The sequence below is a fragment of the Helianthus annuus genome, chromosome 3 (assembly GCF_002127325.2).
Source record: "Helianthus annuus cultivar XRQ/B chromosome 3, HanXRQr2.0-SUNRISE, whole genome shotgun sequence".
Classification (NCBI taxonomy): domain Eukaryota; kingdom Viridiplantae; phylum Streptophyta; class Magnoliopsida; order Asterales; family Asteraceae; genus Helianthus; species Helianthus annuus.
In genome coordinates, this window is record NC_035435.2 from 105,513,935 (window position 1) to 105,586,023 (window position 72,089).

General features: G+C 37.1%; 1 protein-coding gene across 1 annotated transcript; it reads left to right on the plus strand.

Moving 5' to 3' along the window:
• The first annotated feature begins 32,494 nt into the window (after nucleotides 1–32,494).
• LOC118490462 (serrate RNA effector molecule homolog) lies at nucleotides 32,495–53,020 on the plus strand. Its single transcript, XM_035988117.1, has 7 exons — nucleotides 32,495–32,609; nucleotides 32,786–32,889; nucleotides 46,223–46,276; nucleotides 49,467–49,602; nucleotides 50,227–50,522; nucleotides 50,730–50,933; nucleotides 52,937–53,020. The coding sequence occupies exons 1-7, from the start codon at nucleotides 32,495–32,497 to the stop codon at nucleotides 53,018–53,020; spliced, it is 993 nt and encodes a 330-aa protein (XP_035844010.1).
• The last annotated feature ends 19,069 nt before the right edge of the window (nucleotides 53,021–72,089 follow it).

A 72,089-nucleotide genomic window follows, 5' to 3' on the forward strand; every position in this document is an offset into this window, starting at 1 on the left:
TTCTGACCACAAGAACAAGATCAACAATCTGGAGGTTCTTACAACCACAATGTTAGACCTCATGCGCAAAATCGTTACGTTGATAACCAAAACATGTCACCGGCCAGATTTCATGGTCAAAGACAACATTCGGGATACCAACAACGACATGTGTTTTATGATAATGAGCAACCAAGGTGTGATATGACCATAGTCACAGATCCGTCGAGTGACACGTATTGAACGAGTAATTGTGTAGATATAAACATTGTAATCGCCCTTAATACTGTAATGTGTAAACAACTGATGCTTTACCAAAATGGAATGTACTTGCCAGTATTTCTTGTTGATAAATGTTTTTAAAATGTGTTTCAGGTAACACAATGTGAAAGTCAATAGAAGCCAGCTAGAGAGCACTGAAAGCTTGGAAAAGTGGCTATAAAAGTTACCTAAATAAAAATGAGTTTTTGTTTTCAATAAATAGGGTTTACCCCTACAAATGTACTGTCAAATGAACTTGGGTTTTATCCAAATGATTTTTATAAAAAGTTTGGTGTTTTACTCTGATAAAAATATTTTCTAACTACGGTCATGCTGTATTCCGCTGCCAAAATAATAAACACCGATACCACTGATCTGGATCTCGCGGCACCCGCTCGTGGGGTAGGGGTCGGGGGTTGCGACACTTGCTGTTTTGGCCACTTAAGTCAAAGTGTCAGTCCCACTTGCGTCGTCAATAGGGTGCGGTACTGGGCCGCATCGCTAACTGTGGTAACTGCGGTTATTCCCGAGTCCCTTGCTTAGACGAAGATGTGTACAGGATGCAGTGCAAAGTCGCATCGCTATGTGCGGTAACTGCCGCTGTTACCTCATCCCTTATCGTGACGAAAACATCCGTTTTCGTACACAAGGTAAGTCTTCTCATCACTTGACCGATTGGTGTCGCCAACTGCGTTCGCACGTGCCCGCACGGACGCAGATAAGTCCTTGCTGGTGGGGGTGTTTTATAAGGGTGATGCTCACTCGCGACTGCTTCGGTGTGAGATTTGGGACCATACCCCTTCAAGTCCCCCCAGTCCAATGTTGTTTCCTCATGCAATTTGCATGTGGGAGGAATACTGGATTATTAGGTCGACTGGGTTCCTTTGAAATCAGTTTGGAAAAGATTCTAGGCCCGGCCCGTTGCTCCTGCTTCAAGTAAATCAACTCGGAGATCTAGTAGAGTCGTGTGACGTCTCTTTCGGACCGGTGAGCAACTTTGGGCTGATGCTGAAACATCAGCTGATAACTCTGGTAGTGTGGTCTACCTTTTTCTGATGTCATCAAACATGATCGCCACTTGTTGGTGTGCCGAACCAACCTTTGAGACGGTGACCGAAGATGAGTATGAACTCTCCATTACCCGCAACTCTAGCTGTAACCTTTGCGGTTGCGGATCCAATGTGTTTGGTGCCATGCCGGAACTTTATGTTTATCAACTAGACATGTAACGATGATCCCTTTTCTGTGGGGCGTTCGTGTTCTTCCAGTTTAGCTCTCAAGTAATCGCACGTCCTTTGCGGTTACCTCATTTCCTAGCATTGTGGCCATGTTCGGTCGAACAATGTGAGGAATTGCCTTGCATTGTCGGTCGTGTTTGGTCGAACAATGCGAGTAGTTGAGGTGAACTATGGGCAAATAAACATGGTCATAGGCATGGTTGTACCCACCGTTGTTTATTCTATGTGGTCAATTGGTAGGTAAACAAAGTCATAAGCAGACTTGTTACCACCATTGCTTGGCTTGTTGCTCAATGAAATCAATGCGGTTACTTAGGAATCTGGGTGAAACTCGCCCGCATTCGTTCTAGAGTTTTAAGTGTGTGAAAGTTATGGTGAAAAGTTGTGATGAAATGGTTAGTAATGAACATCACAAAGTGTTTAACAATGATCAACATTCATTACTTGCAAATGGGGGTAAAAATTTCTAAGATCTTTTATCAAGTGGGCAAGGGGGAGGGCCCACATGGGGACGGTCAAGAGTGGGGGGGGTCATGCTTGGTGAATTTTTTCAAAGTGTTTAAGTGTTAGATTTTTTTGTAGCAAAGTTTAGGATGCTTAGATGTTTAAGTGTTTTAATTGTTTCAAGGTGTTAAGTGACTATAACTAGCCTAAAATGATCCAAATAATGTTATATGGTCACAAAAAAAAGATTAGATGTCGTTCGGATATTCGTTTGGCGTTGGTTCCGTTAGTCGTTATTTGAATGCTAAGCTTGTGTAAGTTGTGGGAATTGATGTGATCATTGGTTTAGATGATACCCCAAGGTATTCTCATATGAATTCTAGGTTAAATGACACTTTTGTACATTGCATATAACTTACAATGCTGATTTCTGCAGAAAAGTGTTGAATTTGTTACTTTTAGTGATTTTCGGGCAGTTTTTAGTGTTATCGGACTTCGGGAAGGTATTAAACCAAACCCTTGCATTCCTAGTTAGGGTTTAATGTATATTTGATGTTGGACTTTCCTCTGTGTCCTAAAGATGTCATTAAGATGGTTTCTGCGGATCCTGCGTTTCTGTCAGCACACTAGTTCACTAGGTAGTATAATAGTTGTTTTGATGCATTGTTTAAACTGTTTCATATGTACTCAATAAAAATAATCATGTGCATCACAAATAAGTATTCCATGAGTATTCTAAGTGTATGTCATGAAATATGCAGTTCAGATGTTCAAAACACATAATCGTATAGCTAAAAATGAGAAATTTAAGTTTACGAAAGTTACCGGAAATTGGCAGTTGTCACATTCTCCCCCTGTTATTGAGAATTTCATCCCGAAATTCAAGCTGAGTCATCCTTTGCAGGAGTTTTCGTGAACAGGTGACAATATTTTGCCTTGACTTGGTCTTCAATTTCCTATGTATACTCGGGTCTGTGTCAAGAGTTCCAACGGACTTTTACTAACTTGATACGACTTTTTCGTGTTTTCTGGATCTTCCAATCCATGACCTCAACAGGTTCTTCAGTGTATTGGAGTTTGTCGTCAATATGAACTTCATCCACCGGGATGATAATCGTTTCTTGCGTTGGATTCTTCTTAAGATTCGAGACATGAAATGTGTCGTATACGCTACTAAGTTCTTCTGGTTACTTTAGCTTGTAGGCAATGGTGCCAATCTTTTCTAAGATTTCAAATGGTCCTACATATCGAGGGTTAAGCTTCCCACGCTTACCGAACCTCGCTACGCCCTTCCAAGGTGAGACTTTCAACAGGACTTTGTCTCCGACCTCGAAAGATAATGGCTTCCGTCTCTTGTCTACATAGCTCTTTTGTTGATCGCGAGCCGCCTTGATACGGTCTCTGATCTGAAAGATTTTATCCGTAGTCTCTTGGACTAATTCCGAACCAATTAGTTGTTTATCGCTCGCTTCCGCCCAACATAGCGGAGAGCGACACTTTCGACCATAAAGAGCTTCAAACGGTGCGGCTTGAATGCTTGTATGGTAGTTGTTGGTGTAGGAAAACTCAACCAAAGGTTAATGAGTATCCTAGTTGCCGCCCAACTCCATAACACATGCACGAAGAATATCTTCGAGTGTTTGGATTGTCTGTTCGCTCTGCCATCAGTTTGTGGATTAAAGGTCGTGCTTAGATTTAAGTGAGATCCAAAGGCCTCTTGAAATGACTTCCATATTCTTGAAACAAAGCGACCGTCTCGGTCTGATATGATTGAAATAGGCACTCCATGACGAGCCACTATTTCTTTAAGATAGAGCTCCCCTAGTTTCTCTGTAGTATCCTTCTCCCGAATCGGCAAGAAGTGTGCGGACTTTGTCAATCTATCGACGATTACCCATATCATATCATGGCCTCTTGAGGTCTTGGGTAACTTCGTAATGAAGTCCATCGATATTTGTTCCCATTTCCAGACGGGAACCTCGGGTTCTTGTAGTAAACCCGAGGGTTTCTAATATTCTGCCTTGACCTTCGCGCAGGTCAAGCATTTTCCGACATAGGTGGCGATATCCTTTTTGAGGTTAGGCCACCAATAGTACTCCTTTAAGTCTTGGTACATCTTATCTGATCCAGGGTGGATCAAGTACTTAGACCTATGAGCTTCCTCAAAAATAATATCTCGAAGGCCTCCAAAGAGTGGAACCCAAATTCTACCCACAAAGTATGAATTCCATCCTCTTTCGGCACTAACTGTTTTTCCATGCCTCGAAATGACTCTGCTTTAAGATGTTCTTCCTTTAGTGCTTCTTGTTGTGCATCTCTAGTGCTCAAACTCTCAAAGTTCTAACCCGTTCTTTGCAGCTCAAGGCGTCTGATACAATGTTCGCCTTGCCTGGGTGATACTTTATTTCACAATCATAGTCGTTCAGCAACTCAATCCAACGTCACTGACGCATATTTAGTTTTACTTGATTGAATATGTGCTGAAGACTCTTATGATCCGTGAAGATCATACACTGAGTACCATATAAGTAATGTCGCCATATTTTCAAAGCGAATACCACCGCACCTAACTCGAGGTCGTGAGTGGTATAGTTCTTTTCGTGAACTTTTAGTTGCCGCGATGCGTATGCGATAACTTTCTCCTGTTGCATAAGTACGCAACCCAATCCTTGATGCGAAGCATCACAATAAACTACAAAGTCATCGGTACCATCGGGTAGTGATAAGATTGGTGCCTCGCACAACTTATCCTTGAGTAGTTGAAATGACTCTTCTTGTTTTTCACCCCAATCGAATTTCGTGTCTTTTTGGGTGAGGGAGGTTAGCGGTTGTGTAGGATCGAATTCTGACCCGAACGAGTCTATCAGAGGAGTTTTGATCAGATACAGGTGCGGAAAACAAGTACCTGACGTAGAAACAGCTAGATCTTCACTTAAATCACACCTTTGATTGATATAACAGCGTTTACAACCAAATCTCACACCGGCAGTACCTCGGTATGGAAAACAAGAACACGTTACAAATGATTTCGCTCCTAGGGTATATATAGGGACTAGGTTTCGCTCATATAGACATGTCCACAAAAGCGAAACCTCCTTCTAGGTTTCCCACATACGAACATGTCCATAAAAGCGAAACCTCCTTCTAGGTTTCCCACATACGAACATGTCCATAAAAGCGAAACCTCCTTCTAGGTTTCCCACATACGGACATGTCAGGAAATCTCGTACAATGTGCCCTAATCTAACATTCTAAGACTAAGACTCGATACAAGACGAAGTCGACAGATGCATGCACTAACAGACTCCCCCTCAGATGTTGACGAGTCTTAAGTGTCGAGTCTTCACATCTTCTGTCTTGATCTGTCTCTGGGCTTTACTCTCTCAATCTTTTCATGCAAGTCTTCAGAATCCCCCTTGCGATATGCTGGCATTTCTTCAGTTCATCAGCATCATCAGCTAGGGGTGAGCAAATTAACCACCATAACCGATAACCGAACCATAACCGACATAACCGGACCACTAATAACCGATAACCAATATAACCAATGGTTATGGCTATGAAACTTTGTATAACCGCTCAATCGGTTATGGTTATGGTTATGAAGCTTTGGTTAACCAAATATAACCGAAACCGAACAGAAGTTGTGATGTTAACTTTATATAATAGATTTGGGTTTTACAAAACCATATAGAGGGTTTTTACTAAGATAAAAGTATGTTAGTAACAAAATGATCTTGATGTAGATGTCGTTTATTTTGAAAAAGAACTAAGATGTTATGGCCATAATTGTTTTTGTTTGAGAATTACCTTATTAAAAAGAACTCTAAATCGGTAGTTTAACCAAAAAGTTTAGTCTTCGTTATCTTATAAAATAGGCTCAAGCTAAGTTCAAATCGTGCACAACCCTATTTTATTTCAAACCTTGCTTGGTTACGTAACCGAAATTAACCAAAACCGAACCATAACCGACTTCATAACCAATTAACCATAACCAAAGTTTGGTTATGGTTATGGTTAATAGTAAAAACCGACCCAAACCGACCCATGCACACCCCTATCATCAGCTTTAGGATCGTTGTCTGGCTTTCCATCTAACAACTTCTCAATATCAATCAGCTTGACTCTTCATGTCTCAAAATCATTGCCTGGCTTCCTCCTATCATAGCCTCAGGTATTAGAACCTGGCTCTCATCTAGCTCGGATCTCAGGAACGAATAACCTGGCACATCTTATCCTGCAAAAACTCTACCTCAAAATAAATTTCTCTCATATACATATTTCAAACATATAGACTTGCACTAACTTAGACTCTCTTTCAAAAACAAACAAAAAGATTTTTCAAATCAATCTGATGAACCACTTGAAGGTTTGATAAAAAATAATCAGTTTTAAACACAAACTCCCCCTCAAATTATACTCATCATGTTCAGCACTCAGAATTTTGAAAATCGGCTTTCCAATACCAGTTGTCAAAAATCTTTTTGAGTTTTCTGAAACTTTATGCTAAAACACACTGAAAATCTTTTTGGATTTTGAAATAAAGAAAAATGTAATGCAGTAAAGAAATATTTACAAACAATATTTTTGTGAGTTCGTGTAAGAGGATCATATCAGTTTTTGAGACAAGTCACCAACACTGTTAAGCTTTATTTCATTTTAAGTTTTAAACAATTCACCTAGATTGTCAGTATACTGGTCCATTTAAATTTTCACACAAAGTTCAATTGATCCGAGATACGATGTTAATGCTTTAATGACTTGAACTTATCCGTGTGTCCCACTTCTTGAATATACTCCCGTATCCAGATCCCAATATTTAGTCTTACAGGTGAGTATACCACAAATGATATCTGTAAAGGGGTTAGATGCGAGGGCCGTGAGAGCCAGGTCGATACTTCCGTATACGCAGAGAGATGACGGCTTCGACTTTTCGGCGTGTCCCCTTTAGAGGATCTTTTTGATTTCAACAGTAGCGACTATCAATTTTATTGTTTCATCAGCTTGCTGAGGGCGATGCTATGTTTCAAGAAATTGCGGAAAGCATTATCCGGGGACTAGGTCAGTACTTCCATACAGCAGAAGTCCCGGGATAATACCCCAGATATCACTGAGCATAAAGACCTAGTATCTTAGAATAAGGGACCTTTCAAACAAGATTTCAGGGGTTACCTATATATCCAAGATGTTGTTACCCACAGAATAAGCAAGTTTGAATTTTTAGGTTTATATCTCGTCACAATCTACTAAATGTGTAAAAACCTACTGGCATATCCGCAGTGAGATTGTTTATCGCATTTTAACTTTCCAATTCTTTAGCATGTTGTGACAGTCCACTGATGTACTATCATTTCCTCTTTTCACAACGAAACTCATTTTTGAATTTTATCATGTTTTTGGCTTTTTCAAATTTTCTAATGTTTTTGGATTTTCTGAAATTTTCTACTCCCCCTAAAATGCAAACACATTAAAGAAATTTGAAAACTATCTAATCTCTTGACCCACTTGAAGAAAATTCAAAACAAACTGTACAGAAACATGACAACCGATATCAAATCGCCTCAATTCACCATTCACTAGGCATAAACAATCTGAACTCCCCCTTTCACAAACCATTTTCTCATTTAGATTTCAAAATACTTAAGTTTGTTTTAATCAAAATGTTTTTTCCGGAAAATGAGTTTGTTTTTATCACTTGTAAGTTTACCACTTGTTTAAGTACGGGGATATGGTTCATCATCTTGTCAGCTTTATCAAATGTAGTAAATCAAGTACAACTTAATGTCCTTGATTCACTGTTTGCAATAAAGTAACCTCTAAACCACTTGTAAGAATAACCACTTGTAGATATAACCAATCAATACCAATTGTAGGAATGAGTCATCTACATTTTACCCATCAAAGTGTCGATTCCTGCTTCGCACTTACCAACCAGGAAGCTCCGGCGTAGTCATTCAACCTGTAAAATTTTAACAATTTCAAGTATTTTCAAAACAACCTTATTAAACATGAAAGATGCTGATTCCTGATCCACGATTACAAACTTGGGATCTCTGGAAAGTCAGGATTTTACTCAAAGAAAATGTCCATCCAAGCCTGACCAGCCTTGGGTGATTTCAATTCGGATTTAGTTGGGGTGTAAGTTGCTTTCTTTTTAGCGTAAAAGTCTTTTACCCCTTTCACCTTCCCATCAACCATCTTTCCGAAAATCTTCTTTACTTTCCCATTAAATGCTTTCTCAACATCAAAATTATCTTTTTCAGAATAACCCTGATTTTAGATTTCAGACTTTCCAACTTTCCTTTTAAAATTCTCAGTCCTCAATGGTGGAAAGTTCTCATCATCCATTGAAGGAACTGAGTTTTCATCACTCTCATCAAATTGTGGCTCCTCTGATTTTGTGGAATCAGATTCATCGCCAGATTTTACCTCAGATTTCTTAACAACCCATTTTTGGTTGTCAAGTTTCACACTACGCCTGTAAAATCTTTTCGAACACTCACCAACTTCAAATGTTAAATTTTTGAAAACTTTAAATTTTTCTGTTGGTGGTTCATTTTTATAGTTTTCAGGTGGAATAAAACCAAGTCTTTTCTTTTTGTAGCTACGATTTTGGTTTGGTTTCTTTTGAAAACCAGAACCAGAATTGTAACCCTTTTTCTTGTTTAAACGTTGTTGTACTCTTGAGGTGTAAAGTTTAGGTTTTACTTTAAGATTTTCATTTTTTATTTCAGAAATATTAATTTCTGTTAATTTGAAAACCTTTTTGATCATTTCTGGTTTAACACCTCTTATTGGAAACTCTTTATCAAAATATAATTTGTCAGAATCATTCAAAGTATACACAACTTCAAATGTTTCATCATTCAAATTAGATTTTGACAACAAAAATTCTTTACTATAAACCCATTTTCCTGATGATTTTGAACTCTTTTCGGACGAACTCGAACTCCTGACTGACTGACACGAACTTTCGGACTTGGACTTTGACTCTGACTCCTCATCCTTATCCAACACCTGATCGACCACTCGTTTTATCAATTCGGACTCATGATCTGTGTCGGACGCTGTGAACGTGACATCAATATTTTCTGGTAAAACATCGGTTATCTCAGATTCTAGCTTAATATTGACCGCCTGTTTTAGTTCTTCCTCTTTAGGTTTTCTAGCTGAGTACCCTTCCCAAATTGGAGGCGGACACTTATTATAACAGATACCCTGTTTCTTACCAGTATCCTTCTTCTTCTTTGACTTTGTTTCTTCACCTTTAAACGCTTCAAATCCTTCAACTGTTGGATAAATTCTATCGATTATGTAGTCACAACTTGTGTAGCTTCGCGGCAATCTTCTGATTCTTTCATTCTCAGCTACTTCACTATCCAACTCTTTCTTCCACTTTGCACATTCTTCTATGTATAAGTTGATCTCTTTCTGCTTTGTCATCATGGTAGCATTCATCATCTTCAAAGCTTTCTCTCTTTCAGAGTTAGTCTTCTCCAGACTATTCACATATCTGTTCACTACATCACACGACTTTTTCAAATTCTTTACATCAAACAACAATTGTTCGTTCAACTTTTCTAACTCACTAAACCTCTCATCTTTTTCGATACATTGTTTACAAGACTCTAAACATGTAAGACAGGGTTTTGTGATTTCAACGATCTTCTCGACCGCAACTATCTTTTCAACTTCCACAATCTTCTCAATCACTTTGACTTCTTTCAATTCTTTTGCAGCTTTCTTCTCTTTCAGTTTCTTCAATTTTTCTGCAAAATAAAATTCAAAAGTGTCAGAAGATAAATGCATTTTTCCAAGATTTATCTGTTCCATCTCTTCATCACTATCACTTGTTTCTGATGAACTGTTTTCAGATGAAACAGATCTTTCATCTTCACTTTTCTCTTCATCAGATAACACTTCCATCCATTCCTTCAGCATTTCTGGCTTTCGAATAATATGTGCAATAAACGCTTGAACATTTGAATCAACTGGAATAAACTTGTCCCAGCTAAAACCTTCAGCCATTTTCTCATCATCTTGATCAACGATGCCATAATAAGCTTTCCTGTTTGCATCCTCGATCATTCTTCCATGTGCCGTTTGAGCTTCTTTTTGTTGATGCGGTTGATGAGTGATTTGCTGATAAATAGTTTTCCTATAATAATCATCTTTCCCAGATGTCTCCTTCGCTCCTCTCGGCTCCTGATTCTTGCACTCTCTTTTAAAGTGGCCTTTCTCCCTGCATCGAAAACAGACAACATTAGATTTATCAAATCATAGATTAGAAAGGTTTGCATCCAAGAAGTCATTTCTTCCTGTGATCAATCTAAACTTTTCTGCTCTCCTCAAAACGCTCGCCAATGCCCATTTAATATCCATTAGTTCCATCTCCTCTGCATCGATTTGGTCATAATCTTCCTTTGTGAGCATTGGATTGCCAATTCTTCTGGCAATCAACCCTTCATAAGACTCTAATACAGTGACCAATAATCCCATATGATTCTTTACAACCTCTTCAGAATAATTTTGTCCATTTTGAAGATGTAGAGCTACATTGCACTGAATCAGATGACCATTTCCAGCAGATGTACTTTGAACACTTGGAGGATTTACCGTTGAGAATCCACTAGTGTTGACTGATCCTTGACTGCTAGGCGGAGACTGATTTCCAGCACTAAATGTAGTTTGTATCTTTGGACTGGCTTCAGCAGTTTGAACATTTCCTTTATAGTACAATTTAATATCTTGTTGATGAGTTGAACTATTCATTCTAGCAATTTTCTGCTGCTCCAAATCCTGTGCCTCCAACTTCTCGATAAACTGTGCAATTGATAACCTGCTAAACTGTCTGGAATTCTTTAATATCATCAGATATGTACCCCTTTCCTTTTGCGGTAACGCATCAGCAAGCTTTTCAACCCATTCAGCTGGAGTTTTTGTAATCTTTAACTGTGACATGGTGCGAACAAGATGACAATATCTTTCAATAAGAGTCTTTGTTGTTTCACCAGGCATGCATGCAAATAGTTCAAACTCCTTTTTCAGCAATGCTGCTTTACTCTGTAACATTTCAGTACTTCCCTCAACTTTCTTTCTAAGAGCTTCCCAGATAGAATAAGCATTTTCATCATGTTGAAGCAACACAAAAATATCCTCTTTAACAGCTTGTTGTAACAGATTGATCATCATTTTTTCGGCTTTGTAACTTTCTCTCTCTTGCTCGGTGAACTCTGAAATGATTTTACCAACTCCAATTGAATTCTTTGGCCTCTCATATTCAGTTTCGATGCTCTCCCAAGCTTTTAGATGATTCGCCTGAACCCAATTCTCAAACCGTTTCTTCCATACTTGATAATCCTCAATTCCCATGAGTTTCGGAGGTTTTTGCATTGTTCCGGTTTCAATCTCCATAGTCATGGTCTTAGTAATGTCGGATGGACTAGTTGGGGTTGTAGCAAACGCATTGTAGAATTCAGAATCCATGTTTCGATATCGAAGAATTTTTCAAAGAAGCTTTCAAACTAACTGGTTCACCTCGTAATACACCTGTATCACCTGACGTAACACAAACAAACAAAACACAATTAGTTTAAAACATTTATCAAAGCAACTGAATCAAACTAATACTCTGTGCGAACTGAATCACTCGAACTGATGAATATTCTGTGCGGACTGAGGTTTAAATTGGCAAACCGTGAGAACTGCTATGACTCGGATCAATTTCAAATGATTAGACTCACTATGTGCGAACTGATGGACTTTTAGAAAACGTGATAAACCTGTGAAAATTTTGAACTCCAAATCGTACGAACTGGAACAAACTTTCAAGAGAATTAGACCTTTTCACACGACCCGAACACACTAAATGACCTGGAACGAGATTGAATTCAAATACACTAGACCTCTGAACTGGTTTCAAATTCAAACCTTGTGAAACAGAGTTCACTTTGTGTGAACTGATCAAATATTAAACCTGAATAAAAATTCAACTCATGTGAACTCAAACTAACTCAAACAATCTCGTGGATAATTAAGTGGCTGACACACTTTTGGCTATTTAACAAAGATCATGTGCATACTATGAAATCAATCAATTAATGCATAACCGACCAATTGTTGTTTCCCAATTAAGAATCAAATAGGCCGACAATTTTTAATATCCAAAGAAATATGATTGGACCGTTATTAAATGATAACATTTTATTGGGCCGAGAACTTCACGTGCAAACGTAAAAGCTCGACAAACTTTTGATTAAAACTTTTGATTGGGCCACACTAATTCTTTACATGCAATAACCAACTGATTGGGCCATTATATCCAACAAGTTTATTTCAATCCAACCGACACCTATTGCTTCTGATTGGACCAAAACCAATTATTCACTTTAACAGATCTGGTCACATGCAAATTCAATAACAACCGACAATCATGTGCCGTGCCGTAAATGTTTGCTGATTGGGCCGTCCAATTACCGACAACATTTAAATGTTCAACAAATTGATTGGGCCGCTAATATACACTCAATCGACAATGGCTGAATAAACAATTTGCTGACAACAACAATTTTAATGTTCAATAGTGATTGGGCAGCCAATGAACGACAACTTTTTAATGTCCGACAACTTTTTAAATCGACTTTAATAACTGACAGTTTCTTGTGAGCTTTTAATGACCGACAATTCACATGCAACGTTGTGAAATCAGTATTGTCACATTTAAAGCGGAATCAAACTTTGAACTTTGAGCGGAACCACTAATTGGTCATATGAGCGAAACTAGGTGTCTTGGGTTGACACAAAAGCGAAATAGGTCATTTAGAGGTCCTATGAGCGAAACCCTATGTCAAATAAACGAAACTCTATGTCAAATGAGCGAAACCCTTTGTCAAATGAGCGAAACTAGTCACTTGGGAGGTCCTTTGGAGCGAAACTAGTCACTTGGGAGGTCCTTTGAAGCGAAACTAGTCACTTGGGAGGTGACACATAAGCGAAAGCTGATGACATATGAGCGAAACTATGTGAACTAAGAGCGAAATCACTGAATTTTCATATGAGCGAAACCTGTTCGGAGGGTAATTTGGATAACTTTTAGTGTGAATTTTAAGCTCAAACTTTCAGGGGTTTGTCTATGATCAATAACACACAGTCTGTGAAAATTTGAACAAATTTCGATCGGTAAATCTTTCTGAAATGATGAAAGAAGGTGTAGAAGTAAGAATTTATGATGAAATCCAGCAAATCTCTGCAGAACTCCTCTTCCTGAAGCTCTGATACCACTTGTAGGATCGAATTCTGACCCGAACGAGTCTATCAGAGGAGTTTTGATCAGATACAGGTGCGGAAAACAAGTACCTGACGTAGAAACAGCTAGATCTTCACTTAAATCACACTTTTGATTGATATAACAGCGTTTACAACCAAATCTCACACCGGCAGCACCTTGGTATGGAAAACAAGAACACGTTACAAATGATTTCGCTCCTAGGGTATATATAGGGACTAGGTTTCGCTCATATGGACAGGTCCACAAAAGCGAAACCTCCTTCTAGGTTTCCCACATACGAACATGTCCATAAAAGCGAAACCTCCTTCTAGGTTTCCCACATACGAACATGTCCATAAAAGCGAAACCTCCTTCTAGGTTTCCCACATACGAACATGTCCATAAAAGCGAAACCTCCTTCTAGGTTTCCCACATACGGACATGTCGGGAAATCTCGTACAATGTGCCCTAATCTAACATTCTAAGACTAAGACTCGATACAAGACGAAGTCGACAGATGCATGCACTAACAGGTTGAGCAATTTTTGAAAAATTTTGGATAAATCTCCAATAATACCCCGCTAATCCCAAGAACTGTCGGACTTCAGTTGGAGTCTTGGGTGCTTCCAAGTTTTAATTGCTTCGATCTTCGTGGGGTCTACTTGAATGCCATTCTCGTTCACTATATACCCGAGAAATTGTACTTCACGAATCCAGAACTCGAATTTGGAGAATTTCGCGTAAAGTTTCTCCTTCTTGAGTAGTTCTAAGATGGTTCTCAAATGTTGTTCATGCTCGTCTGCTGATCGTGAGTATATCAAAATGTCGTTAATGAACACTATGATGAATTTGTCGAGATACGGCTTGCACACGTGATTCATCAAATCCATGAAGACCGCTGGTGCGTTCGTTAAACCAAAAGGCATAACGAGAAACTCGTAATGACCATAACGAGTTTGAAAATCCGTTTTTGGTAAGCTTTCCTCTTGTCTTCGTAACTGGTGATACCCCGATCGTAAGTCTATCTTGGAGTAGAAGCTTGAACCTTGCAGTTGGTCAAATAAGTCATCAATCCTCGGTAGTGGATACCGATTCTTGATGGTGAGTTTATTCAACCCTCTGTAGTCGATGCACATTCTGAATGTCCCGTCCTTCTTCTTTACAAACAAGACTGGAGCTCCCCAAGGCGAGAAGCTTGGTCTAATGAATCCCTTATCCAACAACTCTTGAAGTTGTGTGGATAACTCCTGTATTTCAGAAGGTGCTAATCGATATGGAGATCTGGCTACAGGTGCTGCTCCCGGCACCAAGTCGATGTGAAACTCGACTTGTCGATATGGTGTTAGTCCCGGCAAGTCGTCAGGAAAGACTTCAGGAAAGTCTTTTATCACATGAATGTCTGTCAGCTGCGGCCCAACGGCCTTCTTTTCGACAACATGCGCCAGGAATGCAATACCACCCTTCCGTAAGCAATTCTGTGCTTTCATGCAATTGATAATCCGCATTGGTGTTTCGCATTTCCCTCCATGTATAACAAGTGTCTCTCCATTCAGTAGTCGTAGGCGAATGATCTTCTCATGGCAAACGACTTCGGCTTGGTTATCGGATAACCAATCCATGCCAACCACTACGTCGAAACTACCCAGCTCAACGGGTAAGAGATCGATATTGAATCTTCGCTCGCCAAGTTCTAAGCAACATCCTTTAGCGACTTCCCCGGACTCGACAAGTTTACCGTTGCCAATTCAATAGAGTAAGGAACATCTAACTTACTTGTTTCTATGCCCAGAATATTTTTAAAGTCCATAGAAATAAAGCTAAAATCGGCAATGGTATCAAATAATATGGATGCGAAATGATTGTTGATGAGAAACGTACCAGTTACCAGGTTAGGGTCTTGGCGCGCTTCCTTCGCTCCGATCACAAAGACTTTGCCATGAGCTGGGTTTTCCTTAGGACAGTCTTTCTTGAAGTGATCTTTGCTTCCGCATCCAAAACATCCTTGACCACGCCCATTTTCGTTCCCGTTCTTGTTACCATTTCCACTTCCCGTTCCAGCACTAGTTCCCGTTCCCCAACACGCTTCAGCACGGTGGCCATTCTTGCCACACTTGTCATATTTGACAACCCGACAATCGCCCAAGTGATGATATTTGCATCGCTCACACTTAGACAAAGTACCAGCGTACTTCTTAGGACCGTGTCATTTGTGGCTGCAAACGCTCTTGCATCCTTTGGCTGGTTATTCTGTCTCCTATTGTTGTTGTAGTTGTTGGGATTATTGTTGTTGTGGTTGTTGTTGTTGTTGTTGTTACTGTTGTTGTTGTTTCCACGAGTTCCCTTCTTGAAATTCGAGTACTTCCTCTTCCCATTGTTGGAAGACTCGACATGAGTTTCCTTCTTCTCATCACCTTTCACAGAAAACTTATTCATCCTAAACCCGTCCTTAGTGAGACTCACGGCTAGAGTCACAGCCTGAGTAATAGTCGCGGGTATTCCGGTGATACAAGATAAGGAATCACGCGAGGCAGGTCGTGAAACCTTTGTGTATATCCAGTGATATCAGCTCCAATCATGGTAAGGTTCCAAAATTCGTTCTCCAACTTCTGGAGTTCAGCACGCAAACAGTATTTATTCCTCATAAGTTTCTTCAGTTCATCCCATGTCAGTGGATAAGCAGCGTTATCACCTAGAGTTTGCACTTGTAAGTTCCACGATGTAAGGGCCTCGTTGAGAAATAGGCCGGTGACGAAAGTGACATGCTGATCAGCGGAACATCTACTCATTTTGATGGTGGAATCTGTTTTCTCAGTCCATCGCACGAAAGCCACAGCACCGCCTGTGTCGTCGTTCAGAGGCTTGCAGTCCAGAAACTGCTTGAACGTGCACCCTGAAATTGGACAAACGGATTATGAATGAGCAAACAGTGAAACGCACGAATAGATCACAAAAGGAATTGGATGAGTTATAATCAAAACAACTAAACATTACCAGGCACATTGTTTCCGCCAGAAGTGCCGCCTTGTGCCTGGCCGCCTGATCCGCCAGTGCCACCACTGTTCTCGACACGCGATGCCTCGTACAGTGCTATGGCTTGTGATATCCTTTCCTCTATCAGCGTATTCAGTTCTGCCTCAATCAAAGGCATCGGTGGGGGTAGGGGTGGATTAACTGTCCGTGAACGTAGGGTTCTCCTTGGTGGCATGATTCTTCCAAAGGAGAATATGATAAAGATTAGACGTTGATTTGGTTACTAAATATTTTTACTAAGTATAAAAAAATATTTATAACACTAATAGAAAGATTAACAAGAAATCTATCATGCGAATAAATCAATCAACACAAGTAATACGACATGTACATTCAAACAATTCATATGCATATAAAAGATAACACCAAGTTTTTCATATATATCAGTCAACCGGTTACATAATCGTTTGAAAGGAAACAATATGGACTCGGGCTACATAACCTGGTCATACTAGTCTAGTACATAACAAAAGTAGGAAAAATCTTCCTTCAAACTGTGTGATCTGCTGTCTGTCGGTTGCCTTCAAAACTTGGTGTAGAGTCACTATGTACACAAAAACGGGTAACTATATCCCGTCCAAAAGATAACCTGAAAGTGAACGTCTATGGTGGATGGAGGATAGGTGGTGGAGTCAGAAGTACCAAAGTGTGAAGATGAGCAACCTCCTCCTCGAGTTCATGGACTCGACGGATAAGAAAGTCTATATGCGGCTCGAGCGTCAGTACACGAGCACATAAGTCAACTGGTTGTAACTCCGGTGGTGGTGGTGGAGCATGAGGTGGTGAATGAACTGGTGGGGGTGGGGGTCTAGCGTCAGTAGGCTACTGCAGCTCATGGAGTCTGCTAAAAATATGTCGATCTGAAGCTGCAAAGAGAGGATAAGGTCATCAGTAGAGACGCCTGGAAAGTGAGATGGATGGTACGGCTCTGTAGTAGGCATAACATGTGGTGGAGAGTACTGTGTCGCAAGGTGCTCAACTAGAACCTGTGGTGGATAGTAAGGGTCGGTCTCTCCAGGTGGGATATGTGCGTGTCCTGAAGGTCCTGCCTCGTCTGGGTAACGAGTGGGTAAACTGGTAGGAGCAAAACGCATGAGTCGTATGCGATCGGTAGATCCATCTGAAACAGGGGCCTGAATAGGCTCATCAGTAGGTGCGTGAACTAGGGCATGTGGTGGAGTAAGACGGTATAGGCACAGGGATGACTGGCTCAGCTGGCATGATATCATCCCCAAAGTCTGGGTAACTCTGTAGGCCCACGGCCTGGAGTGCAGATGAAGTAACAGATGCACCCGAGAGAACATCGGAGTCGGTGTCTGAGTCTGAAGAAATATCCATCACCGAGACTACAGGTGATGCGACATCTAAAATGACCAAGTCAAAAACTTCCCCATCTCCTAAGTCAGCATCCACGTGATCCACGGGAATCACTGGAATGACGTCGTCGTCATCGTCGAGGTCGACGATAAAAGGTATGGCAGCAAGAGGAATGACGTCAAAAGGTATAACCTCAACTACGTTTTCACCCTTCGGGTTACCCATAATAACTATGTCGTTGAGCAGAGGGGGAATAGCTAACACATCATCCTCGATAATGTCGCCTAGAAGTGTGAACGGCTGAAAGTCGTCCAAATCGTTGTCGGGTGCCGACTCGCTGTCTGATGTAATAACCTGAACCTCCGGCACATGCTCGTCGTCAGATACTAACTCCATTGGGTCCACATCGTCGTACACATTGCTACCCTTAGATGAAGACATTGTAACCTGGGAAATAAGTTGTTCGACATATGTATTAATGATTTGTTTTCACTTTATATATATACACAAAATGTATGATTTCACACAATGTTCATTTTAAGTTATCCTAATTGAGTCGTGTGGATTAACTTAAGGTTTCATGTCTACCATTTAGAGACTAAGACACTTAATGTCCTTGCTGGATTTGTATGAGATGAATTCTTGTTGCAAATGGACCATGAAAAATGTTTATGCAAATGAAAACCTCTTGTTTGTGTTTAAATGGTTTTCGTGAGAGATCACTAGTGATTGTAGACTTAGACTCGAGAAAGAATCCTGGTTCACTACAATCGATGCTCTGATACCAACCTGTCACACCCGCTCATAGCGGAAGCGCGAGGTGTGATCTGATCGGTTTTCATTGCATAATATCGAAATAAGTGAACATACTATATGAATAAAACATGCTCCAATGCCATTACATAGTTGTTTCAAAAGAACACACAAGAGTTAAGTGTATCGGTTACAAACCATTAATATGAAAAGTAAGGTGTTATTGTTTCATACAACATAACAAAAGTTTTAAACTACTATGGTTTTGACCAATATATTGCCGCAAAGAGGCGGTATATAATAGGCAAACCCTCCAAAAGATGGCATGGAGTTCTGATACTTGTATCCTTGTCTGACATGGTCCATTAATTCCCTGAAATACATGTTAAGTTGAGAACATCAACAAAAGTTGGTGAGTTCATGCAGTTTAGTTGTAAAAGATGTATTTGTAAAATGTATGAAGTAGTATGTAAGCGTCAATGAAATCGTTGATCATTAATGTTTTGCAAGGACATTAATATGTGTGATGAAAAAGGAAGCAATCCAAACCTAGACGATTTTGTGTCGACTACTATCGACTGGGACACAAACGCACTCTTTTGTATAGGTTCACGACTAAGAGTAGGGCTCGCCAAAACCCATTAGATCTAACCCCTTGTACCTAGGTCCATACTAGATTAATGGTGCTTAGATGTATAACCCTATTCGCACATGATCTAAGGTGTTTCGTTCCATGACTTAACATAAAATTGAACATGTATTTTCCCCGATAGTCGTAAAGTTGTAAATCATTTAAAATGAACAGGGGACATGAACTCACAGAATTGCGTCCATGAATTGTAGATAACTGAGATCTCACGTGCGGTCGTCCTGAATAGTGTCACGACCTACAAACGTTCCTATATTTGTTAGACACTTCGGTCTTTGTAATGACTCGTGTACAAGTCTTTTATCTTGAATATGTGTTAAGACTTGTATGTATTTGCTACTCGTTGAAATGTGTCTTAGATGTATTAATTGATAAATGTTTAGTATATATGTTTCGCCAGATATATATATCTTGTATCTCATGAGTTGTATCGTAATTGTATAACTGTGTTTTCACCAAGTGTTAGGTGATGTGAGTGTGTATATCGTTGTACGTATAGGAATACGTATATCCGCTTATTCATTATACGTGATCTTGTATTCTTAGAATATATATACTTATATATTCTAAGATATATTTCATATGAATATATAATCTATACTTGGTAAAAGGTATAAATTTTATCTTCAAAATCATCTATTTTTAAGACTCGTTCAAAAAATATAATTTTAGTCTTTCACCAAAATAATAAGTTTTAGATGTTAGGAGATATATATATATATATATATATATCTTTATATATTTCCAAAAAAAAACAATACCTTTTTAAATAAACCAAAGTGTGATATATTTTTATTCTTGTAAAAAAATATATATGGTTACTTGTTTGGTTTAGAAAACTTAGTTTACCAAGTGGTCGATATATTGTATATTATAGTCCGTAATACTATATAGTCCGTATAGTTGTCCATAAGTCTGATTTGTCCATAAGTTGTATCCGAATATTCGGATCATCCGTAATGTGCTTTTAAGGTGTATTTATGTGTAGTCTTGTAAGACTTTAGTTGTAATGTGTCTTGCGTTTATTTGTACCATTGTATTCAAGTTCCTAACTTTTATATATATAACTAATACAATCAAATAACACATAGCACATAAGTTGTTAAGATAACTAAATATATATTTTCTCAAAAATATATATTTATATCTAATTTTGTTTTTATAAAAACCATTCGTTCAAATCTTTTTAATCTAGTAAAGATTTTGTCAAAAATAATAGTTTTTATAACTTATGATTTCTAAAAAAAAATCGGCCATATTTCCTTTGAAATATGGACTTTGCCATGTTTAATAAAAACATATCTTATTCTTTTCCAAAATCACCAACAATTTACTCATAACATTTTTAACAAAAAGATATGAGATTTATAACATAAACTTAACAAGATGAACTCATAATCATGTAGGGTTTTGGTATGATCTTTTCATATGTTTACTAGTTCAAAAATCATACTTTACTTCTAGTTTTATCGAACTTTTATTCAAAAGCCATCTTGTATGTTTCTTTTTATAAATTTTGTAAAAGCATTAATTTTAGTTAAAGTCTTTATATACTTTAACAATATCAAAGATTATGATCATCCATTAAACATTATATTTAACAAAACCCTTTTAACACTTTCATGTACACTTGTTAGATCATGTTTTTAAACATCATCTAACAAGTTATTAATATGATATTCACCATAACTAGATCAAATATGCATCTAATAAGCTTTAAATCACAACATAAACAATCTTATATATCATGATTTTTATTTTGCTTCTTTGTATTTTCATCTTATTTTATATGATTGTTTTAGTTAATACTTGTTGTTAGGAAACTTTATTTGTAAGTATTGAAGAAAATCACAATCAACTGGATCTATGAAGAGATAACAGTCCTGAGGATCACAACAAGAAGAAGAAGATCAGATAGGACAACTGAAATGCATAGCATCTACTTCAAAGAATCACAAGTTGATCAAGAGCTGATTTGGATTATGAGAGAAGGTCATTTCTGATGGATCAATATCATCAGTTTCCGACGATTCTGATCATCAGATTTTCTGATGATTTGTTCACCAGAATTTCTGATGAAGTGGTTTATCAGAAATTCTGATGAATACCCCACTTGTTTAAAACTCAGCTCTATCCTGCCACAATGACCGAAGCAACTTGACATTATTGGATATCATGATTACAAAGGCAACTTGAACGTTGGATTCATTGAATATGTCAAATTGCTACTTTTTACAGGACTTATTGCATGAATAAACCATTGTTTATTCATGTACCCAGCCTTCTATAAATAGAAGGCTCAACCAGCAGAAGACAATTGAGTTTGAAGCTTAGCATTCATATACACTACACAAACTCCATTGCCCTCTCACCCACAGAATTCAAGATTCATTTGTATTAGATAATAATCTTACAATCACCTTGTAAACTATTTTGTTTCAAAGTGATATAAACTTGATAATTCTGTAGGTCTTGTTTCTGAAAGTCTGATTTCCATTTCCGCACATCTTTTTGACATCTACTGAAATCACTTGCCATATTACGTGAAAAGAAGTTGTTTAAGGCCATACTGGGTCCAACAATTGGTATCAGAGCAGATTGAATAAACTATTTTCAAACGATCAATCGCTCATCTTCTTTTCTCTAAATATGGCCAGCTTTCAATCTTGGAATAATGCTTTTAATATTGGTTCTATGTCTAAACCTCCGACTTTGGTCAGAGAGGAATACCCCCAATGGAAAATCAGGATGGTCAATTTCCTCAATGGTCATGACTGAGCTCTGTTTCAATCCATTGAAAGGGGTCCACATATACCAAGACTGAAATACCAGCTATTACAGCAACTGACCAATCACCAGGAATCCCTGCCTCCCGTGCTCCCAAAAGTGAAATAAACTGGAGCGCGGAAGGCAAGGATCTGGTGGCTAGGGATGAAAGGGCAAAGTCACTCTTAATAGTGGCCATCCCCAATGACATATTTTCACAAGTTGATGCATGTGCATCAGCTTAGGAAATATGGGATCAGTTGGAAAATCTTTGTGAAGGAGGAGAAAGGATGAGAAGAAATAAGAGAACAAACAATGTTTCCTACATATGATAGGTTTAAAAGTTTACCCAATGAAAGATTAAATGATACATATCAAAGATTTACAAAACTTTTAAACAAGCTAAAGAAATTTGGTATAACAAAGTCAAATGATGAAAGAAACATAAAATTTCTTGATGCTTTACCTAGAGAATGGAGAAGTCTAACCATGACTTTGTCCTCAACCTTAGAACTAGGAAACATGAATCTTCATGACTTATACAGCATCTTGATCCCTAGAGAGGAAGAAATATTTGAAGAAACCATTCAAAGAGGGGGATCTTTAGCTCTTATCTCAAACTCACAAAGATCAACACCTACCAATGATCCACAACCATCAAACAGCCAAAGTTTTGAAATTTCTGATACTTCATCAGATTTTTCAGCTTTTGCTGAAGCAATAGCACTGCTCACCAAAACATTTGAGCAGAGGTTGAGGGGAGGAGGCCAGAGATACCAGAGAAGTGACAGAGGGAGGAAGGATGGAAGATCTAAGGAAGAAGTTAGATCTAAGGATAAAGGGAAGGCTGAGGTTGTGTGTTACAAGTGCAAGCAAAGAGGTCACTATGCATCAGAATGCAAGACCAAGAAGCTGAAAGATGTTGCTTATTATGAGAAGAAGCTGGAAGAAGCTAAGAAGCAGCAGCAGCAAGTCAGCTTAATTACAGGGACAGATACATAGCTATCTGATGACTCTTCTGATGAAGAAGAAGAAGAAATGGCCAATTTCTGCCTCATGGCACTTTCTATGACATACCAGAAACTTCAGGACAACAGATAAATTTAGACAATCTTGATCTTGAACACAAGCTAAATGAGCTCATGTCAGATTTTCTAAATCTGCAAGATAAACATCAATCAGATAGTAAAAAATCTGATGAGTTGCAAAGGAACATGAATAAAATTATTCTTGAAAACCATTTACTCATAGAAGAAAGTTTAGATCAAAGAGCTAAAATTGAATTCTATGAAAATGAAAGAAAAGATCTTTACAAGAAAATCAACGATAAAGAAATTAATGTAAAAGGTTTTCAACAAGCCAAATAATTTATAAACTTCATTGAGTCCACACCAAAGAAAAAAGGAGAGGGTTTAGGATATGTAAAAACAAGAGAAAGTAAACCCACTGTCTTTGTAAAAGCAACTCAATAGATTTCGGATAAATTTTCATTAGAATCTGATTCTGAAACTTGTAAGTCAACCTGTTCTGAATACTCTTTTGATAAACCCAACTTTGAACCAAAAAGAAGTGAATGCAAACAAGAGTCTGTAAAAACTCAAGAAGCAGTTCACTCATCTTTTCAAAATTATCCAATCATTCCATCACAAGAAAGAATATCAGAAAATTCGGATAAATCTTGTATGTGTGTTGACATACTGAAGCTTGTTCAACACCATCTCAAAAAGAAAAATGCAAAATCAGTTTATGGCTCTACATATAACAGAATTTCTGATGAAAAGACAACAAGAGAAAATAATTTATTTAAAATCTCATCAGAAAGAGTACCCAAGCAAGCCTGGGTACAAAAAACCCTCTAATCATTCTATTTCAGGACCATCATGTGCAGTAAATCTGGTACTGCGATTCAGGAAGCTCCAAGCACATGACTGGGGATAGGAGCTTACTCAACAACTTTGTTTCAAAGCTGGGTAAAGTGGTAAATTTTGGAAATGGAGTGAAAGGGAGGATCATGGGATACGGATGCATAAGGTATGGATGTCTGACCATAGAGAAAGTAGCCTATGTTGAAGGCTTAAAGTATAATTTGCTAAGTTGTGGTCAATTCTGTGACAAAGGTTTTCAGGTAACCTTTTTACCAGAAAAATGCTTGCTGATAGGTATGGATGATAACAAAATATATTTAAGTGGAAAAAGAATAAGACAATCAATATACTATTTTGATTTCAAAGAAGAAAATGAACATCCAAAATTATGTTTATTTTCAAAAATCAACAAAGGAAGTAGTTGGTTGTTGCATAAAAGGTTGGCCCACTTAAATTTCAAAAACCTAAGCAAACTAGCAAGCAAGGGTTTGGTAAAAGGACTACTTTTTATATCCTCTAAGAAGGATAAAATTTGTGATGCTTGTGAGATGGGAAAATCCAAAAGAAGCTCACACAAATCAATTTCTGAGTCTTCTATTACACAAAATTTGGAACTTTTACACATGGATTTGTGTGGACCAATAAGTACAGAAAGTTTTTCTGGAAAGAAATATATACTAGTAATAGTTGATAATTTTTCCAGATATTCTTGGGTCGAATTCTTAAGGAAGAAAAGTGAAACACCTGATCTGATCATTAACTTTATCAAGAAATGTAGGATCGTGCGATTGACCCAAATGAGTCGTTCAGAGAGGTTCTGATCTATTTCAGGTGCGGAAAACAAGAAATAGACTTAGATACAGCAAGTAATTCACTTTAAAAACTGATTATATTGATTTGATAGCAAATACAATCAGTCCTCACACCGGCAGCACCTCGGTATGGAATTCGAGAATCGTTACTATGATTTCGCTCTAGGTGACTATTTATAATAGCCTTGATTCCGCTCGAAAGATACACGAGACAGTTGGAGCGGAATTAGAATCTTGTGATTCCGCTTGAAACTGTTTCGGGCGGAATCACTTACATATGTTGTTTTGAGCGAAATCAGCATCTACATAACATAAGACTTGACATTTTCTCAATCTATGAGCCCTGATCTATACAATCTAATCTAAGACTCGATACAAGACAAAGTCGACAGATGTATGCACTAACAGACTCCCCCTCAGATGTTGACGAGTCTTCAGTGTCGAGTCTGACTGTGTCATGTCTTTGCAACTTCAGTCTCTATCAGTCTCTAGGCTTCACTCTCTCTTTCTTCTCTTGTATAATTTCAGACTCCCCCTTGCGATCTGCTGGCGTTCCTTCAGTTCATCAGCATCATCAGCTTCAGGATCGTTGTCTGGCTTTCACAGGTCCATGATCGTTGCCTGACTTTCTCCAATCAGAGTTCTTAGGTATCGTAACCTGGCTCTTTTAAACATAAGCTTGACAGGATCGAATAACCTGGCTCTTCAGGAGATTGTTCCAATATAGTCACCTGGCTCTCTTCCAGCTCAGGATCTATAAACCCAGCTCATACTTAACCTGCATAATCTCTACCTCACAGTAAATTTCACACATTTACACATTTCAAATATAAAGGCATACACTAACTCAGATTCTCAATCAAAAACAAACCATAATGCTTTTTCTCATAATTTTGATGAACCACTTGAAGATTTGATTAGAACACATTTGTTTTCAAATCCAGACTCCCCCTTACCACATGGTCATCATGTTTAGCACTCGGAGTTTTGAAAATCAGCAATTCAACATCAGTTGTCGAAAATCTTTTTGGATTTTTCAAAAAAAAAATTTATGCTAAAACACACTGAAAATCTTTTTGGATTTTGAAATAAGAAAAATGTAATGCAGTAAAGAAATATTTATAGACAATATATTTTTATGAGTTTGTGTAAGAGGATCATATATATGAGACATATCATGAACACCATTAAGCTTCATTTCATTATAAGTTTTAAACAATTCACCTAAATTGTCAGTATATTGGTCCACTTTAAATTTTCACACAAAGTTCAACTGTTTCGAGATACGATATTTATGTTTTAATGACTTAAACTTATTCGCGTGTCCGACTATTTGAATATACTCCCGTATCCAGATCCCAATATTCAGTCTTACAGGTGAGTATACCACAGATGATATCTAAAGGGGTTATATTGCGAGGGCCGTGAGAGCTCAGGTCGATACTTCCGTATACGCAAAGAGATGACGGCTTCGACTTTTGGTGTGTCCCCTTTAGAGGATCTTTTGTTACAACAACAATGACTATCAATTTTATTGTTTCATCAATTTGCTGAGGGCGAGCTTATATTTCAAAACATTGTGGAAAGTATTATTCGGGGACTAGGTCAGAACTTCCATTCAGCAGAAGTCCCGGAATAATACCCCAGATATCACTGAGTATAAAGACCTAGTATCTCAGAAAGAGGGACCTTTCAAACAAGATTTCAGGGGTTACCCATATATCCAAGAAGTTGTTCCCCACGATATAAGCAAGTTTGAATTTAGGTTTATATCTCGTCACAATCTACTAAATGTGCAAAAACCTACTGACACATCCACAGTGAGATTGTTTATCACATTTTAACTTTCCAATTCCTTAGCATGTTGTGACAGTCCACTGATGTACTATCATTTCCTCTTTTTGACAACAAAACTCATTTTTGATTATATCATGTTTTTGGATTTTTCAAATTTTCTTATGTTTTTGGATTTTCTGAAATTTTCTTACTCCCCCTAAAATACAAATACATTAAAGAAAAATTTGAACACTAGCTATGCTCTTGACCCACTTAAGAAAACTCAAAACAAACTGTACAAATAAAGTGACAACTGATATCGAATCGCATCAAATCGCCATCCACTAGGCATAAACAATCAGAACTTCCCCTCTCAACAAACTATTTTCTCATTTAGATTTCAAAACATTTAAGTTTGTTTTAATCAAAATGATTTTTTTCGAAAAATGAGTTTGTTATAACCACTTGTAGGTTCTCTTGTAAGTTAGGGGCATGGTTCATCATTTTTTTCATCAATCACTTGTATTAAGATTTACATCAAGTTCAATTCAATGACCTTGACGAATCCTTTGTACCAATTGTAGAAACACAAACACCTGTACCATGTGTAGGAAACAAACATCTACACATGTCATTTTACCAATCAAAGATGCCGATTCCTGCTTCTCACTTACCAACCTGGAAGCTCCGGCGTAGTCCTTCAACCTGTAAAATTTAAACTCATTCAAAATCTTTCAAACAATCTATTCAAAAACTAGAATGATGCCGATTCCTGATCCACGATTACAAACTTGGGATCTCCAGCGTAGTCCTGATGTTCAGGGAAAGAGAATTTCCACCCAAGTCTTTTCAGCCTTGAGTGTTTTCAATTCTTGCTCAGTAGGGTTATAAGTTGCCTTTTTAGTTGCATAAAAGTCTTTAACCCTTTTGCTTTCCCATCAAGCATTTTTCCAAAAATTTTCTTAACATTCCCATTCAATGTTTTGTCAATATCAAATTCCTTTTGATCAGAATAAAAATGATCTAAAATATCAACCTTACCAACTTTTTGCTTGATTTCCTCAAACTTCAGAGATGGAAAATCAACATCATCTTCTGAAAACACAACTTTTACCTCTTTACCTTCAACCTGTGGCTCCTCTAGCTTTGTGGAACCAGGTTCATTGTCGACCTTCTCATTACCCTTCTTAACAACCCACACTTTGTTGTTCTTTGCTTTCCTTTTTTAAACATTTTTCTTAGAACATTCACCAACTTCATGAATAGAATTTTCAAAAATTTTAAACTGTTCAGTTGGTGGTTAAACATCGACAACTTTTTCTTTCAATTTTTCAGATACTCCCCGTTTTGGTTTTGCCATTTGAGAACAAACTGATGCAATGTGACCAACTTCATTGCATTTGAAACAGGTTCGAGTATCCCTCCTTTGAAAAACTCCAGTTCCTGTTCTCTTCATCTCAGCAAGAAACTTCTGGTTTGATTGTCTCCAGAACGGTTTCTTCTGTTCCTCTTCTACACTTCCACCTGAAACAAATGTCATTTTTGATTTAAAATCACAAACATGTTTTTCATTTTTGTGATTTTCAGGTGGAATAAAACCTAATCCTTTCTTTTTGTAGCTACCATTATGGTTTGGTTTCTTTTGAAAACCAGAACCAGAATTGTAACCCTTTTTCTTGTTTAAGCGTTGTTGAACTCTTGAAGTGTATTTTTTAGGTTTTCCCGTAAGATTTAGATCTTTTATTTCAGAAATATTAATTTCTGTCATTTTGAAAACCTTTTTGATCATATCAAAACGAACACTTCTTATTGGAAACTCTTTGTCAGAGTATAATTTGTCAGAATCATTTAAAGTGTATGCTACTTCAAATGTTTCATCAACCAAATTCGCTTTTGATAACAAAATTTTGTACTATAAGACCGTTTAACCGACGATTTTGGACCATTGACTGATGAACTTGAACCTCCAGACTCAGATTTTGACTCAGACTCCTCATCAGTATCCAACACCTGATCAACCACCTTTTTAATTAACTCAGACTCATGATCAGTGTCAGACGATGTGAAAATGACGTCAATGTTTTCTGGTAAATCATCAGTAGTGTATGTTTTTAGCTTTATACTGACTGCTTTTTCAAGTTGCTCCTCGTTTGGTTTTCTAGGAGAATACCCTTCCCAGATTGGAGGCGGACACTTGTTATAGCTAACAGTCGGTTTCTTACCAGTATCCTTCTTCTTTTGCTTGTCATCTTGGAAAGCTTCGAAACCTGCAACAGTTGGATAAATTCGATCAATGAGATAATCAGAACTAGAATAGCTTTGTAATAAACGTCTAATTCTCTCATTCTCAATTTTCTCTGTTTCCAACTCTTGCTTCCACTTAGCACTCTCTTCAATATAGAAGTTGATAGCTTTTTGCTTTGACATCATCACATCATTCATCATTGTCAAAGCGTCTTCTCTTTCTGAGTTTGTCTTTTGAAGACCAGTTACTGTTCTATTCAAGACATCATAAGATTCTTTCACATAGTTGACATTGAACAGTAATTGCTCTTTCTTCTTCTCATACTCTGCCAGCTTCTCATCTTTGACTGCACATTCTTTGCAAGGTTCAAGACACTTTGAACATGGCTTGAGGACTTCAACAATCTTTTCAACTTCTATTATCTTCTCTACTTCAACAACTTTCACAACTTCGGTCACCTTTTCTGCTTCACCCATCTGCTCAGTTTCAGCAATCTCCTCAGCAACACTTTTAGCATCATCACTTTGAGCAACACTTTCAGCCTTCATTTCTTGATGTTCTTTTGCAGCTCGTTTCTCCTCTAGCCTTTTCAGGCATTCTGCAAAATAAAAATGAAAACTTTCAGGAGATAAATGAGATTTTGCAATGTTAATATGTTTTTCTTCTTCATCGTCACTACTGTTATCAATTGGTGACTGATCAAACTTGATTGATTTTTCAGAATTATCATCCGATGAACCAGAATCAGATGGTGTTTGATCAAAGATGACTTCTTTTTCTGAACTATCATCTGAGCTTTGTGAGCTTTCATCTGCACTCTGTGAGCTTTCATCAGATGAGACAGACTTTTCTCCTACATTCTTTACAGTTTCACCAATAGATTTCATCCATTCAGTGAACATATCAGGTTCTTTCACTATCATTGCAATGAAAGCTTTAAAATCTCCATTTTCATCCATAAACATATCCCAACTGAAGCCTTCAGGTAGCCTTTCATCATCTTGATTGACTAAACAGACTTTGCTTTCAGGTGATATGTATTCATACCAGTTAAAATCTACCAAACACGCTCTCTTTGAATCCTCGATCACTTTTCTACCATGAGCCACCTGTGGTTCTTGTTGTTGTTACTGACCAATTTGCTGATAAATGGCTATCCGGAAGTAATCATCTTTTCCGAACGGATTCTGAGCTCCACCAGCTTCTCTGTTTTTGCATTCTCTCTTGAAATGACCTTTCTCCCTGCATCGAAAACAAGTAACTTTAGATTTATCAAAACCTAAAGTAGAAACATGTGCATCAAGAAAATCATTTCTCCCAGTAATCAGCTTGAACTTTTCAGCACGTCTAAGAACACTAGCTAGACACCATTTGATGTCCATCAGTTCCATCTCTTCGGCGTCTATCTAATCGTAATCCTCCTTTGTGAGCATAGGATTTCCGATCCTTCCAGCCACTAAACCTTCATAAGACAGCAACACTGAGCCAAGTAGAGCCATGTGATCTTTCGCAATCTCTTCAGAAAAACTTTGGCCGTCTGGAAGATTCAAAGCGATGTTGCACTGGATCACATAACCATTTCCAGTTTTTGTGCTCTGAGAATGAAAACTTGTAGTTGAATCTTTTGGATTAACACTCGAAAATGAAGAGAATCCACTTCTTATGTTTGAACTTTGATCAGCTTTTTCCGTTGAATCCCCAGCACTAAACGCAGTCTGGATTTTCGGACTTCTCTCAGCTTCCGGAACACTACCTTTGTAGTACATTTTTACATCCTGTTGACCACTTGGACTATTCATCCTCGCGATCTTTTGCTGTTCCAAATCCTGACTTTCAATCTTCTCAATAAACTGAGAAATAGTTAACCCATCATACACCCCAGTGTTTTTCAAGATCATCAAGTATGTTCCCCATTCTTTTTGCGGTAAAGCGTCGGCTAATTTGTCTACCCACTCTTCATGATCTTTTGTTATACTAAGCATCGACATGGATCACACTAAGTGGCAGTATCGTTCAATCAGCTTCTTCGTATCTTCTCCTGGTAAACTACTGAACATATTAAACTCTTTCTTTAGCAACACCTTCTTGCTCTTAATCATGTTCTCACTACCCTCAAACTTAACTCGTAGAGCATCCCAGATTGATTTTGAAGTTTTATCATGTTGTAGCAACACAAAAATGTCTTCTTTGATGGCTTGTTGAAGCAAGCTTATCATCATCTTTTCAGCTTTGTTCATATCACGTTCTTGATCACTAAACTCAGAAATTGTCTTCACAACTTGCAAATCAGTACGTGGTAAAACATATTTCTTCAGAATACACTCCCATGATCTCAAATGGTTTGCCTGAACCCAGTTTTCAAATCTGTCTTTCCATCCATAGTACTCTTCGATACTCATCAGTTTTGGTGGCCTTTGTAATGTTCCGGTCTCGTTTTCCAAGTTCATGTTCTGAGCAATGGAAGCCGGAGTAGTCGGGGATGAAGCGAACGCGTTGTAGAACTCTTCACTCATGATTACGTATCATGTTTTTCAAAAACAGTTACTTTCGAGCAAATACAGTTTCGAGCAGAATAGCAAACAACACACTCTCCGAGCGAAAATACTAATTTGTAGTTTGGAGCGAAATCACAATGCACACTGGAGCGGAATCAGAAGTTTTGGTTGTCTGGAGCGGAATCAACAAGTATCTTGAAGCGAAATCACCAGTTTGGCAGCCTGGAGCGGAATCATTAAGAACTTTGGAGCGGAAACACTCAGAACCTGTACCCTAGAGCGGAATCAGTCATAAAACTCGAGCGAAATCAGAAACTGTCCAGTTCGAGCGGAATCAGTTGGGGGTTCAATTTTTGCCATTTTTAGGTCGATTTTAGCTGTGAAACTTTCAAGGGTTTGTTAATGTTCACTTTTATACAATCTGTGAAAATTTGAACTGATTTTGACCGTTAAAACTTTCTGAATCGAAAAAAGAAGGTGTAGAAGCAAGAAAATGTAATCAAATTCGGCTGTAAACTGCAGAACTCCTCCTCCTGAGCTCTGATACCAATTGTAGGATCGTTCGATTGACCCGAATGAGTCGTTCAGAGAGGTTCTGATCTATTTCAGGTGCGGAAAACAAGAAATAGACTTAGATACAGCAAGTAATTCACTTTAAACACTGATTATATTGATTTGACAGCAAATACAATCAGTCCTCACACCGGCAGCACCTCGGTATGGAATTCGAGAATCGTTACTATGATTTCGCTCTAGGTGACTATTTATAATAGCCTTGATTCCGCTCGAAAGATACACGAGACAGTTGGAGCGGAATTAGAATCTTGTGGTTCCGCTTGAAACCGTTTCGGGCGGAATCACTTACATATGTTGTTTCGAGCGAAATCAACATCTACATAACATAAGACTTGACATTTTCTCAATCTACGAGCCCTGATCTATACAATCTAATCTAAGACTCGATACAAGACAAAGTCGACAGATGTATGCACTAACAAGAAAATTGAAAATCTGTTAAAACCAACAGTCAGAAGGATCAGATCAGACAATGGGACAGAGTTTAAAAATTCAAAAATTGAGAGCTTCCTTGTGAGTAAAGGGATCTCTCATGATTTTTCTGCTCCCAGAACACCTCAACAAAATGGGTTGTTGAAAGAAAGAATAGAACCTTAGTAGAAGCTGCCAGAACAATGCTTGCTTATGCTAAAATGCCCACTCATTTTTGGGCAGAAGCAATAGCAAATGCATGTTTTACTCAAAATAGAACCCTAATTAACAAAAGGCTAAACAAAACACCTTACAACATTATCAATGGAAGGATTCCAAGTGTAAAATTTTTACATACATTTGGTTGTAGATATTTTGTTTTTAATGATTTTGAAAGCCTTGAAAATTTTGAAAGAAAAGCAGAAAAAGGTATTTTTCTTGGTTATTCTTTGTCCTCAAAAGCCTATAGAATTTTTATTCTTAACACAAGGACAATCAGAGAAAGTATGTATGTTTCATTTGATGACTCATCAGAAACAGAGGTTTCTGATGAATACATGAAATAAATAAATTTTTCTGACAAACAAGAAAATTATGAACATCTCTTTGAAATGACAACTGAAGATTTCTTAGAACATGATAAATCTCTAACATATAAATCAACAGATATTTCATGTACTAACCCTGCAGAACAAGTGAGTAGTGCATCAGAAAATAAAAATTTTGGTACACTACCCACAACTGAGTCAACTGTTCAGGGGGGTCTTCAAATCCATCAGAACCAACAACTTTTCACAACAAGTTAAGATGGATCAAAGGACATGTTCATTCTGACATCATTGGCAATCCAGCAGATGGTGTGAGAACAAGATCTGCAACTGCACATGAGTGTGCATATGCAGGGTTCTTAAGCAAGATAGAACCCAAATCTGTCAAAGAAGCTCTGAATGACTCAGACTGGATTCAAGCTATGCAAGAAGAGCTTGATCAGTTTGAAAAGAGCAAGGTATGGGATCTGGTACCCAAGTCAAATGACAAACCTATCATAGGCTCAAAATGGGTATTCAGAATGGCATAATCACCAGGAACAAAGAAAGGTTAGTGGTCAAAGGATATTGTCAACAAGAAGGTATTGATTTTGATGAAACTTTTGCACCAGTAGCTAGGTTAGAAGCTGTAAGAATTTTTCTTGCTTATGCTACATCCAAGGATTTCAAAGTTTATCAAATGGATGTAAAATCAGCTTTCCTGAATGGTAAAATTGAAGAAGAAGTTTATGTGTAGCAACCAGAAGGCTTTGTTGATCCAAAATTTCAAAATCATGTTTACAGATTAAACAAAGCCTTGTATGGGTTGAAGCAAGCTCCTAGAGCATGGTATGAAACCTTATCAAACTTCTTACTCAATTCTAGGTTTACCAAAGGTACTATTGACACCACACTTTTCCTCAAAACATACAAAGGTCATACTTTGTTGGTCCAGATATATGTTGATGACATTATATTTGGATCAACAAATGAAAAATTTTGTAAAAAGTTTCAAAAGTTGATGACCAGCCACTTTGAAATGAGTATGATGGGTGAGTTAACCTTTTTCTTAGAGTTACAAGTTAAACAAAGAATTGATGGAATAATTTTGAGTCAATCAAAATATGTGAAAACAATTCTACAAAAATACTCACTTGAAAACTGCTCTGTTTCAAAAACTCCCATGGCAACTGGAACAAATTAGATCCTGATAAAGATGGAATAAGTGTAGATATTAAAACCTATAGGGGGATGATAGGATCATTGCTGTATTTAACTGCGAGTAGACCAAATATTATGTTTGCAACATGCTTTCTGGCAAGATATCAATGTGGTCCTAAAGAATCTCACTTAAAAGCTGTAAAAAGGGTTTTCAAATATCTAAAAGGCACATCAGAACTTGGTCTCTGGTATCCAAAGGATACAAACCTTGAATTAATTGCATACAAAGATGCAGATTATGCAGGGTGCAAGATTGACAGAAAAAGCACATCTAGCGCTTTTCAGATCTTGGAAGAAAAATTGGTATGTTGGGCAAGCAAGAAGCAAAACTGTGTTGCCACATCAACAGCAGAATCAGAATATGTAGCAGCAGCAAGTTGCTGTTCACAAGTGTTGTGGATGCAAACTCAACTGAAAGACTATGGAGTAAATCAGACAAACATACCAATCCTATGTGATTCAAAGAGTGCAATTGCAATAACAGAAAATCCAGTTCATCACTCAAGAACCAAACACATAGATGTCAGATATCACTTCATAAAAGATCATGTGGAGAAAGGTAACATAGAAATGTATATTGTTCCAACTGAAAACCAAATTGTTGATATCTTTACAAAGCCTCTTGATGAAACGAGACACAATTTTTTGATCAGCAAACTTGGCATGGTTAATATAAAAGATGAAAATTTTTCAAAAAACAAAAAGACACAAGTTGAAAACCAAATTGATGATCATCAAAATTCTGATAATCAAAGATTAATTAAACAGGGTTCTGATAAAGAAATCCATCAATCTAATGGAACATCAGAAGGTCTAATAAATCATCAATGAAAATGATGATTTATCAGAAAAGAAAATCTGAAAAAGTATCAGAAAATCTGATGAAATCATCAGAAATTCTGATACAACATCAGAAACTTTGTTTAAACATCAAAATGATCACTGATCATCAAAAATCTCTCCATCCTCATGCATATCCCATATGTATAAGTTCATAATTGTGCATAGTCTATTTTTGTATTTTTTTGTTGTTTTTAATTAAAAAAACAAAAAGGGGGAAAAGTAACATGCATTAAGATAAAATTCAATACAGCAGATAAAAATCAACCGTCACAAGAAAATTTTTGCAGAAAATTGAATTATTCTTACACTACCAATGCATGCAACGTCATTTTTCCATAAGAAGTTTAAGAGACACGTAGGCACTAAAATGATTAGGAGCTATGAAAGTAGCCGCCTAGCTATTAAATGCTTACTCACACATGGGGCTTAGTAGACTGTCATATTCACTGCAACAGATATCGTCTTAATTGAAGAGACGAAAATAAAAACCTTTTGCTGTTAATATCATTTATGAGGAACTATCACTTTCATCTATAAATATTAACAACCTAAAAAGGACTTTCTTCACACCAAAATCATCTCTTCAAAAGCCCTTCATCAGAAATTTCTTATTTTAGAATGGGTCGCCCAAAATCAATGAAAGTTACACAATTCCCTCTCCCTCTTCACAGACATCATAATCTTAGGCTAAGATCTAACTTGGAAGGACCTGCATGGGAGGACTACAGGTATGTGTATAATATAATCATGCGAAGTCCCTTGGGCTTTGCTATATCAACACATGTCACTATATATCCAGAACTTCTTCAAGAATTCTGGTGGAATGCTCAAATCGTTTTAAGTGGCACTTCCATGTGGATAGATAGCAAAGTTATGGGGGGGGGGGGGTAAAAATCACCCTAAAGGAGGAAACACTCAGAGATGTCCTCCGGTTGGGTGTTGATCAAGAAAACACCTTCCTGGATAAGGCAGATGTGCAACAGACCTTGACAGAAATGGGCTATCATTCAAAAAATGTGTCAAGGCAGCTTAGCAAATCTGATTTTTTACCACCTTTCCAGTATCTGGTGACACAGCTAAGTGTCTGCTTTTCTAAAAAGATTGGGCACTTCAACGAGCTGTCCCATAGGATGATGGAAGTGATTCATGCTGTTGTACAGGAAAAACCTTACAACTACACTAAGTTTCTAATGAGAGACTTAGAAGCAAACATTCATGACCGTCAACCTTTTCTGATCTACCCTCGATTCGTAACCAAGGTGATCACCGGTCAGCTAGACTTCGGAGGAGTGAGGAGCTGGTATCCAAGGAATGAGCTGGCACTTCAAGAAAACATAAGAGATCCTACCCTGGTTCCATCAACGAATCATACTGGACGAATAACCAGTCTCTGGTTATATGTGAAGTGCATGTACAACGTGCTGGATGAGGAGGAGTAGTTGGTTTTTGTTGTTTTGTTTGTTTTGTGTGTTTAATTTTTTTGTTATATATTAAGTTTGCCTTAATTTTTGGTCTTTCTCTCTACTTAAAAAAAAAACAACAACAACAAAAACATGTCAATAGATCTAGGGGGAACTTAGACAACATGTCTGATGAAAACAAGGAAAATCTGGTGAAAATCAAATGAAATCTGATAAAATTTAGTGAAACAATCTGATGATCAATCAAAAAATCTGGTAATTTTTCAGAAAACCCATTAAGCCATCAGAATCAGTTCATACACCAGAAAATTCTCAAGATAAACTAAAAAACTGATAATATATCAGGAAATCAAATTTTTATCAGAAAAATCTCGTGACAACCAGGAAGTTTGACAAATCAACAGAAAGAAACATCATAAAACATTTTCTTTAACTAGATTCAAAGAAACTTATGACCATCTAAATTTAGGAAATAAGTTTCTTTCAAAATATTTTTTCTGAGGACCGGAACAAGCTGTATGACAAACACTTCCTGAAAGTCAGAACAAAGGTGTGGAGTTCAGAAATGCTATGTAAGTAAAAATCTTGGAACTCTACTTATTCCCTCTCATCTCAAAAAAAAATGCTGATTCAATCTCTGTAAATGAATCAAATGCATTCTGATGATATATAAAGAAAATCCAACTCTCAAAAGTATTTTCTGATATATATCATCAAGAGGAAAACTTGGGAAGATACACAATCTCAGAAAAGGTTTTTATTGGACCTTTTTGAAAAAAAAAGGGTCCCACATGGAGAAAAGGTGCAAGTTGGACATTAGTGTTTATCTGCTAAATCCTTGGTATCTCTAATTTTCATTAAAAGATTTACATTAAATTATAGATAAACCAAAGGTTTTTCAAAAACGGTTCTTTCCTAAATGGATTAAAACATCATTAAGGTGTCATTAACCACCTTGAATACAAACAACCCACGAAAAACACTCGAAGATCTTTGTCTCTATTCACTATAAATATATCATTCAAAAACAGAGACTTCCATCTTCAACCTTCAAACTCAAAACCCTAAAACCCCTTTCCGAAACAAAAACCCAAATTCTCAATGGCAGCTATCAACATCAACATGCCACCAATCGAACACTCTGTTCCTTTCATCACCGAAGCTGAATTTCTTCCATTAAAGAGCAACAATGAAGCAATGAATGATAACATTGAAGAATATGATATAAAGTGTCAAATTCTCATTAAATTTCTGATCAGATGCCCGAAAGCTCATGCTCTTACAAAGGCCAGAGAGGCACCAGAAAAACTCATACAACAAGCTGTAAAAACTCTCAAGGTCTCAAATCAAACAGAGCCAACGGCGGTTTGGGTCATCGTCCAGGCCAAAAAACGCCTATTTCTATTAGTTATTTACGTTTCTATGTTTTTCGAACAGTTTTGGGCATTTTGTTTTTTGGCGTGTGTTTGGCCCGTTGTCTTTTTTAGGCCCATTTTGAATTTCTGTTCCTATTTATATCTTGCTCTAGTAATGTGAACAATCAGACTTGAATTTTGACATAACTCATTTTCACCTCAAATTCTGTGCCCTTTGGGTTGCAATTTGGGGGTTGGGGAAGAACTACACGGGTATTCGTAGAATTAACGTGTTTGATCTTCATTTCCGTATCACGCGCTACATCATTTATACAGCTTAATGCTTCTAATTGAAATGGGCATGTTTCAATTTTGCTTTATATCAGATTCGCCAGATATGACATGTTTTTGTAAATGGGTAATCATATGTGCTATGAAAAAGTTAATTCGTTTTTCACAAAAATCAGAGTATCATATAGTATATTTCCTGTAAGAATTGTAATTCGACATGTGTTGTTGGGTTGATGTAGGTGGGAGCCAGTCTTGTCGACTAAGCCTGGCAAAACAGGTAGGTTGAGTCGTGAAATCCCGGAAAAATCAGGTATCGTTTCGGTTCGATTCCCTTATATCATACATTTTTATCCTTTAAATATATAACAATCACACGTCGCGTATACTTAATGGATTATGGCATATGTTCACATTTAGAACCCGAGCCCGAAATATTTCACCTTTTGCGTGAACCCACAACCCAACCGACCGTCCCTCCCTTACGGCCCAAAGCACCCAACCCGCCACCCCTCTTCCTTGCGGCCCATCTAGCCCAAATCCCCCCATCCCTTGTGCTTATTGTATACGTATTAGGGTATGCATGGAGAAACAAAAAAAAATAATAACCCTAGTTCCATTCCTGGTGCATGTGTGCGACGGCAGCCCCCTCCCCCTTCTCTCAATCGCATCTCTCTCTCCCTCTAGTTCTCTCATTCCGCTCCAAGGTTAGTGACGTTTTTATGTGTTAAAGCTACCTTGTGTTGATGTTAATGATGATATATACCTAGGGTTTGTCGTGATTTTATTATGCAAGCAGATATTTGATGGGTTAACTTGTTATTAGTCGATATTACTAAGTTACATGATCGTTTAAACTCGTTCTAGTATCATAGAGGTAAAAACTGAAAGCTGATTGGCATAAACAACCAACTTCAGTTGGCTGTAAACAGGTTGTTACATATCAAAAAACAGATTTTCTGAAGTCTAAAACTTACAATTTTGAAAAACGCTTCAAATGGAGCTGGAATCGCATTTTTCTGAGGTCGTTTATTATTATTAAAGAACTGTTTTGTACAGCAGCTAAAGCTGCGATTTTTCTGCAGAAAATACACGTTATGTTTTTCGTTATATCCATTAAACTGTATAGTGTTAGTTCGTAAAATTCATAGAGTAGCTGGGCATGGATGTTACCGAAAATCTCCCATTGGAATTTTGCCAATCGGATAGACGATGATTTTTAAAAAAAAATTTCTGCGGACTGCAGTCAGAAAGTGACGAATCTGACTACAGCCTAGTAGATGATTTTTAGTAAATAATTGGTAATGATTAAGGTCTTGAGGTTTTTACAAAAAGTGATGCGGACATTTGGAACGTCCTGTAAATTATTTGGAATTTTTGGAATAGGGCAACTATTTTATAAAAATACCCGAAAACAGCCCAGTTCTCGACATCAAAGCTGAAACGTAATAAGTTGTTATGTGTGTATCTAAATGTTTGTTTGTGCTATCTGAGAATGATCAAATCTGTTTATGTTAACGAAAATGTTATGTGAGTTGTTGTGTGCTATGATCACAAGTAATTATATATGAAATAGGTATATGTATCTAAGTTGTCAACGTAATTGCCTGATACGTGGTAGATACGTGTATGAGTTTCGTGCCTTACATGAATACATGAATAAACTAAATAGTAATCATATTAGGACGTGATTGACCTGCCTCAACTCCTAATCACTTTAAAAGTCTAACCGAGCAATCAAAGGTGAGTTTACTACTTTCTTTACAAGCATGCATCCAGTAGGAACAAACAAACAAACTTGCATCCCTGTAGGGGATACTTTACAAACCCATGTCCTTGTAGGGGATATGAGGAAGATTTCAGCAAATGTCATTGTTGGATAATACACTCACTTCTATCACTTAAGTCCCATCTTACTACCGAACTAGTTGCTTGTAGGGCAACGGGGTTATTAGTTGATAGCGCTATTAGGTTTGGCACCCTCACGACGTACCTGGATAGGACGGGTGTGAACTAATGACCTTAACCACATGACCAATGTTTGATAGAGCATTGGGGAAGGGCAAACAAACAGCTGTCTTGCGGTATGGTGTTATTATCAATATATCTTAAAACTAACACTTGGTAACCAAACGTTTACAAAAACTGAGAACTCGCCAGCTTTATGCTGATACACTTTTCTGCATGCTTGCAGGCCATTAGGTACACTGATATGGGACTTGCTGTCCGGAAAGCTGGAGTAGTCATGGGTCGTGGCGATTGGATAGACACTCGAAGTTGGATTCTTTTCTAAACTTTATATGTTAAACTTATTGAACAATATTTAATGATTCTGCTGAATACGTTCGATTTTCAAAACTGATGTTTGAATTATACTATTCTCATTGAATGGAAACTTCTATTTTTTTCTTATAGTTCAAGGTGATTAGTGGCTAGATCCTGGTATGTCACACGCTTCGCTGGGGGTCCCCACTTGTGGTATTTTAGGGGTGTGACAGTTTGGTATCAGAGCCACTGGTTATAGTGAACTAGGTTTTAAAAATGTTATCATAAAACAAGATTATAACCGAACAGTACTAAAAACGACCATGATACTCAGCTCCAGATTGCAAGGTTTGTCTATTGTTTACTTTATGCATTACCTACCTAGTGTACACACACTCACGATATTGCATGAAACTACATACCTGACACTACGATATGATCGCATGTGCTGCTTGTTTATGATATGATGATACTACCCTTAGACTTTCGTGATCCCTAGTCCTGTGATATCCTTCGTTTTGTTACTCGAATATGGGGAACCTTTTAGCATGAGTTAAGAGGAACTGAGATAAACGTGCAAACTGCATTATCATTATGGGTGCACACATAACAATAATGTGGGGCACATGTGAGTCCCAGTGAGGCTTAACAGGTGTGAAAGGGGTTTGGTCCATTATCCGACATAATGGTAGAATTCTGTAATCTATAGAAGTCATAGTGATGATTGACCTCAACTTAATCGCGATCCTTACCTTTTTCCACTCTTCTTATATAGAATCATGAGCGGACGTGGCGGATGTAATGGTGGATGTAGTGGTGGCCGCGGCGGTGGACGTGGCAACATTGTGATAACTCAGGCAGAGTTGACGGATCTGATTAACACACGGGTGGCTTAAGCTCTGGCAGCTCAGCAAGCTAGCTGGTACGATACATACCAGGCAAAACATAATACTTAGTTGTTTTACCCGATTCTCATTCGTGCGTCGTATTTTTTTCCTTTTGTTTTAGGTCAACCTACGTACCAAAACCAGAACAATCCACCTGTGTGTACATTTAAAACGTTTATGGATTGCAAGCCGCAGACTTTTAGCTAGACATAATATATTTTATAGAAGACATTTTCATATTACATATCGTAGCGTTATCTATGACAAGACATGACATCTTTTATACTAGACGTGATATATTTTATACAAGACATTTTCATTTGGTTATTTACTTAACCATGCATCCTTTGTTTTAAATCATTTGATTTTCACATGATTTTATAAAAGAAACAATTTTATAATAATTCATGGCTACATTTGTGATAGTTAAACATCTTTTAACATTCAAAGTCATGAATCTTCATCACAAAACCTATGCTACTCACATACATTTTTATGCTGACGTTTTATTTTCACATATGTTTAAGGAGCAAATGTTTGACTTTGAGCATGCTTCGCATAGGGCGGACTTGGGCCTTAGTGACTTTAAAATTTGCAAGACAATTATTGTACTTTGTTGTTTTATTTCCAAGACAATGTAAACAATTAACTTAATAATACAAAACTTTATGTACCATGTGTTGTAAAACAATAGTTCGGTGACATGACACCCCTACGTTTCCACCGCGGTTTGTTGTTTTACGCGATCAGGTTCTTACAATTTAAATATTCCAAATGATTTTGTTGATCCAAACTTAATGATTAATGTCATAAACATCGTGATTTCCCACATAATGTGGTGTCGATTCAAATCTTTACAAGTGTCGGTTAATTAGGAAGCCTAGGTGTAAAAAATAGTTAAAAAAATCAATGAGATTTTTAATTAATGATATAAGACGGGCATCTAAATATAAAGCAAATTAATTTAATTATAACGAAGAATATTAAACATGAATCCCGTATATTTGTTTTCACACCTATTAAGCAAAACCACCTTAAAGGTGTGTAGTAACTTATAAGGAAGAATATCAAAGATGAAACCCGTATATTTGTTTTCACGCCATTAACCAAAACCACCTTAAAGGCGTAAACTATTGTATTGGGATTTTAATAATATGATACACATTACCAATTACCAATATACGATATGACTAACACATGGATATGACTAGACAACCTTTTAGTCTCACAGCCTGTCATTAGCTGTAGCATCTCTCCTCCCATCCCTCACCCTCCAACCTGCTCATTATAAATACAAGCTTAGGGTCTTCCTCCTTTTTTAGGTTTATCCAAGTGATCCTTCTACTGTGTGCAAGAATAGAGCGGTGCATACACTTGCTTTATCAGCCATTGCACATAGAAAAGCCTTTCTGTTGCTAAACAAGGTACATGAGTGTTTATATAAGTCCATATATGTTTGTGTATAGTTTCTTAATTTGTTTAGAATAGTCTTTTGGTTACTTATTACGGATGAAAAGTTTGCTACTTTAAAATTTTGATGTGTTTCTGGATATATAGTTGTTTAGCATAATTGTCCTCACTCTAGTGTGTTTGTGTTTGATTCAATCTTTTTAACACCAAAGTGAATTGATAATTAAGGACATAAAGGTTGTTTGATTACATAGAAAGTGGCTCTTGATGCTATTTTATGTTTTCCAGAATACTTTATTTGATTTGGGGAAGAAGTAAGCACATGTCGTTGTGTTGTTACTGTGGAATTCCAAGAATGTATGATTTATTAGGTTATAGGTACTTGTTCAATTTCATCATAGTGTTATCTTTAGTATAATTATTTGATAAATATATATATATACACGCGCACACATTTTATTACTCAAATTAATTGAAAAATATGTGGGGGTTGCATTTCTTAGCATTCACATTTTGATGAATTTTGATATGTAAAATTGTGAATAAAATAAGAACTATTTGTGAAAATAAAAGGTAAGTGTTTATGTATAAGCATATGACGTTTAGAACTAGTACCTAATTATATGTCTATTTATTTTTGTATTGGAATTTATTATTTTGGATTATAGTAATAAATACTTGAAACAAAAGCTTTTTTTTTAAAAAAAAAATAATATTTGTTATTTTTAAGTGTTTTTTTTTTATTTTTACATTCATTAGTTTTTTGAGTTCTTGTGTTTGTTTTCCTTAAATTACATAAAGTAACATTGGCCATGGTCTTTTTATGGAAAATTAAATTAATAAATTTAAGTAAATTATTATGGTGGTTTGGATAGTTATGGGAGTTATTATTGTAATGGGGCTGATATATTTTAATTAAGAACCAGAATATTCTGGTTTGGGACTAGATATTGAGGTTTGAGACAATTGTAGCTTCAGACTTGATTGTTGTCTTTTATTATTGTGTTCTTTCTTTCTCAGGTTTGACATAGAAAAGAACCCATCGTTGGAATTGGTGGTCTCGGAAAATAAAGCCTATATGGTAAAATCTCTTCCCTTCTATATACTTCTCCCTTAGTTGGAGCTTCTTGCAATTCTTTTAACTTTGTATTGTTTTTTATTTAGTTTAATATGTGTATCATATTTGGTTTTTATTATGTCATTTTCACATAAGCATTATTTAGTACATATAGTTGGTGTTAGTGCATTTTGGTGTGTTCGTGTGCTGAATTTAGTGTTTGAGGGCAAATGATTAGACCATTGTTTAGGGATGTAAACAATTGGGCTTAATGTTTAAAGTAATTGGCCTTAATGTTTGACCATTCTAACCTTAGAGTCAGACCTTTCATAGTATGCATGAAATTGGGTGTAGATTTGAGAAGAGATCATAGAGGTAACCTTCCGGTGCGTAAATGTTGATCACTCTTTTGATATTATAGAATCTGAGTCGGTTCCTTCATGTTTATTTACCGAATTTGTTTTTCTTAAAAAATTAATCAAATCCATCGGAACATGAACTTTCAGTTGGTATCATGGTCGATGTCGGATCTAGTACACCTAAGCAGTGTTATTAGATCACCAAGCTCCTGGATTTGGGCTGAAATTGAAGGTTTTTGATGAAACTATGGGTTTTAATGTCACGAACTAAGTTTGAATCAAAATTCAAATCTAAAATTGTTTTAGTATCAAAATTGATGAGTTAGGGTTGTTATTCATGTGAATCCGAGTCTTTTGATCCATTATGTGTCGAATTTGGATGATGTTTAAGTGATTTCGTGTTTCCGGTGAGTGATATGTATAGTGTTCATCGCCAGAACAGTAGCAAGATGATTAGTGTATTCATTCAGGTTCAAATTGTTTAAAGATGCGTCTAAAGATGCGTCTGAAGCGGCAGCGGTACATTAGGGTTTACCTACCGACAGAGGCAGTCAGAAGCGGCGCTGAATAATGAAATGCAGAATTAGGGTTTGATTTATAATGGTGCCTTCATGTGAGATTTTCCACTTTAACCCCTCCTTTTTACACTCTATTTTAGCGATTGAAGCTTAGTCGCTAATTACACTACAAGAAAAAACTCTTATAGGGACGACACTTTTAGAGAGGACATAAGTCATCTCTATAGACGACATGTTGTTTCTAGAGGGGTTTGGTGATTTTTGAGTTAGGTTACCCATGTCCTCTCTATAGGGTGAAAATATATATATTTTTTTTGTATTTTTTATATTCTCTAGTTTAATGAATTAGAAACCCTAAAAAATGTTTCAACTTATAGAGACGACATGTTGTCCCTATAATTTTAATTTTTTTATTATCTTTTGTTAATGATCAATAAATATTGAAAATTAAAAAAAAAGTTTAATTTATAGAGACGAAATGTCATCTCTAAAAAGTTTGACTGGTCAAAATGAACTTTCATTTAGGTGGCAAAATTTCCAACCACCCGACAAAAATATTTGACAAGAAATAATCTAACATATAAGGACGACTATAGGGGAAATAACTTTGATTTGTTTTTTTTTACTCTAAATTAATAAATAATTAAAAAAACACACTTGTAAAAATAATTTTATTTGGTTTTTTTAGATTTGATTAATAAATAATTAAGAATACAAAAAAAAATATTCATATATAGAGATGAGATGTCGTCCCTATAAGACTAATTGAATTAATTAATTTATTATTGTTTATTGCCTAAAAACAAAGAAAAATATATATATTTAAACCTATAGAGACGACATGTCGTCTCTAAAATGTTTGACTGTTAAAAAAATCATTTTGGGGGCAAAAATTCCTACCATTCCATAAAAATTTGAAAAAACACTCTGACATGTCGTCCCTATATGGAAAAATAATTTTCTTTTGTTTTTTGTTCTTTATTAATAGAGACCGCATGTCGTCCCTATAGGTAAAAATAATTTTGTTTTGTTTTTTATTCTTTATTAATAAATAATTAAATATAAAAAATTATTCAATGTAGAGACGACATGCGGTCCTTATAAATCAAATTAACTATGTTTTATTTTATTCGTGTTTTTAGCAAAAAAAAAGTAATAGCTCAAGAAGTCATCGTAGAATGAACGGAGTTCAAGAAGATGACACAGTGATCCCAAGTTAGCTGATGAATTCTACCAAGTTGAAGCGATCAGAAAAATAGATGTTACAAGGTCTATTATTATTTCTTCTTCAATTCGTGTGTTTGCTAAGTATTATTCATTGTAATCAGAGAACTAGTTCAAGTAGTAATTGATTGATCTTATCAACATGAAATAATTGATCTAAGATGTTTAGAATTGAGTAGTGAAGATTGGGATTGTCTACTGAATCAACTCTAGTTAATGTGATATATTGAGGGTTTTTGATTCCGAATTCATGACTCCATTGCTATGTTAATTTGAAATCCTTTCATGGTAATGATGTATTTATAACGAATTGGGATATTTGACTTGTTAGTAATTGGATCTTATATGCTTTTGTGTAGGTTTGGATGGCTAGAGAAAACCAACACTTGAGAACCGGTGGAGAATCTCTTAAGTTGTTTAGATCTCATTGACAAATTCGAAGAAAGGTTTTTATTTTCTTTCTTATATTTTATGTTTATTTTTTCTTCTTTCGGGTCAGGGCTGGTTAATTTTAGGCATCACTCAAGTTAGCACATGTTATGATTTAAGCATACAATTCGTAATGATGAAATTATAGGAAATTTCTAATTATTTCACCCTCCATCATGTTTCAAAAGGTCTTATAATGGTCACATATGAATGGCCGTTAACATCCAAAAGCTCAAAGTTTGAGAGCAAACTATCTCTCCTAGTGATGTACTCGAAAAGACATGGATTGAAAGCCTATAGTTCAACATAATCAGTTCCGGTCTAAAATTAAACAACAATGCTTGGAATATTTTATCTATATAAATATTTCATTACAGGTGCAGGATCGGTAGCAAGTTGAATTGAAGGCGATCATCGACACACTTTATGTTTATTCGTATATGTTATGTCTAAATTTTTAAGGCCTCCGACCGCATTTCGGCGGGGGCTTCCATCTAGTTAAAGTATATTAACGACTATTTTGTACTCATGGTAGGAGAATGAAGAAAAGCAAATGAAGATGGCTGGTGTTGTTCGAACCGATGGGAAGGTTAGTATTAGAAGGTTAATTTTGTGTATATGTTTCTTCTCCTCAAATTATTTAAGCATCAAATATTTTTTTGTTGGTTTTCACTCTGCAGAATGGGTGAAATTATGTAGCAAAGGAAAGGAAAATAATTGAAATGAAAACAGAGAAACCAGAAAGCATTATGAGGTTAATACTGCACCTTTTTTCATAGTATTTGACTACTAGCAAAAGGTTGCTAGTTGTTATTTTATTTTATTATATTCTCATTATCTTATAGCAAATGAGTTTTTCCTTAGTTATTCGACCATGCTAATATTGGAATATGTAAATGCACCCCAGGATGATAAATGCGGGAAGTGGCTTCTCAAAGACTCGATGAAGATTTGCAGATCCCGCATATATCAAGGGGGGTCTGTAAGTGCACCAAAGTTTGATAAATGCTGGATACTGCTGAAGTTTCAACATTGAAGAACTGATCTTGTAATTATGTGAAAATGTCACAAGTTTGGACAAGCGTTCTTATACATATGAGAACTTATGGGTTTAGAATGTCAGTACTTGTAATCTTTTATATGGTGAGTACTTGTGGGTCTCTAAATGGTGCGAACTTGTATTGTCTAGTTAGTGGTGAGTACTTGTGGTTCTCTTAAATGGTGCGAACTTGTCTTCTAATTATGTGAAAATGTCACAAGTTTGGACAAGGGTTCTTATACATATGAGAACTTGTGGGTTTAGAATGTCAGTACTTGTAATCTTTTATATGGTGAGTAATTGTGGTTCTCTTAAATGGTGCGAACTTGTATTGTCTAGTGTTGGTACATTAATGTCTATCGCCTCCGTCATCTCAGTTCGTAGCTGAAACAGAAGAACTTTGTGTTTACAATGTAATATCTTGTTACTAAAGGCAAGGTGGCATTATTGTAAATAAGGAAAGATTCCTTATCACCTTTGGCCTATAAATAGAAGCCTTAGGCTTTTAGTTAGAAACTTTTGCCATTTTTGATCTTTGGAGCTTAGAGGTTAGAGAGAGAAGCTAGAGAGAGAAAGTAGAGAGAGAAAGGCAAAAGGTGATTCACGGTTCTTGTATCTTTTCAGATCTATCAAAGAATCACGTTAATAGTACGTCTCGTGTGTTTCGGTTTTGCTCGTACACGGATTCCGCACGTCGTACGAGTTCATACGCAATCGTTTCGGAGTCAAACCGGTCCTAACAAGTGGTATCAGAGCAGGAGCTCGATTGCACAGATCAAACGCACGAATACGCACAGAAATCCTTCAGATTCAGAGTCAAATTTACTCAGATTTGTCAATTTCTTCATACTTTCTTGTTCTTCACGTTTTTATCTGAAAATCGCAAAATTAACAGTGTTTTTACGGTTGAAATTGGATGAAATTTTGATATGTTGTGCGCCTATATCTGATCTATGATCCTACAAATTTTCAGGTCAAAATTCCAAGCCGTTTGAGAGAAATCAGTGATTTTGTGTTCGTTTGAGCTGAAACTGTTCGTCATGTTGATGTCAAACTCTGTTCGATCGAACAGCAGAAGTCCTACTTGAATCGAGTAGACCAACCGTTCGGTTAGGCTAGTCGAACGGCTAGCAAAGTGCTAACCGTTCGAACAGGAAGTTATCACTCGAACAGAAATTTTGGATCGAACAGGAATATTGAATCGAACAGTTGTTCGATCGGTTGGCCTAATCGAACGGCTAGCACCTCTTGTTCGATCGAATAGAAACCTCAGACATTCATTAAAAACGTTGACTTGTTGACCTAGCCGAACGACTAGGATTCACCTCCTTTTTCAACCGATCGAACAGCATATTAGTGCACTTCAATCGAACAGCTGTTCGATCGGCTAGAAAGTCACTCAATCGAACAGCAGAATTTCCCAATCGATCGGCTAGCATGTGCTAACCGATCGGCTAGCGATTTGGATCGAACAGCACATTTTTTTTTTCGATCGAACAGGAGAGACTTTGGTTCGAACAGCTATTCGATCGAATAGCAGGTCTTTGAGAAGTGTTAAAGCTTTTAGTAATAATCCTAACCGATCGGCTAGCAAGTGCTAACCGATCGGCCAGCAAACTCCAAACGAACAGAAGGTTGTGTGAATCGAGTAGGTAACTCGATCGAACAGCTGTTCGATCGGCTAGCAAAGTCCCACTCGAACAGCAATACCTTCCTACTCGATCGAACAGAGACCTTTTCTACTCGATCGGCTAGCACTACCTCCTAATCGATCGGCTAGTATATCATTCCTGCTCGATCGACTAGCATTCATTTCCACCCGATCGGCTAGCAAACCCCCATCCGATCGGTTAATAATAATCAAATTGAGAAAGTATTTTAGAATTGATTTGGATCATATAAAGTTTTAAATCATATCAAATCAATTAACTTTCAAAATCAAGTTCGTTAAAAGTCTTTGAACTAATCGATTGTTTACGTAATTCATTCAGGTGATTCGAGGTAATTCAAAGAAAAAAGCATCATGGCTGAAGAATTTTATAACACGTTTTTCAACGCATTCACATCTGAATCATCCGAAGTTACAACTGTTACACCAAAAACCATCACAAAGGCAATCAATGAGAACATCAAGCATGATAACTTTTACGGAACGCATTCTAAACCACCAACGCTTGAAAGCATTGAAGATTATACTTGGTGGAAAGAAAGATTTATTAATTGGGCAAAAGCGTATGCACATGAAAGTTGGTTTTGTCTAGAATACGGATACGAAAAGCCAAAAGATGATAAAGGTGAAGATCTACAGTTCAAAAAATTCTCCAAAGACGACAGAGCAGAATTTGCCGCCGAACAAAGGATGATCGCATTGATACAGGCAGCAATTAGAAACGATATATTTGCATTATTAAAGCATAGCGGGACATCCAAATCGGTTTGGGAAGCTTTACGTATTAAAGCTGAGGGTGGCAAACAAATTAAAAAGAACAAAATCGCGCTAATTAAAAAGGAATTTGATCTTTTTGATAGTTTAAAAGGAGAATCGGTGAGACAAATGATAGAAAGATTTTGTCACCTAAAAATTGAACTCGAAAGATTTGAAATTGCTAAAACAAGAGAAGAAATCATCGATAAAGTGATTGAAGCGTTACCACGAGTTGATCAGTGGCAAACGTTTGTGTTTATTTTGAAAAATGATGATTCATATGATACAATTTCTCTTGATGCATTGTTTGAAAAGATTGAGAGTCATGATCTAGAGCTGCAGAAACAAAGCAAGATGACAGAGTCTTCACGTCAACAGAATGTCGGCTTGTATTACAAAAGTAGTGTACTTTCAGAGAAAGGCGTTGGTTCACCAAAGACAGCATTCATTGGTGAAAAGATGAATGAATCTCAAACAACGTCAACAAGTCATCATTCTGGATATCATTCATCTTCACAAACAAATTCAGAAGACACAGATGAAATTTTATGCAACATTGCTCTTAAACTGAAAAATTCTCCAGCAATGAGTATCAATGCAGCGAAGCAGCAAATGAGCTTTCTTGCATCTGTCCTGGAATCATATGAAGGTCTGGTAGCTGGAAAAATCGGTAATTCTGAACTGACGAAAGAAGACTACGACCAGATTGATCCAGAGGAGATGGAACTTATTGATATTCGTTGGTGTTTAGCAAGCTGCATTCGGAGAGCTCAAAGATACATGGAAATTACTGGGAAACAATCTCTTGGTGGTCCATCAACAAAGCTTGGATTCGACAAGTCAAAAGTGACCTGCTTCAAATGCAAGCAAAAAGGTCATTTCAAAAGAGAGTGTAAGAATGCAGAAGTTGCTGAAAGAAATGAACGTCCTTTCAATGATGATTATTATCAAAAGGCGATCTACCATCGAAGCAGAGAAGAGCCAAAGTTGATTGAAGATAGACCAAAAACAACTTCAAGAGCTTGTCCTGTCATATATCCTGATGAAGGATATGATTGGTCTCAAATTTGTCCAGAAGAAGATCGAAATGATATTGTTCGCAAAACAGCTCATGGGAAAGCTACGACAGCACCAAGAAAGTTTGCAAATGTTGCTGAAATTAAAGAAGAAAAAGAACCTGCTAAAAACCATGAAGAAAAGGTTAAGAACAAAGAGAAAACTCGAGAAGAGATCTTGAGTGAGAAAACACATAAAGAAAGAGATGTGGTTTACAGAAGAATGGATGAGATGCAGGAAGAATATGAGAATGCTGTCAGCAACAAACGATGGGACAAGAAGAGAGAGTGTTATTACAACAGAGAAGGAGAACCAGTTGTTCCAAAGAAAGATATAATCTTTGATGATGTTCTTCTTGCTGTTCCGTTGAGAGCTGAATATTACAGAAGAGTGACGAAAGATGATGCATACGTTAAACAATACGAAAGAGATATCCGATATGCTATGCTGTCATGCTTGAGAAAAAGGGATGAAGAGAAAATGAAGAAGAGTGTTGAAGAGATGGTGGTTAATCTGAAAAAGGTTGCTGAAGAAGTTGAAACAGAAGCTGTGGAAGCTGAAGTTGTGAAAGTAGTTGAAGAACAGCAAATTGAAGAAGAAGAAATGAAGGATGTCAAGTCAGATGCTGGTGATGTTGGCGAAGAAGTCAGTGTTGAACAAAAGCTGAATGATGCTGAGATGAAGCAGCCAGAGGAAGCTGAAAACACTGAAGTGCCAAACACTGAGGTACATTCTGATTCTGAATTCTTAAAACCATTTGAACAGTGCAAGAAATGCATGGAACAGTGCAGAGCTTGTACTGAAAAAGATGAGCAATTCAGAACAAAAGAACTTGAATTCACAAAAATCGAAAACATTTTCAAAAATAAATGCAAAGAAATGTTAGAAAAAGAAAAGGTTTTTAGAGAAAATGATGAAAAATTTTCAGAAAAATGTAACAAATTGGAAAAAGAAAATGAAGTTTTGAAGGAAAACATTTTGAAAACGACAAATGAATGTGAACAAAAAGAAATTGCTTGTCAAGAAATGAAAAAGGAATATGATTCAATGAAATTATCATATGAGATTATAAAAGAGTCATATGAAAAAGTGAAAGACGAAATGAAATATGCTCAATCTAGAATGAATTATATGTCAGAAACAACAAAAGAGTTAAAAAGAATGTATGCTATAAAACAAGATGTTGTTAATTCCTATATTGAGGATGTTGCTAAGCTAAAGCAACAGATTGTTGATTTAGAACAGGAAAACAACAAGTTAAAAAGTTACCATGTGTCGTCATATGTGCTTGAACGAATTTTCAATATAAAACCGGGTGATGGTGAGTCTGAGCAGAACAAGAAAGGCATTGGCTCAGAGTTTCATCAAGTTCCTCCACCGGAAAAGTTTGCATTTTATGATGAGGAAAAGGTCGAAAAAGCTTTCAACATGGTAGACCAATTGCCAGACAACATTGACATAACCTATTCCAAATCTGATGATATTCATGATTCAGAGGTGGTAGGTAAAGTCGTTGAAAGCGTCTTGAACGAAGAGTCGGTTCATACAGGTAAAACTGAATCACAGGATGAAGATGAAGGAAATCTTCATGATGCATATCTGAAGAACACAAATTCTGAGAAAAGTTTGAATGATGATTCAAAGGGATTGGTTTATACCATGATTGGATCGGACAAATTATTCTTAGACGTTGTATTCCCGATTCAGAATGTGATTTCAGAAAAGATTGACAAAGTTTTCAAGATGGTTGAGATTGAAAAATCTGAAATTCCAAAATTTGCTGGTAAAGGTCACAAAACTTTTTATAACAAACCTGGTTACAAGAAGAAAAACATGAAGGCTGGGTTGGGTTATAAGAAGAAACAAAATTGGAATAAAAATAAAACTCCGAATTTTCAGGCAAAAATGAACTTCGTTCACGGAACAAGTTCCGAAGAAGAGAAAGAACTCAAATTTAGACAACAGTCAAATGAAGAGTTTCAGGCACAGAAAAAGCAACAACAACAGGTCAAAGATGTTTCAAAGAGAACATGCTTTAAATGTGATCAAACAGGACATCTTGCTCGCAAATGTCCAAATCTGAAACCTGTTGGTGTTGAGACGAAAAAGAAGTCTGTTTATGTTCAAAAACAACAATGTGAAGTTGTGAATCAAAAGTCAACCAAGTTTGAATCAAAGCAAACTTGGAAGCCAAAATTGTCAAAGGCTGACTCACAACAAACTTGGAAACCAGTGACACCCGAACTTAGAACAACACAAAGTTGGAAAACAACTGTTGATGCAACAAAACCAAACCAAATTTGGAAACCAAAAGATGTTGTTCAGAGTCCAAATGTTCAAAAAGAGTCACACTTTTACAAACGTGGGACTCCAAAAGGTCAAACATGGAGTGTTAAGAAACATGTTGATTTGGTTAAAAATGAGAAACAAAAACAAATCTGGAAATCGAAAACAAAAACAGAAAGTTCAACTTATGAGGTGAAAAAGACTGAGGAGTCAATTTCGATTGATTATGATGCAAATTTTCCACCACTTAAGGCTGAAAACTTTAAAATTCAGATTGCTAGAGTCAAGGTTACACCCAAGGCTGATGAGGCTTGGGTGGATACAATGTTTGATTGAACAATTTGAATTGCCGGAGCTTCCTTTATCGCGAAGCATGAATCGGCATCCATCTTTAATGAAAAAAAAAATTATTGAGTCGTATTTGATAAAATTTGAATGTGCAGGTGTTTCTGAAGAAAATTGAATGTCAACCAAAGGAGAAACGAAGCAGCCTGGCACCGGAGGCTGCTGATCCCTGCAACGGTTAAACAGGGAGTTTGTTTGATTTCTGTACATAAATAAACAATATTTTCTAAAACTCTAAAAAAAATTAAAAAATTTGAAAATTCAAAAATATGTTACTTGAATTTGCCGGAACTCCCAGGTTGGTAATTGAGGAGTAGGAATCGGCATCTTTCTTGAGAAATGTTTTATCAAGGACATTAAGTTGTACTTGATTTAACTTTCGAATTAGTTGTTGAAAGAACAAGGTAATGAATAAACCCCGTGTGTGAATTGAACAAAACTTATTTTCCGAAAAAAAAAACATTTTGATTAAAACAAACTTAAGTGTTTTGAAATCATAATGGGAAAATAGTTTGTTATCAGGGGAAGTTCTGATTGAATACGCCGAAACCCTCACGGCTGAACAAACATGATTAATTTCACTAGATTGAAAAACGGTTTTCAAACTGTAAAAGATCAATGTGTTGTAAATCATGGGGGTACATCTGCAAATCTATGCATGAGATGCAGAAAATGGATGGCGAGACAAAGCTATCAGTATCAGGTTGTCAAATTTTCTTTAAATGGTTTTGAATTTTAGGGGGAGTAAGAGATATTATTGTCAGAAAATCCAAAAACATTAGAAAATTTGAAAAAGCCAAAAACATGATAAAATTCAAAAATTTGAGTTTTTGTTGATAAAAGAGGAAATGATAGTACATCAGTGGACTATCACAGCACGCTAAAGAAATGTAATGTCAAATGTGATAAATGGTCTCACTGATGATGTGACGATAGGTTTTCGTACATTTAGTAGATTTATTCGGGATATAAACCTAAAATTTCAAACTTGCAAAATTTGTGGGGAACACTACTTGGATATATAGGTAACCCCTGAAATCTCGTTTGAAAGGTCTCGTATTCTGATATACTAGGTGTTAATACTCTATGATGTCTGGGGTATTATTCCGGGACTTCTGCTGAACGGTAGTTCTGACCTAGTCCTTGGATAATGCTTTGCAGTAAATGCTTGAAACATAGCATTCTAGCCCTCAGTGATTAGACAATAAAATTGATAATCATCTGTTGAAGCTAAAAGATCCTCTAAAGGGGACACACCGCAAAGTCGAAATTGATATCTCTCTGCTGAACGGAAGTTCTGACCTGAGATCCCTCAATTCTCGCATTAAACCCCTAATTTATGTACAGACATCATTGTAGTACTCTTGCCTGTAAGACTGAATATTGAGATTCTGGATACGGGAGTATATTCAAGAGGTGGGACACATAAATCAAGCTAAGTTCCTAAAACATCTAAAGCGTATCCTGAATAGATTGAAAATTGTGTGAATATTTAAGAGGACAACTATATCGTTAATCGAGGTGAATCGTTTAGAACTTAAAATGATTAAAGCTTAACGGTGCTAGTGATTTGTTTCAAAAACTGATATGATCCTCTTACACGAACTCAAACAAAAATATTGTCTGTAAATATGTTTGTACATATTTCTTTACTGCTTTATATTTTCAGAAAAATACAAAAAGATTTTGATTTCCGTTCTATTTTCGACAACCGATGTCTGAATGTTGTGTTTCAAAATCTAAGTATGCTAATCGTGTTTCTGGAAATAAATCAAGTTCATTAATTTGAAACTTGAAGTTCTTAAAATTTAAAATCAAAATTCAAAAACAGTTTGTGATATCTCCAAGGTCATTAATTTGGACTTGGATGATCAACTGTGAAGGATTTGGATGCTCATATTGTTAAAATCTTAAAAGAGTCAGTTTTTCGATTTGGATTCTTTAACGTTGTCAAATCTATAAAGCATTTTGATAGGGGGAGAGAGTCAAGATAATCCTGGATATATTCATATTATTACATTTTAAAGCCAGAATCTTGATTTAGAAAGTTTAAAGAGCCAGATTACGATTTCTGGACAATTTCAAAACACTGTCACTTATAAACGTATGAGTGTTGCAGATGTTATTCCAGACTACGATCCCGACAGCCGAGTCTGAGGGGGAGTCTGAAGACGAGCTCAATGCTAACGGAAGCGTGTAAGGAGCCAGGTATCGTTCCTGGAAGAGCTTGTAACTGGAAAGCCAGGTGTCGATCCCAAAGCACGGAAGCTTGTCGAAAGGGGGAGCCTGAAGAGTTCACCGAAAGGGGGAGCTGAAGCTGAAGATAAATCCACCGAGATTATATTCAAGCTAAAGAGAGAGAAAGAAAAGAAAAGAAGCTACGAGTCTGAATGTTTGAGATTGACTACGACAATATCCAAGGGGGAGTCTGTTGGTACATTAATGTCTATCGCCTCCGTCATCTCAGTTCGTAGCTGAAACAGAAGAACTTTGTGTTTACAATGTAATATCTTGTTACTAAAGGCAAGGTGGCATTATTGTAAATAAGGAAAGATTCCTTATCACCTTTGGCCTATAAATAGAAGCCTTAGGCTTTTAGTTAGAAACTTTTGCCATTTTTGATCTTTGGAGCTTAGAGGTTAGAGAGAGAAGCTAGAGAGAGAAAGTAGAGAGAGAAAGGCAAAAGGTGATTCACGGTTCTTGTATCTTTTCAGATCTATCAAAGAATCACGTTAATAGTACGTCTCGTGTGTTTCGGTTTTGCTCGTACACGGATTCCGCACGTCGTACGAGTTCATACGCAATCGTTTCGGAGTCAAACCGGTCCTAACAAGTAAAATCCAAAAACATTAGAAAATTTGAAAAAGCCAAAAACATGATAAAATTCAAAAATTTGAGTTTTTGTTGATAAAAGAGGAAATGATAGTACATCAGTGGACTATCACAGCACGCTAAAGAAATGTAATGTCAAATGTGATAAATGGTCTCACTGATGATGTGACGATAGGTTTTCGTACATTTAGTAGATTTATTCGGGATATAAACCTAAAATTTCAAACTTGCAAAATTTGTGGGGAACACTACTTGGATATATAGGTAACCCCTGAAATCTCGTTTGAAAGGTCTCGTATTCTGATATACTAGGTGTTAATACTCTATGATGTCTGGGGTATTATTCCGGGACTTCTGCTGAACGGTAGTTCTGACCTAGTCCTTGGATAATGCTTTGCAGTAAATGCTTGAAACATAGCATTCTAGCCCTCAGTGATTAGACAATAAAATTGATAATCATCTGTTGAAGCTAAAAGATCCTCTAAAGGGGACACACCCAAAGTCGAAATTGATATCTCTCTGCTGAACGGAAGTTCTGACCTGAGATCCCTCAATTCTCGCATTAAACCCCTAATTTATGTACAGACATCATTGTAGTACTCTTGCCTGTAAGACTGAATATTGAGATTCTGGATACGGGAGTATATTCAAGAGGTGGGACACATAAATCGAGCTAAGTTCCTAAAACATCTAAAGCGTATCCTGAATAGATTGAAAATTGTGTGAAAATTTAAGAGGACAACTATATCGTTAATCGAGGTGAATCGTTTAGAACTTAAAATGATTAAAGCTTAACGGTGCTAGTGATTTGTTTCAAAAACTGATATGATCCTCTTACACGAACTCAAACAAAAATATTGTCTGTAAATATGTTTGTACATATTTCTTTACTGCTTTATATTTTCAGAAAAATACAAAAAGATTTTGATTTCCGTTCTATTTTCGACAACCGATGTCTGAATGTTGTGTTTCAAAATCTAAGTATGCTAATCGTGTTTCTGGAAATAAATCAAGTTCATTAATTTGAAACTTGAAGTTCTTAAAATTTAAAATCAAAATTCAAAAACAGTTTGTGATATCTCCAAGGTCATTAATTTGGACTTGGATGATCAACCGTGAAGGATTTGGATGCTCATATTGTTAAAATCTTAAAAGAGTCAGTTTTTCGATTTGGATTCTTTAACGTTGTCAAATCTATAAAGCATTTTGATAGGGGGAGAGAGTCAAGATAATCCTGGATATATTCATATTATTACATTTTAAAGCCAGAATCTTGATTTAGAAAGTTTAAAGAGCCAGATTACGATTTCTGGACAATTTCAAAACACTGTCACTTATAAACGTATGAGTGTTGCAGATGTTATTCCAGACTACGATCCCGACAGCCGAGTCTGAGGGGGAGTCTGAAGACGAGCTCAATGCTAACGGAAGCGTGTAAGGAGCCAGGTATCGTTCCTGGAAGAGCTTGTAACTGGAAAGCCAGGTGTCGATCCCAAAGCACGGAAGCTTGTCGAAAGGGGGAGCCTGAAGAGTTCACCGAAAGGGGGAGCTGAAGCTGAAGATAAATCCACCGAGATTATATTCAAGCTAAAGAGAGAGAAAGAAAAGAAAAGAAGCTACGAGTCTGAATGTTTGAGATTGACTACGACAATATCCAAGGGGGAGTCTGTTGGTACATTAATGTCTATCGCCTCCGTCATCTCAGTTCGTAGCTGAAACAGAAGAACTTTGTGTTTACAATGTAATATCTTGTTACTAAAGGCAAGGTGGCATTATTGTAAATAAGGAAAGATTCCTTATCACCTTTGGCCTATAAATAGAAGCCTTAGGCTTTTAGTTAGAAACTTTTGCCATTTTTGATCTTTGGAGCTTAGAGGTTAGAGAGAGAAGCTAGAGAGAGAAAGTAGAGAGAGAAAGGCAAAAGGTGATTCACGGTTCTTGTATCTTTTCAGATCTATCAAAGAATCACGTTAATAGTACGTCTCGTGTGTTTCGGTTTTGCTCGTACACGGATTCCGCACGTCGTACGAGTTCATACGCAATCGTTTCGGAGTCAAACCGGTCCTAACATCTAGTTAGTGGTTAGCACTTATTTGTTAAGTACTGAGGTTTCATTGTAAGGTCTATGATGTCCGAACATATGATTGTATATAAGCTTTGTGATGTATGCAATCATTAGACATTCAGTGAAACAGTGAAATGGGAAATTTTGGAGAAAACTTCTTGTGTAAACAAACCCTAGCTTTGTGTTCTTTATTCAATCTGTGTGATTGTTGGTTGTGAATACTCTGTGTATTCACGATTCTCTCATTTTCTACACCTTCTGTACGAGTTCTACGTTGCAGTATGAGGCACGCGGTGGTTTCCGCACATCGCGTGTGTGTTTAATCGGTCCGGTTCGTGTGTTTGTTGAAGGAAGACGACCTTACAAGTGGTATCAGAGCAGGCTCTATATACAGAGTGCTCTTACCGCTGTAGACTTCTTGTTGGAGGTTAGATTTCATTCGGTTTTGTTCATTCTAGTGGGTTTTCTACTTTCTAGGGTTTTTCTCATACTTTTCTCATGTTTTTCGTGGATTCTTCATGTGTTTCTTTATATTTCGTCATCGATGGTGATTAGGGTTTAGTTGTGAGTGTTTGTGCTTGATTTGATTGTTGAGATTTTGCTCAGATTGTGTTAGATCTAAAGTTTTCTTCAAATTCTCTGGGTTTCTAATTATCTGTAGTTATTGATGATCTTATGTGCAGTCACACTTGGGAAATAAATTCAGAGTCAGTACTTATGGTTTTCACTTGTCAGCACTTGTGAAAATCATAAGTTATTTGTGCGCACTTGTGATAAAGGTCTCTGCGCATTTGTGATTTGGTAAACATTCATCCGCACTTGTTTCTTAGGTCTGTGCGCACTTGTGATTTAAGATTGTTCATCAGCACTTTTGATTTAAGTTTTTTCATCCGCACTTGTGATTTAAGATTACTCACGTGCACTTGTTTCTAAGATTGTTCATCAATACTTGTGATTTAAGATTAGTCTTATCCGCACTTGTTTCTTATATTTGTTCATCTGCACTTGTTTGGCTAATTGGTCATCAGCACTTGGTTGTTTTTGGTCATCAGCACTTGTTTGTTTTTTGGTCATTAACACTTGTTTGTTTTTTTTCATAAGCACTTGTTCATTTTTGGTCATCAGCACTTGTGAGTCTACAACATCATCAGCACTTGTGAATTTCTTTTGACCGAACTTGTTTCATTATTGTTCATCAGAACTTATTTCATTATTGTTCATCATCACTTGTTTATTGGATTCCTACATTCACCAACACTTATCACTTAGGGTCTCTAAAAGTATCAGAACTTGTGATTTTGATCAGTACTTGTGATATTTGTTAAAGTTTCATCGGTAAGTGTTCACAATCTTTGAAACAAAGTCACATTAAAGATGGCAAACAATTTGCACACGGTTGTTCAAAGTATTCGACACAACAACAAAGTCGGAAGCAGTGATAAACCTCCCGTATTGTTGAACGAGTTAGATTATCTGGAATGGAAGATACGATTTGAACGATACATAAAAGCGAAAGTTTTAAAACTGTGGTTATGTATGACGTTAGGAATTGGAGGACAACCTGCTCAAACTTTGACAATTACCGGTTATCTTGCTTTAATTGATGATGAAAGAAAGTATTACGAATGTGAAGAGAAAGCTATGTCCTTGATTACGATGTCATTATCACAATCGATCTTACACACTTTCGGTAACAAAGACTCGTCAAAGGAATTGTGGGACAGTTTGAATGACAGATACAAAGGAAATGAGTTATTCAAGAAACGAAGACTCGAACAACTGAAAACTCAATTCGATGTCTTTAAAGCTATGAAAGGTGAATCGTTAGATGATCTGGTAAACAGATTTTCCATTTGCTAAGTGAATTAGTTTGAAGTCAACTGGGATTGTATACAGAGTTTGAAAAGGTGGAAAAGTTTCTGAATTGTTTACCGAAACAATGGAATATGTATTCTACCTTAATCAAAGAGAGTGCTCAAAACATTTTCACGACAAGCTCACATTGTTATAGACATTTGGTGCGTTGAACTCGACAATGATACATTCAATAACATTGATCACGCCGACCGGTAGTATGTAATGGTACCATAGGATTGACAGTCTCGTTCCTGCTTCCTAGGTTTGTTTGGAAGTGACCTTAGGGAACGACAAAATCCGATGAACATTTGATAAACCTTTATCCTTATAAGGCTTGAATGTATTCGCCAACAATCCATATATATGTTTACACAATAAAAGAAATGATTTTATAAAACAAAACCTTTGATTAAACAAGACCTTTGTTCATTCAAAAAAAAATTATACAACACATTTTGGTTATACAAGACATTATTTCATGTGGTTTAAACAAAGACCTTTTGTTTACCATACAAGACATTGGTTTATACATGACATTTGTTAATACAAGATATTGGTTTATACATGACATTGGTTTATACAAGACATTGGTTTATACAAAACATTGGTTTATGGTAAGTGACTTAGATAACGAGACATGTGTAATATGGTAAAAGCATGGTGGATACGCCGCTGGTACTTCCTATATATAAGTGCTTTTATTATATTACATGTCGTAGCGTTATCTAAACCACTTCGAACAATGACAAGACATGACATATTTTATACAAGACATTTTCATTCGGTAATTTACTTAGCCATGCATCATTTCTTTGAAATCATTTCATTTTCACATGATTTTATAAAAGAAACATTTTTATAATGATTCATGGCTATTTTTGTGATAGTTAAGCATCTCTGTTAGTAAACTTTATTGTATTTGTTGTTAAAAATAGTTTAAGCTACTTAGAAATAATTGCGTAAACACGAACCGACCGATGAACCGTCCCAGAAGCTCTAAATATGAAGACCGAGAAAGAAAAAAATCAAGCTTCTAATTCTTTGATTAAAAGATCTCGACAAGGTTACAAGACTTCAAAATGTTAGCAGGACATTATGGAGTTTACTAGATACAAAGTCAAAGAATTGTGTTAATAAGATAATATATCTTATTAACACATAATATATTTCTATGAAAAATGCTTCCGTAAAAAAAAAAAAAAAAGGAATCTTTTTCCTTTTGAAAAGAAGTCAACAGAAAAAGGAATCTTTCCTTTAGGAAAGATTTCACCAGAAAAGGAAAAGGAAATTGTTTTTCATACGAAAAGGAATCTTTTCTTATGAAATAGCATTTTCATCAGAAAGATATTTAAATGTCTCAAAGTGATTCATCAAAAAAGGAAGCAAGTTGGTGAAAAATGAAGATAAGCCACATTAAAATAATGGATGGACACGCAAATAAACTTCTCATTAACCAATCACATTTGAGAAAGGATCATGAATTTCTCTATAAATACATAATTCTTACGAAGGAATTATGTGTGTCTTGTAAAGTATTATTCTTTCATATAGAGTTTTTCTTGAGAGTTTACCCCCTGGTTTGGCCCAGGGGGTGACATTTAGATTCGAGTTTATTCTCGGATCGACCCCTTCTTCTTTGTTTAATAAGAATTAACCATTGTAGATATATCACTCTCATTGCCTCTATTTTTTTTCTTTGACTGTTTATATACTTCACAAACACCCGTATCAGCGAGAGAAGAAAGTTGCATCGTTCTAACAGGGCCGCCAAAGGGGACCAACAATTGGTATCAGAGCAGATTGGATAAATTATTTCCAAGATCCCTTGCTCCTGTACGAGAGACGTATATTCATGATCTGTTAAAGGTAAAAAAAAAAAGAAAAATCTTTTTTTTTGTAGATCCAAAAAAAAAACTAAAGTATGTAGTACAGTTATTATTTTTTTGTTATTTTCATAACTTTTATTATTGCTTTTATTATTATTATTATCTCTATTAATTTTTTTTTCTTTCAAGTATAAAAAGAGGTATAGAAAAAGGATATAAAAACACAAAAAAAGGAGTTAAACAAAGATAAATGAAATTTAGTTTATCAGAAATAAAAATTTTGACATCTAAAAAGAAAGTTTCTGATAAAAGAAAGTTTCTGATAAAAGAAAGTTTATTCGTATCTTATCTAATGAAATAACACCAAATTCTGGTTAGTTAATCTTCAAAAAAAAAAAGGAATGATAATGATAAAAAGTGATTAAAAAAAACTGTGTGAAACTTTTGAAAACATACTCATAACTATTATCTTTTAAAAAAAGTTTTTACAAAATATTCCTTGAAGAAAAGAACAAGTACTTAGACTTTCACCAGAAAAATATGTGTAATTAATATCTTTTTTCTACTTATTCCCTCTCATCTCAAAAAAAAAAAATCAGATTTTCAAACGCGTTCGTTGTAAAAAAAAATTTTGAGTTTACTAAGATTTTCTAGTGAATTCTGATGAATTTATTAGAATTTTGTTGAAAAAAAGGGGTTTCTGATGATGTCATCAGCATTTCTTACGATGTCGTCAGGTATGATGTCACCAGAATTTAATAGAATCTGATGAGGTCATCAGAATTTCTGATGATGCCATCAGAATTCATGATGATGTCATCAGATTTTCTGTTAAAAAAAATTCAGATTTTTTATCAGATTTTCATTAGAATCCATCAGATTCCATCAAAAAATTCTGTTAAAAAAACAAAAAAACTTTTTTCAGATTTTCTTCTGATTATTTTATCAGAAATGTCATCAGATTGATCAGAAAACATCAGAAATTCTGTTTAAAAAAACGATTTTTTTCGGTCTTATCAGAAATTTCATCAGATAGATATTCTGATCCCAAAAAAAAAAAAAAAAAAAAAAAAAAACCTCGACGGTTCAAGATCATTTTTTTATAACCCTGCATGATTCGTTATTTTTTGAAGCCTCATCAATCGATAGCCTAAAACACTTATCCTATATTGGATAGAAGATACTCATATCCTAGTTGTTGGGGAAACAAGATATAATGCTTACATTTAGGAGGAATTAAAAATCGAGGTGAAGAATTATAACAACAAATGAAATATAATCAGATGATCATCCACAAAAAGTCGGACGTTTTCCAAATAAACTTTCATGCCAATGAAGATACAGTCAATGACTATCACTAAAAAGGTGCCTACATGATAACGTGACAAGAAGAAAAGAAAGATACATCTTCAGCAAGTTTATTTGTTATTTCCAAGTATAAATGCATTGTTTGTATTTTTAACAACAAATAGGGGATGACTGTTAGGAAACTTTATTGTATTTGTTGTTAAAAATAGTTTAAGCTACTTAGAAATAATTGCATCAACACGAACCAACCGACGAACCGTCCCAGAAGTTCTAAATATGAAGACCGAGAAAGAAAAAAATCAAGCTTCTAATTCTTTGATTAAAAGATCTCGACAAGGTTACAAGACTTCAAAATGTTAGCGAGACATTATGGAGTTTACTAGATACAAAGTCAAAGAATTGTGTTAATAAGATAATATATCTTGTTAACACATAATATCTTTCTATGAAAAATGCTTCCATAAGAAAAAAAAAAAGAAAGGAATCTTTTTCCTTTTGAAAAGAAGTCACAGAAAAAGGAATCTTTCCTTTTGGAAAGATTTCACCAGAAAAGGAAAAGAAAATCCTTTTTCATAGGAAAAGGAATCTTTTCTTATGAAATAGCATTTTCATCAGAAAGATATTTAAATGTCTCAAAGTGATTCATCAGAAAAGGAAGCAAGTTGGTGAAAAATAAAGATAAGCCACATTAAAATAATGGATGAGCACACAAATCAACTTCTCATTAACCAATCACATTTGAGATAGGATCATGAATTTCTCTATAAATACATAATTCCTACGAAGGAATTATGTGTGTCTTGTAAAGTATTATTCTTTCATATGGAGTTTTTCTTGAGAGTTTACCCCCTGGTTTGGCCCGGGGGTGACATTTAGATTGGAGTTTATTCTCGGATTGACCCCTTCTTATTTATTTAATAAGAATTTACCATTGAAGATATATCACTCTCATTGTCTCTATTTTTTTTCTTTGAATGTTTATATACTTCACAAACACCCGCCTCAACGAGAGAAGAAAGTTGCATCGTTCTAACAGGGCCGCCAAAGGGGACCAACAATCTCTTTTAACATTCAAAGCCATGAAACTTCATCACAAAACATATGTTACTCACATACATTTTTATGCTGACGTTTTATTTTCACATATGTTTCAGGAGCAAATGTTTGACTTTGAGCATGCTTCGCATAGGGCGGACTTGGGCCTTAGTGACTTTAAAATTTGCAAGAAAATTATTGTACTTTGTTGTTTTATTTCCAAGACAATGTAAACAATTAACTTAAGAATACAAAACTTTATGTACCATGTGTTATGAAACAATAGTTCCGTGACATGACTCCCCGACGTCTCTGCCGCGGTTTGTTTTACGCGGTCAGGGTGTTACAATTTAAATATTCCAAATGATTTTGTTGATCCAAACGTAATGATCAATGTTATAAAATGTGGTGTTGATTCAAATCTTTAAAAGTGTCGGTTAATTAGGAAGCCTAGGTGTAAAAAAATAGTTGTTAAAAAAAGAATCAATGAGATTTTTAATTAATGATAAAGACGGACATCAAAATATAAAGCAAATTAATTTAATTATAACGAAGATTATTAAACATGAATCCTGTATATTTGTTTTCACACCTATTAAGCAAAATCACCTTGTAGGTGTGTAGTAACTTATAAGGAAGAATATTAAAGATGAAACCCGTATATTTGTTTTCACGCTATTAACCAAAACCACCTTAAAGGCATATACGATTGTAATGGTATTTTAATAATATGATACACATTACCAATATACGATATGACTAACACGTGGATATGATTAGATAACCTTTTTGTCACACCCCCGAATTACCACCTAGGGAGTGTCCCTTTTAGGCGTGTGACGACTAGCGATGAGCCACCAATTACATTGAATCACAAGTTTGAAATAAAATTCCATCATTTAATAGTACTGAAATCCCAAACATAAGTTGTTCAAAAACCATAAGTTCAGCGGAAGCATTAACGTATCACAAAGTATAAGTTTCACACAATCAAAGTAAATAAATGTTTGTTAAATAACTCAACAATGCAACCATGACCACTCGTGCCCTCCATCCAGCAAGTTCCTGCGTTCCAAGTACCTAAGGACCTGCGAGCATGTAACACGTGTATCAGACAAAGACAAAGCTGGCGAGTTCACAGTTTTAGAAAATGTCTGTTACCCGTTGTATGTAAAACAGTTCAATATCATTTCCGAACAATGACGGCTCCTGAAATACACGACTGCCCTTCCCACGTACTCCTATCTAGTACTGGGCCAGACTGGGTCATTAGTTCACCTCCGTCCTCTACAGGCACGGGGTGAGGGTGCCAAACCTAAGTAGCGCTACTAACTAATACCCGATGAGGGACTTACAAAAGATGATAGGTGAGAATATTAACCAATATACTCGTTTTTACCCAAAGACTCATTCCCCCCAAGGGATACCCACTGACTGTCCCCAACCACTGGGACGCATGCTCGAATGTAGTGAACTCACCTTGGATTGCTCGGTAGAATTAATTACTCGTTTAACAACAGTGATTTACCAAGCCCTATGATAGTTACACATAACAGTCAGTTTGCATATCAGCACAACACGTATCATTTCACATTTAATTATCAGCTAGTGTACAAGAATACAATGTTAACACCTCAATATCTTTCGGTTCACACTTTCATCCGACACCTCAGTTATGTTTCGACACTATCTTTCGTTTCGTATTTATCCTTCGACACATAAGTTATCAATTGGTTAATGGTTATGTTTCGACACACAGTTATCTTTCGATTCACAGACATCCTTCGACCTATTACCTATCTTTCGACATACTTATCTTTCGATCTAACAGTTATGTTTCGAACCAAATACCATGTTTCGAACCAAATATCATGTTTCGAACCAAATAACATCTTTCGACTATGCCAGTTATCCTTCGACTACCACAGTTATCTTTCGGTTACAATTCAGCAATTATTATTCGATCCATCAGTTACGAAACGGAACCCTAATGGTCATCAAGCAATACAGTAAACATGTATCAAGATCTAATCAGTTTGACCCAGCAGTTTAGATTGTGCCGTCTAACAACAATTTTATCAAAACCAATATCCATGCTAACTAGTCACTATGATTTAACACATAATGTCTAACGATCTAATTCTCACACAACGTTCATCATATCAGAATTATTCACTAATAGTTATCGGCACAAGACATGTGGGTTCACCATCACTGTTACGATAAACGATAATCGAAATTGCAAATCAAATATAATATCACATGCATAATCGGTCGTGACCTAATCGCATACGTATTCAATCCATGAACAAGGTTGTTACTATGTTAAATCAAACAAGCAATCATAAGCGTTTCTAATTCACTAAGCGAACAAGAATCTTACTAACCGAAAGACAGGATCAACAGTTTGATGCTTCTAAAGAGAAAACTTGTTCTTCTGCCGTCACACAATGAGAGGGTCTAGGGTTTGTAAATGTTCGTATCACACACGTATGTTCTAAATATAACCTTAAACTCGTGGGTCGAAGGACTGGGCCGAAAGATTGGGCCGTGATACCCGGATCCCAGTCGAAGGATCCTATCCTTGGTCGAAAGATAGGGTCTTCGGTCGAAAGTTATGTCTTATGTTTCGTGATCCTTCGAAGGTTGGATCTTTCGGTTTCGTGATCCTTCGAAGGTTGGATCTTTCGGTCGAAGGATCTTTGGTTGGAAGATGTGTTAGCCTAATTCAAGTATTTCAATGCATTACTCACTAACAAGTTTGCAACATAATCCCACTAGCACAATGATCTAGGATATGTAAATACAACAAAGGAGTTCGGGAAATAGGATAATACTAACCTCAAGAATTCGGGTTGTCACATCATCCCCAACTTGAAGGAAATTTCGTCCCGAAATTTAGCAAGTAGGTACGGAGAGTGGAGTGACAATTCAAGATTGTTGCGGATTTTCCTCAGGTGTTACATCATCCCCAACTTGAAGGGGAATCTCGTCCCGAGATTCACTAGTTTTGCTTGACTCTGCCTTGTCCTTGGGAAAGAGGTGAGGGTACTTTAGTTTCATCTGATCCTCGCGTTCCCACGTGAACTCCGGTCCACGCCTTGAATTCCAACGTACCCTAACAATCGGAATTCGACTGTGTTTACGGACCTTGACCTCCCGATCCATGATTTCAATAGGCTCTTCAACAAACTGCAGCTTGTCATCCAACTTGAGCTCTTGAAATGGCACAACTAGTGTCTCATCAACCACACACTTCTTTAGTTGAGAAACGTGAAACACATCGTGAACATTGCCTAGTTCCGCAGGTAACTCGAGTCTGTAAGCGACTTTACCGATCCGCTCAATAATTTTGAATGGCCCAATGTAACGTGGATTAAGCTTGCCACGCTTCCCAAAGCGTACAACGCCCTTCCACGGTGAAACTTTCAACATAACCCGATCATTAACTTCGAACTCCAAAGGCTTTCTACGCTTGTTAGCATAACTTTTCTGGCGATCACGCGCTGCTGCCATACGATCCCTTATCCGAGCTATATTTTGTGAAGTTTCCAGAATGAGTTCAGGACCTGTGAGTTGACTGTCACCTACTTCTGCCCAACAGAGAGGGGAACGACATTTCCGCCCATACAATGCTTCGAACGGAGCTGCCTGAATACTTGTGTGGTAGCTGTTGTTGTAGGAGAACTCTATTAACGGCAAGTGTCTTTCCCATCCCTTCCCAAAATCGATCACACATGCCCGCAGCATGTCTTCAAGTGTCTGAATAGTGCGCTCACTCTGACCATCCGTCTGTGGGTGGTAAGCGGTGCTCATATCCAGTTTCGAACCGAACAGTTTGTGCATAGACTGCCATAATTCAGAAGTAAAACGCGGGTCTCGATCTGAGATGATAGAAGTTGGCACCCCGTGTCTAGCAACTACCTCCTTAAGATACACTGCTGCAAGCTGCGAAAACTTATCTGTTTCCTTGATTGCTAGAAAATGTGCCGATTTCGTGAGTCGATCAACAATCACCCATACAGTATCGTTTCCAGCCTGAGTCCTCGGTAATCCAGTGACGAAATCCATAGCGATCTGTTCCCACTTCCATTTGGGTATTTCTGGCTGCTGTAGTAGACCCGAAGGCTTCTGATGTTCCGCTTTAACTCTAGCACAAGTTAAGCATTTACTCACGTATGTGGCGATGAGGGCTTTCATATTCGGCCACCAATACATAACCTTAAGATCGTGATACATCTTGTCCGATCCCGGGTGAATAGAATATCGTGACCTGTGTGCTTCATCCATCACAAGTTCTGTAAGATCACCAAACAGAGGAACCCATACTCTTCCCATAATGTAGTAGATGCCATCAGATCTCTTTTCAAGCTGCTTTTCCATACCGCGTAAACCCTCAGCTTCGATGTTTTCTTCCTTCAATGCCTCAGTCTGAGCCGTACGAATCTTATCAGGAAGGTTGGAATGAATAGTGAGTTGTAATGCGCGAACACGTTTAGGCTTCGTTTCTTTGCGGCTAAGTGCGTCCGCCACAACGTTAGCTTTACCTGGGTGGTATTTGATGGCACACTCGTAATCATTGAACAACTCCACCCAACGACGCTGACGCATATTCAATTCTTTTTGGTCAAAGATATGCTGAAGGCTCTTGTGGTCGGTATAGATAACGCACTTCGTACCGTATAAATAGTGCCTCCAAATCTTCAGCGCAAACACCACTGCTCCTAACTCCAAATCATGTGTCGTATAGTTCTTCTCGTGAACCTTCAACTGCCGAGAAGCGTAAGCTATCACCTTCTCGCGTTGCATCAACACGCAACCGAGACCCTGAATCGAAGCATCACAATAAACTACAAAATCCTCAGTGCCATCCGGTAGAGATAAGATTGGTGCGCTGCATAACCTTTGTTTCAAAAGCTGGAAAGCATCCTCCTGCTTCGTCCCCCAAGAGTAAACTACTTTCTTCTGTGTTAACGAGGTGAGTGGCTGTGCAATCTTTGAGAAGTTCTGAATGAAACGACGATAATACCCTGCTAGACCGAGAAATTGCCGCACCTCCGAAGGGTTCTTTGGTGCCGCCCAATTTCTAATGGCGTCAACCTTGGCAGGATCCACATGTATGCCCACCTCATTGACTATATGCCCCAGAAAATGTACCTCCCGTATCCAAAAATCGCATTTAGAAAATTTTGCGTACAACTGCTCCCTCCTCAGGAGTTCTAGGATAAGGCGTAGATGTCGTTCATGATCCTCCTTGTTCTTGGAGTAAATTAGAATGTCGTCAATAAAAACGATCACGAAGTCATCAAGGTAGGGCTTGCACACGCGGTTCATGAGGTCCATGAAGACCGCTGGTGCGTTGGTTAACCCGAATGGCATAACCAAGAACTCATAGTGACCGTATCGCGTCCGAAACGCGGTTTTGGGAACGTCTTCCTCTCGGACTCGCACTTGATGATAACCAGACCTTAAGTCGATCTTAGAGTAAAAGCTCGACCCTTGTAATTGGTCAAACAGGTCATCAATACGAGGCAAAGGGTAACGGTTTTTGATTGTCATCTTGTTGAGCTCGCGATAATCTATACACATTCGTAAGGACCCATCCTTCTTCTTCACAAATAAGACTGGGGCTCCCCAGGGGGAAGAGCTAGGTCGGATGAAACCCCTATCCAACAGCTCTTGGAGTTGGTTTGATAATTCCTGCAGTTCCCCTGGCGCAAGACGATAAGAAGCACGAGCAACTGGGGCTGCCGCTGGGGCGAGGTCAATCTGGAATTCCACCTGACGATGTGGAGGTAAACCAGGGAGTTCCGCAGGAAATACGTCAGGATAGTCACGAACAACTGGAAGATCCTCAATCTTCCTTTCATTAGGCGGTGAATCAGTGACAAGAGCCAGTATAGCAGGATAGCCCTTACGCAAATACTTTCGAGCCTTCATTGCCGAAACAATACTAACTGGGGTCCCGCTGCGATGACCCTGAACTGATAGGAATTCCCCACTAGGAAGGGGAACACGTATGATCTTCTCCTTACAGAGAATCTCCGCTTGATTCTTGGACAACCAGTCCATACCAACGATCACGTCGAAACTTCCAAGAGTAATAGGAATTAAATCAATGTCGAAGACTTGACCCAGAAGATCGATTTTACACCCAAATAGAACATGTGTAGCTTCGATTGTTTTACCATTTGCGATTTCTACTATGTGTTTCATTACGAGAAGTGTAGGACTTAATCCTAACTGGGAACTAAACTCTAAAGACACGTAACTCCAGTCGGCACCAGAATCAAATAAAATAGAAGCAATAACACCGTTCACTGAAAACGTACCAGTAACCACGTTGCCGTCGTTCCGCGCTTCCCCAGCTCCCAGCACAAACCCGTGCCCACGCGCAACATTACCCCCGTTATTCCCCGCATTATTGTTCCCGTTACCACCCCCTGTGTTCTGCCTCAGCTGAGGGCAGTCTCGCTTGAAGTGCCCCTCGGCTCCACACTGATAACACCCTCTCTGAGTACCCTGAGTTTGCTGAGGCTGTTGCCTACCCGTCTGCTGCGCTGGCTGCTGCTGAGCTGGAAGTGTGGTCCTACAATCCCTGGTCGATTACATCGATGACAAACCCGAGCACACTGTCCCTTGTGATGATAGTTACACTTGCTGCACAAGGGTAGCTTCCCCGCATATGATCCCTGCCCTGATTTGTTACTCGAGTTCTGATTCACTGATGCTGTCTGACTGAAACTGCGGGTGCTGCCAGTATCCATCTTCTTCTGAGGCTGTGCAGAGTTGGACCCCTTGTCCGTATCGTTCCACTTACGTTTGCTATCAGCAGCAGATGCAGTGGAAGTAGTGGCAGCTGTGGTAGTGCTAGAAATACGAGGTGGCAATGAGTCGCTCTCCACTTCCTGGTCAACGATCTTATGCGCTAATCTAACAATCTGAGTTAGGTTATTGAGGTTCGCCGCTGTAACTAAACCCTTCACCCGTGGAGGTAACCCTTTAATAAACAACTCGATTCTTCGGGACATGGGTCGGGACAGAGTCGGACACAAATCAGCTAACTCATACGACCGCTTCACATACGCCTCAATTTCAGACCCCACCATTTTTAGATCGTAGTACTCATTCTCTAACTTCTGTATTTCGTCTCGAGGACAGTATTCCTCTCTCATCAGTTCTTTGAAATCATCCCACGTAGTGGCGTTTGCCGCCTCAATACCTAGCAGTTGGACCTGGGCATTCCACCAGGTCAAGGCACCATCCTGAAGCGTGCCTGCTGCAAACTTTACTCTATCCCCAACTGGGCAGTTACATATCGCAAACACTGACTCCGCCTTTTCGAACCAGCGTATAAGTCCTACAGCCCCTTCAGTGCCACTGAAGGTCTGTGGCTTGCAATCCATGAAAGTTTTAAAAGTGCAGACCGGTGGGTGAGGCTGGTTTTGTGGCGCCGGCTGACCTATTAACGAGAGAGAATAAACCAACAAGTAAGACTCAAGTTCACGATTCAAAGGAAGGAATGTCTGGTACATGTCATACCAGCCTGATAAGCTGCCAAGGCTGCAGCCACCTGGGCGTTGAGTAACTCCTCTAGCTCAGCTTGAGTCATATGGATTTCGCCATGTCCGCCACCGCGGCCTCCACCACGTCCACCGCGTCCACCACGACGACCTCCACCACGTCCGTTCATGATTCTACAAGTATGGGAAGAAGTAACAAATTAACGGACCATTTCAAGCGGATGTCAAGTATTGCTATAGTATTCACAGTTTTCGAGGTTCTAATACAACATTGACTAACAACGCGGGATTCCTTTTTCACACTAGTCGAGATTTACTGGGACTCACGTGCACCTCACGTTGTTATTATGTGTGCACCCATAATAATAACCTGATTTGCATGCTTATCTCAGTTCCTCCCTACTCATATTAAAAAGGTTTCCCAAATTCATACAGTACGACCGTCGATATCACAACATAGAGCATGTAAACCCAAGAAGAGTTCTACTCTTAAAAACACGTAGTATAGACAGATAGCATAGTAATTCGTATTGTAATATCATGCATGCGTTCGAGTGTGTTACTAATCATGAGTATGTACTAACTATGCTATGCAATAGTAAACAAGAGACGAACCTTGCTGCCTGGAGCTGAGTGTCATGGTCCATGTCGTATCAGTATGTCGTATCAGTTCAGTTATAGTCTGGTTTTATAAAACATTTTTAAAACCAAATTCACTATAACCAGTGGCTCTGATACCAAACTGTCACACCCCCGAATTACCACCTAGGGAGTGTCCCTGTTAGGCGTGTGACGACTAGCGATG

Coding starts and splice junctions, on each gene's coding strand:
- LOC118490462 (XM_035988117.1), top strand. CDS start 32,495: ATGACAACTGAAGATTTCTTAGAACATGATAAATCTCTAACATATAAA. Junction 49,603..50,226: donor ACCAAAGACAGCATTCATTG/GTGAAAAGATGA, acceptor AAATTTGTCCAG/AAGAAGATCGAAATGATATT. Junction 50,523..50,729: donor ACAACAGAGAAGGAGAACCA/GTTGTTCCAAAG, acceptor AATCTGAAAAAG/GTTGCTGAAGAAGTTGAAAC.